The following is a 72,089-nucleotide window of genomic DNA, read 5'->3' on the forward strand; positions in this document are numbered from 1 at the left end:
AGAGGAAGTGCCTTAGTTTATTTATTATATCCGGTTATATTCACTTAGATTGATCAATCTGAGCTCCATGTGAATACATAGAAATTCTTTGTTAGTTTGCCCGGTTAGTCGGCCTTTCTTTCTGTTACAATATTCATCTCACTCTATCAAGTTTTGTAGTGATAAATGTTAAAAAGGCATATTTCTACCTTGGAATTTGTGTTTACATGACTTAGTGAATAATTGGCAAATTTATGGGAATGTGAATATGAGCAAAGGGCTTTTGGCTTCAGGCAATTTGTCAAACTACGCATGTGGGTGGCTCTATCCTTGTTTTAATTATCCAAATAAGCAACTTTTGGTTTTGAATAAGGAGAAGGTGGTGGTGTTGATTCTTCTACCACATTTAATTATCCAAATAACCAACTTTGAATTGTCTTTTCAAATACTAGATTTGACCAAGTAAATGAGAAACTTGCTACAGCAGCTAGAGACCTTACATGGATTTTTATTCTTTTTGCAGTTAAAATATGCTCAATGCAACAACAATCTGTTATTGTATTCAATTTATGTTTTACAAGCTTCTAATGGCAAGACATTTTTAGGGAGTCTTAGTTCCATTATACATTAAATTTGTGGAAGTTGAGCTGGTATGATAGGTTTCCAAACTCCAAAGAGCTTATTCTATATACCTTATATATTTCCTTTCTATGAACATATTGTCGGTGTAGTAGAGGGTGCTATGAATTCATTAATTCAGGGTGGTTGTGTTATTGTTTCAGAGATTTCTACATATTTCTAGTTGGTAGAAACCAAGAAAATAAAAAGAGAATGTCTGTATTTTCTTCAAGAGATTGAGGGGAGAAAAATACAATGGCTCAGTTTGGTTTGTAATGGAGATTTATGATCAAATCCTATCGTCATTAAGGTTGGGTGGGGTGACATATATCGGATATTAATCAGATTTAAATTCAAATATTAATTTTTAATATCTGAATTAAATTAGGATATGGAATTTTCTAATCCAATTCGAATTCAGATATTACCTGATGATCCATTCGTTTATACCCCTATTTCCAAGAAAAATTTGAAGTGATTTGTTTTGGTTGTTGGGACACAGGGGTTGTATTATTTGTATATGTGGGTTGATTGGAAGGTTGTACAATCCAAGGTTTTGTAGCAGTAGTAGGGTGACGTAGCAACTAGAGTCTACCTATATATATATATATATATATCAAATATATAGGAAGGTGTCTGCAATTAGCCATGTGGCCGTGGTCCTTGTCGAGGTCAGACTAATAGCGATACATACCCCACCACTTGTCTGTTTTTCTTATACGGGAAAGAAAAAGGAGAGAGACGTAATATGTCATACGACTCCTTCCCATCCTTTGCTTTGCTGCTACACAATTCTCTGTCTAACTTGTACCTCAGCTTAAGATAATACTGAAAGCGTGGCTTCTGCCATGGGCGATGGGCCACATTGTGAGCCTTAAAATCAGCTTAATATGAGGTGGACAAGCTCAAATGCTGACCAGCTGGGTCTACCTATTGTCATTACAATTTACTTACTCTTCGGCTGTGTTTTGTTTGAAGGGAAAGGATTTTTTAAAAGGTAAGGAGACCTAATACAAACCAAACACACCCTTGTATAAGTTTTTCTTTCTTTCCCTATCTTTTCCTTCAAACCAAACACAGTCTTATATCTACTTATCTCTCATCTCATTTCTTTCAAGATTTAACAATAATGGACCCACCATGCATGCCCATATAGCTGAAGTGGTTGAACAGTCTTGCCTGGACTGAATGGCTTATTGCCTACTCTTTTAGCCAATATAATGGCTTATTGCCCCATTCTATACACCAATGCCTATTCGTAAATTGGCATCAATTTCGAACTGGTATCCACTCCAACTGTACTTTGAGCCTAAAGATTCTGACCCAGGGCTGAACCGTCGTTGAGGAAGTAGTATGAACACTATTGCTTCCTCGTCATTATTTTCCTCCATTTTCTCCAAAAAAAAGATCAAAGAGAAAATTTCCTTTATCAAGAAGTCAGTTCTTTAGGGGAATTTCTAATCACAATGTCTGAAGTGGCTGAACTGAATGACATATTGCTTTGTCTTAAAGTATTTAAATTATAAAATATTAAAGGAAATTAAATGGTAATCAATTCAACCATTTTTCATCTTTCATCAAATGATCCCTTCTTTTCCCTTCATCTGATCCTACTTTTCCCTTCATTTCTTCCATTCTCTTCACAGTACTAGCTAATACTGTATTTTAATTTTAAAGGCCAACCAAGATAATTTATTTGTGGAAAAGTGATCCTTAGATTTAAAGCACATAACATGCGGTCTGGCTTTTTCAAGGAAGGCAAGATGATGATAAAGTAGAAGTTGACCCAGAGGTCCAGCTAGACACCCAATTTTGGAACCTGCAGTAAGACTCTCATTTGTCAGGGTTAGTCTCCTTTGATATCATATGATGATGATTCTCAAATTAATGGTCCCATCTCCCAAATTTACATCTTATAAGGCTTAAAAAAACCCCAATATTAAGAATTTACAGTCTCACACTAAAAATATTTCTATACTTGTGTGTTTTATTTCATGGAGAGATATTTTCAATGCATGGTTATAAGAGGTTGTTCGAACGGTGTGAACATGGACTTACACTGACCAAAGCCGAACTCCAATATTGAGGTTTTATAGATACAATGTGAATGGTTGGGTTATCATCTCATGGGCAGGTCTAAATTGGGGTTGCAACGTTGAGATCACCTTAATATTATAACTAACCCTTAGGTTGGATTCAAGCTGATACATGCATAAATTATTACACATATTCATTAGTAAATCGAATTGCCAAGGTACTTAATCCAACTTATTTCCAAATTAAATTCGCATTTTCAAGCAACCCAACACTTAACCCAATTTTTGATCCAACTCAAACGAACCATTTTGTTGGGTTTTCTAAGACCATGTTTTGAAAACCGAGAAAAGTGTGGTATGTGAAAATGCCTTTTTAGTTTTTTTCACCTTTTTCTATATTTGCTAGCAACAATATGTTGACATGGTATTGCAAAAATGTCTATGTGACAGCAACAACAATAATACCAAATAGAAAAAAAAAATGTTTTTTGAGAAAGTAAAATGACAATGCAACACCATTTTTTTAAGAAATGCCTCTTAGAAAACAGCATTGATTCCAAACACCACCTTAATAGATGCCCTACCGTATCTACCATCCAACAAACAAAAAAGTAAAAATAAAACAGGAATTTTAATGGCTCAAAACTCTCAACACACAAAAAATACTTTAAATTGTAGACGATATCAATGGATCAGGTTCAATGCAGGTTTGACTTCACCTTAACCTTGACCCTTCAATGCTCCATCCTAAACCTAACCATATTTTTTTATAATACATTTTGAAAACTCAAAAGCAATTAATTTAAATTAGAATTTAGTGATAAAAAAATGTAAGTTAAAATTTGATTAGTGGGTTTCAAGATTGTCACTCCCTCAAACTAAAACAAATTCAAGAAACCCCAAAATTTTAAGATTATGCAGCAAAATCCGAATCCGTGTTGGGTTTAAGCCAAGGATCAAAACCCGAATGTATATTATGGGTATTACCATTTTAACTCGACAGTCGACCCATTAACATCCTTGTATCCTGGTCTCGTAGTGCTCCCTGCTGCAACACAGAAGATACTGATCACCGCACCTGTAAATAAGACGACAGTAGTAGTAGTAGTAGTAGAAAGTGGAGGAGTAAATAGTACAGATGAAGACAACACGTTTACCGTGAGAGCGAGAGACACGGTGTGGGGCTTGGGATTCCTTCGGATGGCATCCTAAATTAATAAAGGTACTCCCACGACAAAACCGCATTTATATCGTCCGAACCTTTTGCTCCCCACCATTTTTTGGTTTTCCTTCACTCCGGCTTCCTCCGATACCCGCCATTCTCGCCGACCATTGCCATCAGACGGTCGATGCTTCTCAGATCGATACTCACCATTGCAGGGAAGTGTTGTTACTTTCTTTCTCTTCAATTCTTACTTGTTTAATTTCAGTAACTTGGTATTTGTCGTAATGGTACGGTGATTCTGAAATTGGGAAGCTCAGTGCTGGGAATTCCTCTTTTTTCCTTTTTCGGGGGTGGGGTGGATTTGGATTCTTTGTTGATTTTTAAGGGAATTGTGCTGGTGAATTGGTGGTATTGGTATGTGGGTTGCTCTTGTTTGGAACCATGGACATGTGGGTGTACTGTTTCTGGATTTCTGGGGGCGTAGTGAGGCGGATTAGACGTACTCTAGGGTTTATGTTTGGAGCATCTGGAGTGCCTGATCTTTAAGCGGAAATTAGTGTTCGATTTCTGGATTTTTGCTTTTCTGGTCGTGGTTGGGTTCTTTGTGTTGCTTTGGAATCTGGTAGGTCTCTATACGAGGGTTTTGATGAATTGATACCAAGGATTTGGTCTTTGGCTTCTGGGCTTCCGGGGTTTTGCTTTTGGGTTCTTTGAGTTGATTTGGCACCTGAGAAGTTTGAATTTTGTGGGGTTTTACTAATGGAGGCCAGAATTGGAGGTGAGTTTCATCATTTCTATGGCCAAGGTGCTTCTGGTATTGTATTGGAGGAGAAGGACTGGATGGGGGTTGGAAGGAGGAGTTTGGAGTGGGATCTGAATGACTGGAAGTGGGATGGAGATCTCTTCATTTCTAGCCCTTTGAATTCTGTCCCATCAGATTGCAGGGGTAGGCACTTATTCCCAGGAAGCTCCGGAATTCCCACAGCTGGTGGTTCGTCAAACAGTTCATCTTCTTGTTCTGATGAGATCAATCCAGGCTCTGAGAAAGGTAAAAGGGAATTGGAGAAGCGGAGGCGGGTTATTGTGGTTGAAGATGAAGAGTTGAATGATGAAGCTGGGTCCCTCACTCTAAAGCTTGGTGGTCATGGTTATCCTATCACGGAAGCTGATATTTCAAATTGGGATGGCAAGAATGGAAAGAAGACCAAGTTACTTGGCACTACTTCGAACCGTGCCGTCTGTCAAGTAAAAGACTGTGGGGCTGATCTTAGCAATGCCAAAGATTATCACAGACGACATAAGGTCTGTGAAATGCACTCTAAGGCCAGCAAAGCACTTGTGGACAATGTTATGCAGCGGTTTTGTCAGCAGTGTAGTCGGTATGTATCTTTCTATTCAGTAATCTCCATTTTGAGTAATGTAGCACCATGAAGGCCACTCCAGTGTATTTGATAATAGTTCTGATATTATTGTAAACCTATTCTGTCAATGAACAATCTCAGATAAATCACATCATGACCTAACTGTCTAATCCTCTTTTTGCCCACTTGATCAGAAAGTCTGTTTTATACTTTTGTCCCTGTATTGACAAATTTTGGGGGTTTAATGGTTTGTTTTATTAAACAGTTGCAAAATCCTGTTACATGCAAGACTAATTGCTATTTTATTTTACTTATGAACAGGTTTCATGTTCTTCAAGAGTTTGATGAAGGGAAGAGAAGTTGTCGCAGACGTCTGGCAGGCCATAACAAACGGAGGCGGAAAACACATCCTGAAACAGTTGTTAATGGAAGCTCCTTGAATGATGAACAAGCTAGTAGTTACCTATTAATAAGTCTACTAAGAATTCTTTCCAACATGCACTGTAAGTTTCTTAGCTTATTTTCAATTGTTATATGTGCCATGCTCCTTTCTTGTCAATCAGGAATATTGATACCAAATTCAGAGGTTGTGCTTTTTCTATCACTTATTTGTTTTATTATCAGAAAATATTTACTTTTGTGGTTATTAGAGAGGTTTGTAAGGGGAGCCATAGGTGTTTGATTGGGGGAAGGATGGTGGATGAGATAATAGTTCATGATTTCTATATATTTCCAAACATATAATGTCTGTTCTTTAGATCCGTTGTTTAGTGAGTTGCACATTAAATCCAAGACAATCAATAGTTGGATCTGCTCGGCCTTATCTTCCTATTGGTTTAAATACGTAAGAAAATATTTTATGTCAATTTAACCAGTCTTTTATTATTCATGGTGTCAAAAAACAACGTGAGCAAAAGATCACATAGGATGTAAGCACTTTATATTTCTGAGTTATGATTCACGTTTCTCTGTAGTAAACTGAACAGTATTGGTGATTTCTTGTAGATGATAAGAGGTGAATTTTGATGGTGATTGGAAGTTTGAGAAATTTGGAAGCTTTTTCCTGATGATTCTTGTTTGATATCATCAGCAGGGGAATTCCCAGTTCAAGTCCTTAGCAGACAAGCTTCTTTTAGAGAGGAATTCTTCTTCATTCTTAGTTTCTTTGACGGGAGTACACCTATAACCATATATTGAACTTGAATAGACAATCTACACCAAGAAAACCGGCTGAACTACATATTAAAATGATACAGAGTTAGGACAATCCTGATTCCATCTGTAACCACAGTCATATTTGGAGGAAGATGAAGGCATTGAGGCAGCATTAACTGAAAAGACAAAGTCAATGGAAGAGGAGCTAGATATACAGGAGAAGGATGCTATTACTTTGCTTGCTAACTTCCAAGTGTGGCAAGAGACTTTCAAGATTATTTGTCTCTAATGTATAATGTCAAATATATATTGTTGGTAAAGGAAGAACTGGAGAAAATAAATTGTTAAAAAAGAGTGCACTGTCATCCAAATGAAGTTTCCACCTAAGGCTGCAACTTGGGCCGGGTTGGCCCGAACCCAACCCGAAAAAGTCGGGTTGGGTCGGGTCGATGCTCGGGTTAGGGTTAGGGTTGAAATTTATGAACCCAACTTGGGCAACCCTAACCCAACCCGAACCCGATTCTATAGTACATATCATATATAAATATATGTTATATATATGATATCATACATTGATTTGTTTATATGCATGATAGTTGTATAGCCCCTACTACATACTATCATTTATTTCTTTTAAGATAATCACTTCACTTAATCCTAATTGAAAATACCAAAACCTTAATATCATTTTTTTATGTTTTTTGAATATTTTATTCTTTATCTCCTCTTTGTTGTTTGTCACCCATAGCTTATTGCCCATAAAAGATCTATTATAAGCTATAACTCATAATAAACTATAATCATTTCAAATACTATTTTTTGAATTTTGTACTTAAAGAACCAATAAAAACATCAACAAATAAATACTAATAAAACATAGGATTAATATATGTAGTGAAAGTTGAGTTAAGATCTGAGATTAAGAAGTTCTATGAGATTTTAAGGGATGGGAAGAAGGTTGGGTTGAGCCCAACCCGAAGTTGACTTCGGGTTGGGTTGGGTTGGGTTAGGGTTGAAGGAATTTAGTTAGGGTTAGGGTTAGGATTGGGTAGGTCGGGTTGAAGCTCGGGTTGGGTTAGGGTTAGGGTTGGGGTTTGGAACTTAGGGTTGGCCTCAACCCGACCTAACCCGGCCCGACTTGCAGCCCTATTTCCACCTAAAGGATGAATTAATATGTTTGGAGTAATTTCTTGTATGAAACTACTGGATTTTTCTGAGGCATTAAATGCATCTTAGTTATTTATCAATATATAAACATATATATATATATATATATATATATATCTTGGAGTGAGCTTGGGGGAACAATTTTCCTTTGGCAGTGGATACACTCAGAAGCTGGGGGATTGAATTTTGTGTTGGTTTATATTGTTAGAATAGACCATATTGGGCTGGGAGAAAGGAGACCTTTAATAATCATATAGCATTATTTGAAAGCTGATTTGGGTCTCATCAGTGCATGGAAAATTGAAAGAGACTAATTGATTTTATTGGAATACCTGATGATTTGATGAGATCTAAGAAGGTATTATTACCAGCATCAGACTTGTATGGACTGTGTCATCTACAGAACTCTTGGGGGGACTCCTCTCTGTTGAAACCATCTTATGCCACTAGAAAACATCATCAAATCTTAGGATAAAATAGGGCATAAATTGTGAATTCATATTGTTTAATTATTTAGTATAGTCAATTGTAAATTATTTTGATAATCATAAAAGATGTAAATTATTTTAAATTGTTTAATGTTGGTTGCAATGATTTATTCTTCTACATTTAATTTGTTTTCTTTTCCTATAATTGTTTCAATTTATCTATATAAAGAAAAATACATGTTAAATAAAACTTGAAATTTAGAGAGTTCCTGTAGAATCCCTGAATCTTGTTCTTTGGGGCTCATCAAGTCTGGAACCTTGTGGTACCTGTATCCATGTAGGAGGCTGAGTTAAATGTTGCTGGTCTATCTATGTTTGAACGTGTTTTTACTTAATATGCCTAAAGCTTGTTCAGGTGCATGGGTTCCTTCTATGACAGGCTTTTTGTATTGCCTGCTCCTCCATTGGCCAGCAGAGATGGCCAATGAGATGGTTACACGATGTGCTACTGTTCAATATTATATTGAATCAAGATAAACTAACTTCAATCCATTCACAATTGTTAACTTATCAAAAAAAAAAAAAAAACAAAATCCATTCAACTGTTAAGCCCTGTGCCAGTTTAAAGTCTCCATTGTTTTTATCTGAATCAAATCCCAAGAATGTATCAAATTGCAAGTTGTAGACAATGCGAATGTTACTCAAGATAAACTAACTTAAATTCATATTCATTAAGCCTTTGCCAGTTCTCTTAATCTAAAATATGCATTATTTCTATGTGAATAAAATTTAATGAAGTACCAAGTTACAAGTTCTAGGCAATGCAAGTTTGACTATTAGAAGAATATTTGAAGGAGAGAATTGGAAGGGGGTGTTTTTTTTTGGGGGGGGGGGAGGGATGAGGGTGTGGAGGTGTGGAAGGAGAGGATTGGAAGAATATTTGAAGGAAAATCAAAATGCAAGAAGTCGTGTGCAGTATTAGAGCAAAGCTGATGGGTTGGTGTTTGTGCTTAAATTTTAAGGGGGTTAAGAGAGAGGATCTTGGGTCTGATTTTTGGTGTACCTTAGAACTGTAATTGGAGAGTCATTTTGTTAAGATGATGTGTCCCACTGAGCTCAACTAAACAGAGCCATTGCCCCAATTATTTAGGGTCAGCTACATGAATCCTGTTTTTGATTATCAAGGGCCATATTCTATGTTAGTATTATTATGTCTTCTGTTATCTAACTTCTAGTTGTTTTTGCAGTGATGGCATATTTCCAGGGTTAACTTATTCTATTTTCTATCAATTGTAGCAAATAGCTCTGATCAGACAAAGGATCAGGACCTTCTGTCTCATCTTTTGAGGAACCTTGCTAGCTTTGCTGGTGCAGTTGATGGAAGGAACATATCTGGGCTATTGCAGGATTCCCAAGATCCGTTGAAAGTTGGGACCTCTGTTGGAAAATCTTCAGAGAAAGTGGCACCTTTGCTCACAAATGGTGCTGATACAACCAGACTTGTGGGCTCAACTTCTAAGATAAATTGTAATGGTGCTCAAGGTCCTCAGATTGGGTCCAGTGACCATTGTTTTGGTGCATCTACCGCTGTGATGCCACAGAAAGTAATGGTTACAGAAGATGCTCGGGTTGGAGTTCTACAAGTTGTATCTTCACAAAAATCCACAACCTTGTTTCCAATGAAACATGGCAACCCATCCAAAGGCACACAGTCTATGGCGCGGAGGACCAAATTAAATAATATTGATCTGAATAACATCTATAATGATTCACAAGATTGCATTGAAGACGCAGAGGGGTCACAAGCCCCTGCACTTGATTTCCCCACATGGATGCAACAGGATTCACACCAATCGAGCCCACCTCAAGCAAGCAGGAATTCAGATTCAGCATCTGCACAGTCACCATCTAGTTCCAGTGGGGATACTCAGGTATGTATTTGACTATTTGTATTAATTGCATATTCATTGGCATTTAAACTACATTATAAAGTATGGTGTTGTTTGTTAGTCAGTATTAGTTCTGCTTTTGCATTGAGTGTGGTGGTATAGAGTAATTTTTATGGATTACTTATGTTTCTTTCCATGTGCCAAGGAAGAGTCCAAGAATTTTATTCATTGAGTTCAACTTTCTCATGGTTAAAACTAGATTCTCTCTGTTTTCCATTTATCATCTTCATTTTTTTTTGTTTTCATTTTTCCTTATTTACTACTACCAGTCAATGATTTAAAAGGTGCATCTAGGTGAACAGGTGAGGCGCATCGCACATTTCAAGGCATGTGCCTCACCTAGGCCCAGGTGCAGCCCCTTTTGAAAGGCAGAAGCCTGGTGTGCCTAGGCGTGCACGTGGTGTACCTTGCACCTCAGCTCAGACATGCAGCCTAGTCTAATTGTGTGCCTTTCGCATTTTTTTTAAGCAGTGGCTGGGCAATTATCCTTGTTCATGTGAGAGTTGAAGTATGGAAGTGAAAATGTAAAAAATAAAATCAAACATGGCATATAAAACATATTCAAACATATGAAACTATCAATCTCTTTATTCCTTTCCCAATCACATTACTTTAAATAGCTAAAGTATTATTAATTTTACAATCTGCCTTTGTATCAAGCCCCTTGGGGCAACCCCAAAGAAGCCCATATTATGATCTTAAGGCTGTGTTTGGCTGCAATGTAAATAAATTTGCACTGATGCAAAACCATGGCAGTGCAAATGATTTGAGTGTAAATTCTGACCTATTTTTGTTTCAAATTTTAGCCTATTTTGTTTGATTGTAGTACAAATGAAATAAATTAAGACATGAAGTAGAATAAAGTAAAATCCAAAACAAAATTAAACAAGAATTTGCATTTTTTACATTTGCACTCCCATTCATTTGTACTAGTGCAAATAAAATTACACCACAACCAAACACAGCCTAAATTCTTAACCCATATATAAAATATTCCTTTTGTAATTATAATTATAGTTTCTTACCTTGTGAAGGTTTATTATATTAAAAGATAATTGTGTTTGTTTTACATTTTCACTTTAAATATAGTTCATATATTTGTATTTTAATTCAGCCAATAGAATTTTTAAAACTTTTAGTTTAAAATTTAAGTTTTACATTTTTCTAAGTTAATACTATTTTAATATTTTTAATTTATTTGGAAATTTTTATAATTGTTTTTGCTTTTTCTTTTTTAATTTTTAAAAGTTTTTTGCACCTTGCTTCAAAAAGGCACATACCTCGCCTTGCGCCTCGGGCACAAAAAGCCCCTTGTGCCTTTTTCGTGTGTTGCGCTTTGCTACCAGTAGTAGTCTATAGATAAGCTGTGGGTCCATGGAGCTGGAGCACCCGAGTTCTGTTTCAGATCATGAAGTTGTACAAACTAATTGAACAGTCATTTTTCCCCCAATTGTCTCAGCCTGCCCAACAACTCTCCAGTCTATTGATACAATGAGCTGTTCTTTATTGGCATATATTATAATTTATAAACTTGCTAAGAAGGCACTCCTACTGTTCAAAAATGCATAACTGCACTTCCTCACTGCCCATTTTGGATGAAGAAATATTCAAGTCAGAATTGATACGCCGACTCCATCATATCTATGATATTGACATATTAAAGAAATGCTATGATATTTAGTTGCAGTTAATTGTGTTTGAAGCGTGATTTTTTTTTTCTGCTAAGAAAATGAATATGTAAATTTGTTGCTTCTCGTAATACCCATTTCTTTTGATATCAGAGTCGAACAGATCGGATTGTTTTTAAACTCTTTGGCAAAGATCCAAGTGATTTTCCTCTTGTTCTGCGAGCACAGGTATTTTCTGGTCCTTATATTGGTTTGAGTACATCTCTGTTTGTTACCTCAGACTGTTTATTGTTAATTGTCTTAAATTTACAGATTGTGGACTGGTTATCCCACAGTCCTACAGACATGGAGAGCTACATTAGGCCTGGTTGTATCATTCTAACAGTTTACCTTCGACTGCAAGATTCCACATGGGATGAGGTATATTATATCTGCAAAGCATTGTTATCAATTTATCATCAATATGGGTAATCATACTTGGTCTCTTTGTTTTTTTGCAGCATCACTAAAACTCTGTTCTTGTTTGTCAATTGCAGATTTGTGGTGACCTAAGCTCTTCTTTGAGCAGGCTCTTGGATGCATCTGATGGCAGTTTCTGGAGAACTGGATGGGTGTATGCTAGGGTGCAGCATCGAATTGCATTTGTCTACAATGGTTGTTTGTTTGTTTTTTTTTATGATTATTTTCTGCTCTTTATATTTTTTGTTTCTTTTTTCCTTTGTTTTTGTCTTTCCCTTCCATTAAAGTTACAGATGTATCTAGAAGTTAGCTGTAGCTCCGTTATATGGAATGATTAAGGTTCTGACTCTGTTATTCAAACTCCAGGTCAGATTGTTCTAGACACGCCATTACCTCTCAAAACTCATAATCATTGTAGGATATCAAGTATTGCACCAATAGCAGTTACTGTATCTGAGAAGGCTCGTTTTATTGTTAAAGGCTTTAATCTGTCTCGGCCCACCACCAGGTACCCACCCCATCACCTTTCATTCTACAATTATGTGTTTCTTCATTCTTTCCCTCTTTTCCTTGCTTGAAGCCTAAAACAAAGATATGATCTATGCCATAGAAGAATTGTCTGGTTACTTTCTGCCCAGAAGGGAAAGATTGAGGTTCACACTATACACACAGACCAATGCTGAAGTTTTATGTAGAGACTAACTCCTTTCTCTCTCTCTCTCTCTTCTTTTTTCTTGTTGGCTTTTCAGGTTGCTCTGTGCACTAGAGGGCAACTATTTGGTCCAAGAAGCTACTCGTGATTTGGTGGTGAGCAATGAGATCTTCAAGGAACAGGATGAGTTCCAGTGCCTCAGATTTGATTCTTCTATACCTGATGTAATTGGGAGAGGATTCATTGAGGTATGCATCTTTTGATGTTTCTCATGAAGTTCAATTATCTTGTTCTCTTACTGGTAAACTATTCAACTATGATCTGTAAGTAGCACAGGTTTTTACATTTTTCCTCTTATAAGAGTACTGGCCAGGTTCATCAAATGATATACTGTATAGGAATGCTTCTATGTCCAGATTGATATAGTCCAGTTTGTGGTTACTGTAACCATGTGCACAGTGCACACATTTCTTTCCTGGTCATTGAGAATAAAAGTAAATTGGATGTTGTGCTCAAGGTTCAAAATATCGACACGCCTGATACACCAGGACGTATCGGGCGATATCGATAGTGTTTTTTAGGCTTTTTTTTAATTTTTTTTCAAAACCGGTTCAGGGGGGCCGGTTTAAGGCTCCTCCACCCCCTGAACCGGTCAGAACCCCGATACACCCCTGTAGGTGCGTATCGGGAAGCCACTGGCACGATACGTATCGATACTTTGAACCTTGGTTGTGCTTATTTGTAGGCTGGTTTCTAGCTACCCCCTATGTGAATCCAACTAAATTCAGGTCCATCTGATGGCTGATGCCTCGTGTTTGTGGCTATGTCATGTATTAATCACTGATAAAATGAAAAATGGAAAAAGTTCATGCTTTTGACTTATTCTCAGGCTTACCCACACTAAATTCTGGTCATTTGTACCTGTTCAGGTTGAAGACCATGGCCTCAGCAGCAGTTTTTTCCCTTTCATAGTTGCAGAGCAGGATGTGTGTTCTGAGATCCGTATGCTGGAGAGTGTAATAGAGGAGGCCAAGTCTGAAAATGATGCCCAGAGAAGAACTGAAAAAATTGAAGCCAAGAATCAGGCCTTGGACTTCATACATGAAATGGGATGGCTTCTTCACAGGACTCATATGAGGTCTAGATTGGGTCACATGGATCCTAACTTGGATGCATTTTCCTTCAAACGGTTTAGATTGATCATGGAGTTTTCCATGGATCATGGTTGGTGTGCTGTAGTCAAGAAACTATTGGACATTGTGTTCAAAGGAAATGTGGATGTAGAAGAGCATCCTTCCGTTGAGCTTGCATTGTCAGAGATGGGCCTCTTACACAGAGCTGTGCGGAGAAATTGTAAACCATTGGTAGAACTCTTATTGAGATACATCCCAGACAATTCAGATGGTGCAGAATCGAAATACAATCAACAGGGAGTCAGAGTTTTTGATGGCTTCTTGTTTAGACCTGATGTTGTTGGTCCTGCGGGTTTGACTCCACTTCATGTAGCTGCCAGTAGGGATGGTTGTGAAAATGTTCTGGATGCATTAACGGATGATCCTGGAATGGTATTCCCTGCTCCATTGTATATCTTAGGATACCTTAAATCCCTAATAGAGAATGGCAGATCTAATATTTGATCATTTTTGGAAGCACATTTCTTCACATACTGTAACACAAATTATGACCTTTCCCATATCTTCACCAGTACTAGTCTGGGTTATCCAAACTGAGCCACCCCCCATGTGCAAGGCTTCACTGATCACAACACCCTTGATAAGCTTTGATTTCTTGTTTACAGGTTGCAATACAATTTTTTTCATTTACCCTTTCAAGGTTCTGATGTTGGTTATCCTTGCTCAGGTGGGAGTTGACGCATGGAAGAATGCTCGTGATAACACAGGTTTCACACCAGAAGACTATGCCCGCCTGAGAGGCCATTATTCTTACATCCATCTGGTCCATAAGAAAGCAAAGAAACCAGAAGCTGGTCATGTGGTCCTTGACATTCCTGGTGTTCTTCCAGATTGCAACAACAATCAGAAGCAAATGGATGGACTGCCGGTGGGAAAAGGTACCAGTTTTCAGATTGACAAGACAAAATTAGCAGTTTCACGGTATTGCAAGGCATGTGATCAGCGGCTGGCTTCTTATGGCACCACTAGCAGATCACTGGTGTACAGGCCAGCAATGTTGTCAATGGTGGCCATTGCGGCAGTATGCGTCTGTGTAGCCCTGCTCTTCAAAAGTTCACCTGAGGTTCTATGCGTGTTTCCACCATTTAGGTGGGAATTGTTGGATTACGGACCAATGTAGGTCCACCGTGATCCTATATCTCTGTACTAGTTTCTATAGGATGTAAATTGATGATGAGGTTTTCCTGTAGTACTGCTGTTGGAGCTTTGGATGGATTTGAATCCAGTGAATACACTCTGTATTTATGTTGTTCCATTAATCAATAGGGAATTTCATTTATTTATATTTTTTGGGATGTGAAAGGAACGTAGTGGTTTAAAACAGAAAATTTAATTTGGGTTAATAAATGAAATTGGGTTTGGAAATTGGAACCAAGTTATGGTAAAAATCAACATAATGCTTTTAGTTGGAGTTGTCTAAACGCACATTTGCATAATTAATTCTATGAAGCAAGGCTATGTTTGGAAAAACAAAGTTGAACTAAAAAGTGTCTTGAGCGATCGGCAAGAATTGCTTTTAAAAAAGTAAAATGATCTAATTCTAAAGTCAAAACAAACACCTTTAAGCCCCAAAGTGGCTGCCTGAAGCTGATCCAAATGCAACCTATGATTTGTAACAAGTGGACTCATAAAAGTATGTATATATAGGTTTGAACGTTGACAATCCCAACCAGCTCACCCCTACTAAGAAACTTGTTGCTCAAGTTCAACCTCTCTTTTGTCTATATCCCTAGAACTTCTAAATGCTAATATACTCATTCATCAGTTGCAGCTGGCTCAAGATGCTAAAACTTAGCACTTAATTTTTTCTTTTTTTATCATTTGCCATCTGAGGCAACGAATGTACAAAACTTTGTAAATTTTGCTTTCAGATAATGAAATTTATTTGCCTATCCAAAAAAAAACTCACCCCTACTATGGAGCTAATGATGCAAGTGAAGGTGAGAAAGATGTAGGTAACCACTGCTCGGGATGCAGCCTGATGTGCCACCTCCATTCCATTCATTCAATTCAGAATATTTGACATGAATTATTATTGTTAATAAATTCCTTTCGTTTCTTTCCATCTCTTAATTTCTTTTCGTTTTTTCGGGAGCTTGCTGATGAAACAAATCATGCATGGAATGCTATTTCTGATGGATTAATTATAAGGACGTCATTTTCTAATGGATATATTCATCATTAACAATGGAGATTTGCTCGTCCTTGTACTAAATTTACTGATGTAAATCTATTTTCTGATAAATAATCCCAATTCCCAAGAATGGTAGTATTGATCATCTACTGAAACTTCAACTGAGACAACAATCAGTTTAGCACGTTTACTTTTAACTGAGAAAGAGATTTAAAAAAGAAGAATCATTAGATTATTGGGGAAACAATCCCCCCATTTGCACGCCATACAGAAGAAAACCAATTAAATACTAATAATCAACTCACTACCATGTGTAAATTTGAAATGATAGACAGACAACTAAGACATCTGATTTAATGTTAATTAGTTATACAGTAGTATCATTCTGCTGACAGCATGTTCTAACAAATATTGCTCATCAGTTTCAGGCCTGAGATGGTGATGTAAATTAATGGGTTGAGCTAATTAACCAATCGATCAATAGGGCCCAAGCTATATTTATATATATCCAACCGCATTCTCCTCCCTTATTCATTTATGTTCATGTGAAGAGTTGGTGCTGCATCGCCAAGTTAATACCAGTATGGCTCATCAACTGGCGGGAACCGACGACATAGAATCTCTGAGAATCGAATTGGCTGAGATTGGAAGAAGCATGAGATCTTCATTTCGACGCCACACTTCGAGTTTCAGAAGCAATTCATTAACGCTGAATTCCACGAGGGATGAGGAAATCAATGATGATGAGCTTTATTTACAGTGGGCGGCAATCGAGAGATTGCCCACTTTTGAAAGGTTGAGGTCGTCCTTGTTCGATGATTTCGGAGAAGGAGAAGAAGGAGAAGAAGGAGAAGGAAGAGAACAAGTTAAGGGGAAACGGGTGGTTGATGTCACCAAGCTTGGAGCTCTTGAAAGGCAGGTTTTCATAGAGAAGCTCATCAAACACATTCAGAATGATAACCTTCGCTTGTTGCAGAAACTAAGAAGAAGGATAGACAGGTAATAGTCAAAGCCTTTTTTTCTCTTAACATACGATTAATACTTCAAGTTCACAATGACTAAACTTGAAAGGAGCAGAATTCCAAGAGAGAGAGAGAGAGAATGCATGATAGCTCATATGGTTGCTCCTGGATGTTGATTTTGGCCGTGTGATTATTATTTTGCAGAGTTAGCGTGAAACTGCCCACTGTGGAAGTGAGATATGAGAATCTGTGTGTGGAAGTTCTGTGTAAAGTTGTTCATGGAAAGCCCCTTCCAACTCTGTGGAACTATTGCAAAAGCTTGCTTTCTGTAAGTATCTGCATCGTCTAGAATTGATTTCAGAGCTTTTATGATCAATTTTGTTTGGTGAAAAACTCAAAAAAAAAAAAATTATAAAGAGAAATGGACTTCCCAGAAGCTTGTTTTGGTAGCTTCTTCAAAGCGGATGAGTCTACGCAGCTCAATAACACTGAAGCTCTCACAATCAGGCCCTCCTCATTCAGTTAATAACTTGTCTTTGCAGTGAAACTAGTTTTAGATCCGGTTTAGTAGGGGTTTGGAGATCTTATATCAAACCATTAAATTACGGTTTAAGGAATTCCCAGAACAAATCAAACCGTTTTTAGTAAGAAAATCAAACCAGACCAAACCGTTTTATATGCATGTATTTAATACCAGCATTATAAAATACGAGTTCCTTATACAAATATTATAGATAAAAAGTATATTATAAATCTATATAATACTAGAGAATTAGCAGGAACATGTGCGATGTACGGGATTTATTAAGCGAAAGTTAAATAATAAAAATATTCATTTATTAAAATACCCCTTATAGTTTTATGGATTTACTAAAATCTACCTTATATTTAAAATTTTACTAACACACCACTTATAATTTGCAATGGATTTAATCAATCTTCCATTAGATGACCGTGGAAAATAACAATGTTGACCCTAATGTTCATTTAAATCATAGTTTTCAAAACTGGACTAGACCGAACAATCAAAGCGAAAAAAAACCAGGAACCGGTTAGGTGACCGATTTCGGTTTTCCCCAAAACAGGATTTTCTTCAAAAATCGTTGTTTTGGTTAGCAAACCGCTGACTTGGGCAGTTAACTATTCGAACAGTTTTGACTTTATTTTAATTTTTTTTTGTCAGAACGGGTCGATCGTTCGATTTGAACGGTCGGGTCGTTCGACCCAATAACCGAACCCCTGACAGGATTGGTTTTAAAAACCATAATTTAAATAAATTTATCAAAAGAAAATAAAAATAAAATACCATTTTTGCCCTTAATAAGACACAGACAACCACTTTATTGGCTATATTTGGTTTATTTTGTTTTCTGTACAAAAAAAAATGTGTTAAGGTATTTTTGAAATAAAAAATCATGGGCCTAATGGCAAAACAAACATTCCTTAATGAAAGGTTGATTAAGTAAATAAGTTGTCAAATAATAGGGATGTTTTAATAAAATGAAAATTATAAGGTAGGCTTAAGTAAATATGTAAAACTATAAGATGTATTCTAGTAAATGACCTTAATAGAATCACATAAGAGTAAAATTGTTTTATATTTTCAAAATTTTAAATAATTAATAATTATTCATATTTTATATACTACTTTTACTATTTTTTTTATAATACAAAAATAACAATAATTAATTTCACTTAGGTTTATTCATCAAACTGATGAAACCGACCAATGAGCACTACACATGATTAGTCTTTCAGCAAAGACTGATATCAAGAAGCTTTCTTGATCTTTACCCTCACAGAGATATCAAACTGGCAGTAGATGGTGGTGACTGCTGGAGGAGAAGACTAGAGAAGAAGGTAGCGAACTGCTTTCTCCTCTCTAGGGTTTCTCTGAGATCCAATCTCTAGATTGCAGTGTTCTCTGCGAATTCCCTTAAGGTCCGAATTCTTGTAATTCGAATTAGGGTTTCTCCTCTTTCTTTCTTAGTGATTAAAAAACCTTCTAATCCCATTAGGAGTTATCCTAATCCAAATTTGTATTTGGATAAGGAGTCTTCTTAATCCTATCTGCAGATTAGATCAGCCCACTCCTGATCTTATCAGGAGGTTACCATATTCAAATCCTAATGTGAATTTGGTTTCCATGAGTGGATAGGGTTAAGACCGAATCCTTTTGGCTTGACCTAATCTCAGATCCGCCCCTTTAAGTGACTGATCAAATCAGCCCGGTTCGAAATAGGCTTTAAGCCCAATATGTATCAAGTGCTCAATAGGCTTCCAAACTGTTGCCCAGTTGGGCTTCTTTGTATGCGTGGGACCCATGCATTGATTTACACATTAGCCACATGGGTTTAGCCCAGCATCTGTTACAAGGCCTAGCCGAATTCACTAGAAAACCCAGTGAACCCCTTGAGCCCATCACATGGACTCTATGGGCCCAACACTTACACTAAGTGGTCCCTGGGCCAAGCTATGTTATAAAAACCTAGGGACTGTAGGCAGATGCAAAATTAGCCTATCAGGTATAACCCTAAATGGCCTTACACTTAACCTCTCAACCCATAATGATCAAACACTGCCTGACAAGAGAGGACCTCTCCCTCGGCTGCAAGGAACAGTGCTGCACTCTCTGCTCACATGGATCCCAGCTATATATATATATATATATTTTGCAAAACAAAATTCCAACGATTGAAATCAACTGCCAGCAGTTTGGTTTCCATCAGAGAGAGTGCATCCCCGATCATTACCTTTGTCCGACAAAGGGGCTGATCCTGTCACTATGATCACCCACTCAGATGAATTCTCAAACTGTCCCAACATACCTAGGTTTTGACCCCCACTAAGGATCTCACTGATTGGTATATCAAAGACAGCCCAATCCGACACCTAATGCAGTATGATAATCGAGTCTAAGGGTCAGGTGTAACTTTCTATTTTGCCCATCAATCTCCAAGGTCCAGGGCAATACTGGAAATCTGGTCCGGTTCAAAGATTCAAATAATCCTACACTGCATGCGCCTTAGGTCTCACCTTGGCGGTTGAGACAAACCACCCCAACATTTGGCAGCACACCAGTGTCAGTCTTGGCAGGATAAATCTCCCCGACCTATCCAACGGTTGTGAACATTCCAAACTAACACAAGTCTCATTAAGTGTCCAGTTTAAGGGTCTTACACAAAAACATATCACACAACATGAATCAAACATGCACTTTATTCATTTACACTAAATGTCTAAAGTACATCAAAACTGATTGGAGCTAAGGGCATACAAAACTGTTTAACAATTTTCTCGAATTATTACTTGATATAAGTGAAATTAATTGTTTACAATATTATGTAAAAATATTAAATTATTAATAATTTTAATATTATGTTATAGTTATTTTTCTACTTTTTAGATTTTTTTAAATTTATTACATAATTTCTTTATTTTAACTACTTAAAATCTAGTTATGTTAAATATTTTATTATTTAAATTATTTAGTTATTTAAATACTTAAGTAATATGTAAAATATTTAAATTTTAAAATATTGATTATTTATTGAATTTATATGTTATATTTTAAATCTAATTTTTAATATAGAAAAGTGGGAATTTTCCCATATTTCTTAGTCTATAATGTTTTATATCATAAATATAATTTTTAAACTTACTTTTTTAATAATTGTACTATAAGTTTTAAAATTAAATTAAATTTTTAAGTTTAAATCTTTTGAACAAATTGACCAAACCAAAAAATTGACTTAAACTGATACAACTTGAGTGGGTCGATTTTCACAAAAGGTTAGTTGGTTTCAATTGACCAACTCCCTAACCTGATCTGGTCAATTTAGTTGGTCAAATAGCCTATGACTGAACCGAATCAACTCATGAATACTCATAACTTCAGCTAAATTAATAGTCTTATCTCTAATAAATAACAATAGTTTAATCTCTAATAATTATTGAAAATTTATAGTAAAAATACACAATTATTGAAAATATATTGATAATGAAAAATACAATAATTGTAGAAATTACAAAAATACAATAAGTACTAAAAATATATCAACCTAGTCAATAAATAGTTGAATCTCAAATAATAGTTTAATCTCTAATAAATAATAATCAATAACTTATAACAAAAATACAATAAGTACAATAAGTACAATAAATTATATTTTAAATTTTCAATAATAGTAATTTAATCTCCAATAACTATTGCATTTTTTCTATTAAATAACAAAACAAAATAAATTTATACATAATCATTGAAAATACATTTATCACAAAAGACAATAAATATTAAATTTAGTATATATAATTATATAAGAAATATATATTAAGAGTTTAAAATTATTATTAATAAATATTAATTTTTTGAATGTTATTTTCTCGAATTATTAATTGATATAAGTGAAATTAATTATTTACAATATTAAGTAAAATTATTAAATTATTATTAAATTCAATATTATGTTATAACTATTTTTCTACTTTTTAGATTTTTTTAAATTTGTTACTTAATTTCTTTATTTTAACTATTTAAAATCTAGTTATGTTAAATATTTTATTATTTAAAATATTTTGTTATTTAAATGCTTAAATAATATGTAAAATATTTAAATTTTAAAATATTGATTATTTATTGAATTTAATCATCCATAAAATCATAATTTATACTATTATTACATAACTTCATTATTAATTTTGTAATATATTAAATTATTATTAATTTCAATATTATGTTATAATTATTTTTCTACTTTGAAGAAATTTTTTAAATTTATTACATAATTTCGTTATTTTAACTATTTAAAATCTAGTTATGATAAATATTAAGTTATTTAAATTGATAATCTGGAAAAATATAATTTAAATTGTTAGTACATAATTTCGTGATATATTTTGTAAAAATATATTTTTTTTGTGTTTTTAATAAATATTTTAGAGTTATTGTATAATTTTGTTAGAATATTTAAATTATTCTTAAATTTTTTAATCCAAACTTTCTTTAGATAGATATAGATAAAAAGTAGGGGAGAGGATAAATTGGAATTAGAGATAATTTAGGAGAGAAACTCTTTGGTAAATTATAGATAATTTTGGAGATAAATAGGAATTATAGATAATTTAGGAGAGAAACTCCCTACTAAATTAGAGATAATTTTGGTGATAAATAGGGATTAGAGATAATTTAGAGGATAAATAAGAATTAGAGATAATTTTGGAGAAAGTGGGGGATAATGGGGGAGGTTGTTTAGGAGAAATTTTAGGAGAAGAGATTATTTAGGTTATTGGGAAAGTGCATCTCATTGGTTGTTTCAAAAATGACATGAAATAAAAAAAAAGTAATAATTCAAAAAAAAGGAGAAATTTTCTTGACCGCTTTGTTTTATTTATATATATATAGATGACCCCTTATTAAGTATGGGGTATCTAAGTGTGCGTATAATTTAGTTTAAAGTTTACTATTTAGTTATCAAAAATTAAATTAAAAAAAAACTAATATGGGTCTTGCATCTATGTAATTGACAATCTCTTCTGACCTATTTTATTTGAAAACCATTATTAATATATATATATATATATATATATTTTAATTCAAATACCAGACAAAACTCTGTTGTCCTTCGAAGGTACTTAAGTATATTTTTCACAACGGTCCAGTGCTCCTGCCTTGGGTTGGCCTGGAATCTGCTTACCACACTCACTGCCTGAGCAATGTCAGGACGAGTGCACAACATGGCATACATGATGCTCCCTATGGCTGAGGCATAGGGAACGTCTTTCATGCCCTCAATCTCCTCAGAAGTCTTGGGAGACATCTTCTTGGAGAGAGTGACTCCGTGCCTAAAAGGAACATTTCCCTTCTTGGAGTTCTCTATGTTGTATCTCTTGACAATTTTGTCATTGTAAGCAGATTGGGATAATCCTATTATCCGCTTCGATCTATCTCTATAGAGTCGAAGACCCAGTATATAGGAGAATTGCTGCGAAAGCCATACTTTCACCGTAGTCAACATTCCTACGTCATTCCCAATGAGTAGAATGTTGTCTACATACAGAACAAAAAATGTAACCTTATCCCCACTAGACTTTCTGTAAACACAGGGCTCATCCGAGTTCTGCTCAAAGTCAAACTTTTTGACAGTAGAGTCAAACTGGATGTTCCAACTCCTAGAAGCTTGCTTAAGTCCATATATGGATCTATTTAACTTAATACCATGTGTTCTTGACCCGCAGCTATGAAACCTTGCGGTTGCTGCATATAGATATCTTTAGTAAGATCTCCATTTAGGAACGTAATTTTATCCATTTGCCAAATCTCGTAGTCATGGTATGCTGCTCCAGCTAGCAGGATTTGAACGGATTTAAGCATGGCCACAGGCGAAAAGGTTTCCTCATAATCGATGCCCTCTTTCTGAGTGTACCCTTTCGCCACAAGACGAGCTTTGTAGGTCTCGACCTTACCATTGAGGCCCTTCTTCCTCTTATAGATCCATTTGCAACCAATTGCTTTTACCCTGTGGGGCGGATCTACTAGACTTAAGACTCCATTAGTCTCCATTGAGTCCATCTCAGCTCTCATGGCATCTACCCACTTCAGGGAATCTATGTCCAACATAGCTTCCGCATAAGTCACGGGATCCTCCTCACTAGTCAAGGCTTCCACCAGGTAACTATCCTGGTCATAGCCAAAACGGACTAGTGGCCTGGACACCCGGGTAGATCTTCTAGGTTGGTCAATACCTAGAACCTGTGGGACACCTCCCACTGACCCTAAGCTCTCCTCATCAAGAACTATTTCCTGACGGTGTGAGTCCAGGATATAATCAGTTTCCAAGAACAGTGCATTTCGGCTACAGAACACCTTCTGCTCACTTGGGTCATAGAATAGGTAACCCACAGAGCCTTTTGGGTAGTTTATGAATAGGCAACGACTGGTCTTGGATTCCAACTTGTCCGCACTCATTCTTTTAACGTGCGTAGGACAACCCCAAATCTTCAAGTGTTTGACACTTGGTTTCTTTCCAGTCTAAAGTTCGTATGGAGTATTCGGAACTGATTTGGTTGGAACCCGATTCAGCACGTATATCGCAGTCTCTAGTGCGTAACCCCAAAAGGATGTGGGTAACTCTAAGTGTACGAGAAGTGACCGGACCATATCCAATAAGGTCCTATTCCTCCTCTCTGAAACACCGTTAAATTGTGGTGTTGTAAGAAGAGCCAACTACAATACTATCCCATTGACCTTCAAGTAGTCCCTGAATTCGTCAGAGAGATATTCGCCTCCTCGATCTGATCGAAGGGCCTTAATTTCTCTCCCTAACTGTTTCTCGACCTCTTGTCTGAACTCTTTGAACTTTTCAAAGGATTCAGACTTGTGTCTCATTAGGTACACGTAACCATATCGAGAATAGTCATCGGTAAATGTAATGAAATACACATGCTGGTTACGAGTCCTAACACTCAAGGGACCACATACATCACTATGTATAAGGTCAAGCGTGCCTGTACATTTTTCAGGCTTACCGTTAAATGGTTGTTTTGTCATCTTACCCTGAAGGCAAGGCTCACAAGTGAAAAGATCTTCTATAGTTAGAAAATCCAAAGGACCATCCTTTACCAGCCTTGTGATACGGTCAACACCGATATTGCCAAGTCGGTAATGCCACAGGCATGTGGGATTAATTGTATCAATGATCCTTTTCTTGGGGATATCAACCGACGTAGTTTTGGCTATGTTAGTTTCTAGAGAATGACGTAGAACATAGAGATCATTCTCCAGTTCCCCGTATGCGATGAATCTGTTGTTTCTTTTAATAGTAATCGTATTACTAAAAAAGACAGAATAACCATCAGCACACAGTTTTGAGACAGAAATCAAATTTCTTCTTAAATTCTATACATAAAGACAATCTTTAAGTACAATAGTTCATTCTCTAAAAATTAACTCTACGGTTTCAATGGCCGCAACTGTAACATTTGCAAAAGTCCCCAAGTAAAGTGTTACTTCTCCTTCACTCAGCCTTCTGCTTACCTTGAACCCCTGCAGTGAGTTACACGCATTTGTTGAAGCCCCGAAGTCAATACACCAGGACGCAGAAGTAACCAACAAATTGGTTTCTATGACACAAGATTCGAAATTACCTTTCTTGGATTCCAGGTATTGAGACAATTCCTCTTCCAGTGGCCGGTCTGCTTGCAATAGTGACAGGCATCTGATGCCTTGTCTTTCCTCTGCTTCTTGGGTTTGGTGGCCTTCTTCTAGGGCTTTCTCTTTGTCCTCCTCTTCTTGTCCGATTTGCCTACTTCAACAAGCATGGCAATGGGCTCATCCTTCTTAATCGATTCTCGGCCCTCTACAACATATTGTTGTGTTCTTGCAAGCTGACATTCAGCTTGTTCATGTTGAAATTCATGATGAATGGATTGAAGGACGGAGGCAAAGAGTTGAGAATAGCATCGATCTAGATTACCAGATCCAGCCTGGATCCAAGAGCCTCCAGTTCGTTAATATAACCCATCACCCAAAGACAATGGACGTGAACTTGTTGGCCCCTGGACATCTGCGCGGTCATGAACTGCTTCAAGACCTTCTGCCGAGTAGAATGATTCTGCTCTTCATACATTGTCTTGAGACTGTCCAATATGTCCTTGGCTAGTTCGATCTGATCGAACTGCCTCTGTATTGGATTATCCAACGAGGCAATGATATAGCAGTGGGCAAGGGAGTTTTTCTCCTTCCATTCTTGGTATTCTCTTCTCTGGGCCTTAGAAGCCCTATCTCCCGGACGATCCAGGGCTGGATTCTTGGTCACCTTATCCAACTTTTTAGAGGTCAAGACCAGCATGAGGTTACGGTACCAGTTGGCATAGTTTGGGCCCTTAAGCTTGTTGTCGTCAAGAAGCTTTGCAAATTGTCAGTTTGCCATTTTCTAAAAAAAGAGCAAACATCAGTCCACAACCTAATTTGATTCATGTTCATTACATAGATATGGATTTTAATCTATGTTCCATTCCCATTTGTTCATCTCTGAGATTTCCCTCTTATCTCAGTGACGGAGACAGCGACTTGTCTCTGGAAATGTGGGAAATCACATAGGGTGCATGGAGCCAACTGTTTCAGCTGCAAAACTCCACCACCTTTCTGTGAAGGATCATATCCACTCATCATATGAGCTTTCCCTTTGGCCTCTATCAGACAAGGTTCATAGCCATTTTAGGTTAAACCTTTCTATCTAGTGAGTGCTCACCCATCATATTCGTGAACGCCAAGGTACCATGAGAGATTTCCCATGTTCTGGTGAAGCCCCTCCCACATCGGTCTATGATGCCCCTATCATCTTATGAAACACTCAAACAAATCCAACAGCAAATGGATAGCCCATTTTCTGGTGCGTTTCCTCATTACTAAATGACCCATCTTCATGCTAATGATGGAAGGCCTTTAGAGATTTCGTCACATGAATCTCCCTATCACATGCACTCATATTGCTGGAGGGAACAAGAATTATTCCCTAGCTTAATTTAGGTCAAACCAGTGTGGCTCCCACTGACTTTCATAAAGCCAGATTTAGGTGGGCCCTAATCGGCTAGGGTTCCGCACGTATCTTCTTCAGGAGGTGTGGGGCCCACCACTAAGGGAGATCATTCAATGATCTTTAGGGACACCATGGCAATGATGTGCATTCAGCCATGGTGTGCGCAAGAGCCACTATCGTATCTACATGGGCCAAGTACTTATGGCCCATGAACGTTGCACATCATACATCCATACATCACATGCAGGGATAAATTGATCCAATCAATTAAATATCTGTAAAGCCCATAATTAAAGCCCATTTTAATCCATAACATTAACAATTAACATTATCTAGGTATATGGGCCGAATTAGGGTTTAGCAGTTCGACCCATATAGCTTTCCTGCAAAAGTGGGCTCTTAGTAGTTTTAATAGTTTAAAATTGGGCTTTACAGGTTGGGTCGAATTAAACTATTAATTAAACATCAATCCTTAGGCCCATCAGTGGGAAATTAGGGTTGACAATCAGCCTCCATCGAACCCTAGATTCGGTTCAACCAATTTGGACCAATCTGGTTCGAATGGGTCTAGGGTTTGATCTTTAATTAAAAATTTAATCCAAGAAAATGATCTGAAATTAAATACTAATCAAAGAAAAGCAAGAATCAGTCAAACAGGGTTGTTCGCATATCACATCCTGCAAAACAGAGGTTAGATCACAGAGTGCAGTTTCATAAACTAAAATCGCAGATTGCGATATTCCCATCTGCGAAATCTCCTTCCTGCGCCGCCATCTTCGATCCAAAAATAATAGAAGCAGAAACCCTAAAATTTCTATTAATATTACATCAGATCGAATCCTATACATTCAGTCTCAAAATAAAAAAAAAATATATTTTACAGACCAAATGTAATAAATAAATCAAGAAACTACAAAATCGCAGTTTTCTGCGCCAATCAAGATCTCGATCTCCAGTTGTACGAATAACCCACAAAACAAGAAAATTATAAAGAACAATTCTAAATAAAATTCAGATTTATAAAATTTAATTTCATATCAATCGCCCTCTATCTGGGAAACTATTTTCCAGATAAAACCCTAATCTGCACAAATCGGGTAGAACGCCTTCTGCCCATTTGCGCAGGTTCAGATCTGCATTAATTCGGTTCAAGACTTGAACCTGGCTCTGATACCACTGAAGGGAATAGAGATCCATCATATGGATGGTCGAACCCTATAGGTAGGTTGGGCAAAATTTCAAAAATTTCCTTTCCCCTCATCTGGGAATCACATTCCCTGTTTTAGAAAATTTGCATTTTCAAGGATCAATCTTGAACCATAAACCAAACCAGATCTAAAACCAGAAGCAGGAGAGGGATATACCTGATACGAAGAAGCAGTATCTCCCAATGAAGGTGTTCACGCCCAAGGTAGAAACCAAAGACTGCTCCCACTGAAGATGGCACAGTGTAGGATGGAGCAGAATCAGAAGTGTTCTTCCAAAAGAACCGAACCCTTCACAAGAATTCGCTGGAGGCAGTGAGCACACCTTCAGATCAGCCTTTCTCCAAAGACTGATATCAAGATCCAATCTTGATCGCTCTTGCTAGAAAGAGGAGATCGAACTGGCAGTAATGGTGGCGGCAGGAAGGAGGCGGCAAGGAGAAAACAGCTCAGTCTCACTGGGTGTTGTGTTTTCTCTCTGAATTTCGAATGTGATTGATCTTCTATAGCTGCCGCCCCCTTCTCCTTTTATAACCTTAAAGGGATCAGCTCCTAATCCCATTAGGAGTTGTTGATCCAAATCATATTTGGATCTGAATTCCCTTTAAGAGATAAGGATAGACCCTTATCTTATCTGCAGATTAGATCAGCCCTCTCCTAATCTGATTAGAAGGCTTTCAGATCTAAATCTGTATTCAGATTTGGACTCTCTAAGTGGATAGGGTAAGACCCTATCCTATCTGCTAATCTAATCTCAGATTCGTCCCTTCTTTAACTTATCAAATCAGCCCAATTCGAAATGGGCTTTAGGCCCATTAATAGTATCTGCTCACTTAGCCTTCCAAACTGCTACCCAGTTGGGCTTCTTTGTATGGCGTGGGACCCAAGCATTGATCTACACATCAGCCACAAGGGTTCGGCCCAGCTTTTGTTACAAGGCCTAGCCGAATTCACTGGAAATCCCAGTGAACCTCCTGAGTCCATAACATGGACTCTATGGACCCAACACTTACACTAAGTGGTCCCTGGGCCAAGCCACCTTGTAACACTCAGGGACTGTGGGTAGATGCAAGATTAGCCCATTAGGTATTTCCCTCAATGGACTTACATTTAACCTCTCAGCCCATAATGATCATACACTGTCCGACAAGAGAGGACCTCTCCCTCGGCTGCAAGGAATAGTGCTGCATTCTCTACTCACATGGATCCCGGGAATTAAAACCTTTTGCAAACAATTTGAAACCATAACATATATATATATATATATATATATATATATATATATATATTTATATCCGTATATAAAATATATTTTGCAAAACAAATCTCAACGATTGAAATCGGCTGCCGGTAGTCTTGGTTTCCATCAGAGAGAGTGCATCCCCGATCATTACCTTTGTCCGACAAAGGGGCTGATCCTGTCACTATAATCACTCACTTAGATGAATTCTCGGACTGTCCCAACATACCCAGGTTTTGACCCCCTCTAAGGATCTCACTGATTGGCATATCAAAGATAGCCCAATCCGACACCTAGTGCAGTATCATAATCGAGTCTAGGGGTCAGGTGTAACTTTCCAGTTTTGCCCACTAATCTCTAAGGTCCAGGGCAATACTAGAAATCTGGTACGGTTCAGGGTTTCAAGTAAACCTACACTGCATGTGCTTTGGGTTTCACCCTGGTAGCTGAGAGATGCCACCCCAACACTTGGCAGCACACCAGTGTCAGCCTTAGCAGGATAAATCTCCCCAGACTTATCCAACGGCTATGAACATTCTAAACTAACACGAGCCTTATTAAGTGTCCAGTTTAAGGGTATTACACAGAAACACACCACAAGAACATGAATCAAATATGTACTTTATTCATTTACAATAAATGTCATAAATACATCATTCTGATTGGAGCTAAGGGCATACACTATCTAACAAATGCATCTCAATTAAAGCTTAAGCCCTCTCAAAAAGAAAACATTTCCTACTACCATGGCTGTAGCTTGGACAATCTAGAGACCCCTCTCAAAACATCACAGCAATTGGTGCTTGATGGTGGTCGCAGGAAATCTTCTCCTCTCAAACGGGCTAGTGGCCTCTCGGCTTTGCTTAGGACGGTTTTTTGATCTTGTCAACAGGATTTGTCCTTTAATGAAGTTGATAACACTTGAGAGTTTTGACATAAATTATTTTACAATTTTGTTCTTCGTTTAATTTCATCCACAAGTTAGATATATATGGAACCCTTTTGGTTTAATGTTTGTACACGATGCTGGAATTTGGGGGACCCTTGAAGGTCAGTTGATAAGGTCTGTGGAGACTTGGGATCAAATCCCGCCTTCTCCATGGAACCAAAACAGAAAAATGCAGGGGGGGACACTTGAGTATAAGCGAGTGTGGTTGCTTTCCTGTTGCTGGAATCTGGAATTTGAGGGAAGACTTCATCGTATATAGTTGCTTGCTTCATGAGAATGTTTCTCTGTTGTTACTTATTTTCCTTTGCTGGTTTGTATAAGTTTCCAAGTCTTCTGTCATGTATTGGAGCATTATACTGATGGACAGGATTTGGCCAAGCTTTTGGGTTCAAATTCTCAAGAAGCCAAGATAAGCATCCTCAAAGATGTTAGTGGCATCATCAAGCCTGGAAGGTAAGACTAACAAGTTTTACCAGTCCAGAACATTCATAGTTTTTCTAATGATTAATCCAGAAAGGAATTATATTGATCATTCTTCCATGTGTTTGTCTGTGTGTGTGTGTTTAACTGCTAATGTTTATTTTATGTGATGATGAACTGATTGAATACTGTTACTGTAGAAATACATAATGCATAGTCATGCATCCTTGTTTTTGTAATTGTCGTCATCATCATCATTCATCATCCGCCCTGTGTTGCTCATGTGGGTTGGCTGCATACTGTTCCGGACCATGCATCATTATATTGTTATATGAAAAATTTGAAGATTTAACTGTTTACCTACTTGATTTAGCATATATAACATTTGGTTTTTCAGATATAGGTGAAATCTTGGAAATTCCATAACACTACATTATGCTTCTTGGGTTGCAGGTTGACTCTATTGCTTGGCCCTCCAGGCTGTGGGAAAACCACCTTGTTGTTAGCGCTTTCCAGGAAACTAGACCAGTCTCTCAAGGTTCTTTTTACACCATTTTCTTTATCCAAAGAAATTTGTTATTGTTATGAATGGATACAAAAGAAAAAGAGATTTGCACCAAAAGGGTAGGGTAATGGTGGCACTTGCAGTGGAAGCAATCATCTAGATATCTAGGCGAAATCCACATCCTACTAGGTGACTCAATATAATATTTTCTTTCCATTTTTAGATGTGTATGCACCATTTACACCATTTACACTAAATTGTATAAATGGTTGTGTTCTTCCCATAGAAGTGGTTTTGGGTTAGTTTTCCCATCATGGTGACTTTTTTCTGTACCAAGTAAAACGTCTGTATCTGCTATTTTTCCTTTGAAGACTACACAACACAATTCACATTTTTATCCATTATCACTGATTTGTGATTCTTTGTAAATAAAATTCAGGTTACAGGAGAAATTACTTACAATGGTTACAGACTAGAAGAATTTGTTCCTTGGAAAACATCAGCTTATATAAGCCAATATGACCTGCACATTCCTGAGATGACTGTAAGAGAAACTCTTGATTTCTCTGCTTGTTGCCAGGGTGTTGGAAGCCGGCCAGGTAGACTTCTTCTGTTTATATGTTTGTTGGCAATTTTGGTTGTGGGCTCCCAATCAGTCCAGGTTCAGAAGTTCATGCTAACAACAATTCGTTGCTTGTGTGTGAAGAGATTATGAGGGAGGTCAGTAGAAGGGAGAAGCAAGCCGGCATTTATCCGGATCCAGATATAGATACTTACATGAAGGTACTATTTATGATTTCTTTTCTTCTAATATTCCATGCTTGCTAAGTGATAGTATATAATTATGAAGCACTGGTGTGGATAGAAGTGACAGTTGGAGAATGGATCAGTAAATTTTGAACTGATTCATACTCCTGAGTCCTGTCTACATAAACATCAATGAATCAGGCATTATCCCCTTGGAGAGGAGGCAATTAATGGTGACAATTTTAACCAACATTGCATTCCACATGAAGAATGATACTTTTGAGGGTACAAGGCCTTTCAGATCCATTTCCAAGGAGCTGAAAGTGAAAGATAACTCACCCAATTTAGTTATTGAAAATTTGTGCAAGTAACAACAATAAAGCAGTCTTGCTTTATTCTGCAGTTGGATTATATTTGGCTTGCTCTAGTAGTTTTCTTCATGACAAACAATTTTTTTATAACAGGCAATTTCTGTTGAAGGGCTAGAGAAAACACTTCAAACAGACTACATCTTAAAGGTATACCCTCCAAGAGAGATGAAATGATGTTTCTTTCTCATTCTTTTTAAACTCATGTAGCCCACTTTTATGACGATTTTGCTACAACTCTTGTGTCTTTCAGATCCTTGGACTAGATATCTGTGCTGATACAATGGTTGGAGATGCCATGAGAAGAGGCATTTCAGGTGGTCAAAAGAAGAGATTAACTACAGGTACTGTGAATCACAAGCAGAGAGCTTTTCCAAGTAGTAATGCATAATTTGGTGCTTTAGAATCTAGATTTACATCTTAGAATCTTAAATTTATGATTAATTCTATCAGGAACAAATCAGTCCCTTAAAGAATCCTTATGCATCAAATTCCTTGGGGAGTTCCCGTAGAATTAACTGAACTAAAGGCTTGCCATTAGAATCTTTTGAATAATGCAGTTCTAGTATTTCCAGTGATAAAGTAAGGTTATTTCAAATTGGAATTAACTTTGGTTAGTAGAATCTTACTACTACTCAGGCGTGAAAATATTGAGTAAGAGTCTCAACTCTTATGGGAAACCTTCGTTCCCCACATTTCAGTGGACTCAATTTTAAGAGGTTAGTTTAGACTCTCAATATAAAAATCACCTCTAAGAAACTTTCTTCTTCTGAATTTACAAACAGGGGAGATGATTGTAGGACCAACCAAAGCTCTGTTTATGGATGAAATATCAACAGGTTTAGACAGTTCCACTACTTTCCAGATTGTTGCTTGTCTTCAACATCTGGTGCAAATCACAGATGCTACGGCATTGATTTCACTTCTTCAGCCAGCACCAGAGACCTACAATCTCTTTGATGACATTGTCCTGATGGCTGAAGGGAAAATTGTGTACAATGGCCCATGTGATCATGTTCTCGAATTCTTTGAAGATTGTGGGTTTAGATGTCCAGAAAGAAAAGGGACTGCTGACTTTCTCCAAGAGGTGTTTTCAAACGTTCTCTCTCTCTCTCTCTCTCTCTCCCCCCCCCCCCCCCCCCCCTCTCTCTCTCTCTCTCTCTCAAATGTGAAATAAAACTTAAGTATTTTTTTTTTTTGCAGGTTCTCTCTAGAAAGGATCAAGAACAATATTGGCACCGTACAGATAAGCCCTACAATTATGTTTCTGTCAATCAATTCTCTAGTAAATTCAAGGAATTTCATATTGGGCAGAAGCTAGATGAGGAGCTTTCAAAGCCGTATGATAAGTCCCAGAGCCACCAGGATGCTTTATCCTTTAGTGTATATTCTCTACCTAAATGGGAGCTTTTCAGAGCATGCATGGCAAGGGAGTTTCTACTCATGAGGAGGAATTCTTTTGTCTATGTATTCAAATCCACTCAGGTATTAACCAGCTTGTTGGCAATATGTCTGAGATTCTTTCACTCTTATCAATATTTAAGATGGTTCTCTAGGGCCCTAGGCATCTGATAGCATCTTCTGTACTTCCTCTATGCAGCTTTTTGTCATTGCATCTATCACAATGACTGTTTTTCTGCGGAGTCGGATGGGTGTTGATGTGGCCCATGCGAATTATTATATGGGTTCTTTATTTTATGCACTTGTCATACTTACCACTGATGGATTTCCAGAGTTATCCTTGACAGTTTCAAGACTTGCTGTGTTCTACAAACAGAGAGAGATGTATTTTTATCCAGCTTGGGCTTACTCCATCCCAACTGCTGTTCTAAAGATTCCACTTTCGTTGGTGGAATCATTTGTTTGGACAACTCTTACCTACTATGTCATTGGGTACAGTCCTGAATTTGGAAGGTATCAAACTATCATTTAGCAAGTTACAGTTAGACATATCCAAGGTACAAAATAGACCATAAGGATTTTACTTTTATGTCTACAGTTGATTTCTTCTCTTCAGAACAATAACCTACTTCGAAAATGTCTGATGGTGATGCTCTCTGCTATATATTGCTACAAACTCAATATCTCACTCTCCATCTGTTTAATACTGTGTTTATTAGGTACATCCGCCAGTTCTTTCTACTTTTTTCTGTGCATCAAATGTCAACATCTTTGTTCCGTTTTATTGCCTCAATCTTCCAGACTGTGCCCACTGCTTTGACAGCTGGTCTCCTTTGTTTACTTTTCCTTTTCTTATTTGGTGGCTTCATTATCCCACAACGTAAGCTTGTTTTTTCTATAGCTTTTATCTGCGCAGGCACCAGCTTCCAAATTGTTCATCAAATGCATTTATTTGATGTTGATGGTAGATGGTTTTGCTGTTGCAGCCTCTATGCCAGTTTGGTTGAAATGGGGATTCTGGGTTTCCCCATTGACATATGGAGAGATAGGTCTAACTGTGAATGAATTTCTTGCTCCACGGTGGCAAAAGGTGAGCGTTAATTGAAGTACCTGACAATGAAATGTTGGTTCTTGAGACAAGCTAAGTTAGAAATCTCTTATCTCTTGTTCTGTTCTATTAAGCCTCAATGTAATATACGTGTCTGTTTGGCATCGTTGCCGTTGCTCCAGAAAACGGTGACACATCAGCACCACGTCGTAAAAAACGGTGCTCCAGGAAATGCTTGTTTGTTTGGGACCATTTTTCCATAAAAATGGTGCTCCAAGCCATGCCTTGGAAATCAAGAAGGCGTGGTTTGGAGCAACGTTGAATTTGGATTTTCCTAGAGCTGCAGCTCGTTGCTGCCAAATAATAGGTACCAGTGCTGAAAACGTTTCCTGGAGCATTGGTATCAAATAGAAAACGTTGCTGTTGCTCCAGGAAATGTCCTACCTGGCAGCAACATTTCCAAACAAAAAAAGACACCATTATCTCAGAAAACGGTGCTTCCAACCCAAGAAAACAGTGCTGTATCTGCAGCATCAATGCCAAACATATACTACATGTAAGGCCAGCTGAGGAGGTGGAGGCTTGATTTGTGTAGCATCCAATTTTACTAATCATCTGTTCTCCAATCTTCTATATAGATGTCATCAAGCACAAACACCACAATAGGGAGACAAATACTTGAAAGCCGTGGACTAAACTTTGATGGCTACTTTTATTGGATATCACTCGGTGCCTTATTGGGATTTGCAGTGCTTTTCAACATTGAATTCACCTTGGCCTTGAAGTCTTTAAAGCGTAAGTTTATCTCCCACTCAGTAGGTCCATTTAGAGAAAAGCTCTACTACACATGTCTGTTCACCACCTATTGATACATATCCAGCTTTTGGGATCTCTAGTGCTATTATTTCACACGAAAAGCTCTCTCAAATACAAGGAAGAGAAAATAACAGCAATGGTGCATATTCAGAGGAGAATCTCACTGATATCTCTTTACAAACCACTGCAGAACCCAAGAAAGGTGAGACCATAACCATTGTTATCTGTTCTATTATATTTTGAGAAAACCTATAGGGAGTATAACTGTAAAACTATGCCAGTATTGAGCAATACCATAAACAAATATATAAGCCAGTATTGAGGTTTAAATTTTTCTTGTTTTCATATCTCCCCCAACTCACCAGAAAAAAAAAATCATGATAATTGGAACAGTAGTATTCAGAAAAGATGCACGTGCTGGCATGCATACAACAGCTTAAGCATTAGTGCTCAATTCAATGATTGCTGCTAGCAGCAAGAAAATGACCGTACGTTAAGCAATGGGCTTTTGTGCTAGAGCTCAGTCTGTTGCTTGCTGCTTCCATTTTCTCACTTATTGCAACAGATGGAAATGATAATGAGTGATAAAAATAGACAATTTAAAGCTTTACAAGTAACAAATATGTAATCTTTGTGGCTTTTGGACATTAATGCATACTGTGTCATTTTTCTCTCCTTGTTTGTTTATTTGATGATACCAATTGCCATAGCTTCTTTCACAGGAAAGATGATTTTACCTTTTGAGCCCCTAACAGTGGTATTTAAGGATGTGCAGTATTACATTGACACTCCTCTGGTAATTATGTTTAAAAACTCTTCGTATATTAAATTATGATTAATTTCTAGACAAATACAGGGAGCAGTTAAATGAAATGAGTTGGTTCACTCTGTTGGTCCTTTGGTGTCAGGAAATGAGAGAACGGGGTTTTTCACAGAAAAAGCTTCAACTTCTTCGTGACATTACAGGTGCATTTAGACCTGGTGTTCTTACAGCCTTGATGGGAGTTACTGGAGGTGGGAAGACAACTCTCTTGGATGTCCTTTCTGGAAGAAAAACTGGTGGTACCATTGAAGGAGAAATTAGAATTGGTGGGTATCCTAAGGTCCAAGAGACATTTGCTAGGGTATCAGGTTACTGTGAGCAGATGGACGTACATTCTCCACAAATCACTGTAGAAGAATCAGTGATATATTCTGCTTGGCTGAGGCTTCCACCTCAAATTGATTCAAATACTAAATCTGTATGCTATCCTTCAAGAATGGTAAAAGAATTGTCATTGTTTCTGAATGATGGCACTGTAATAAAATTGGTACTACATTATTCTTACAGGAGTTCGTACAAGAAGTTCTTGAAACAATTGAGCTTGATGGAATTAAAGATGCTCTACTAGGAATGCCTGCCATCAGTGGTTTATCAACTGAGCAACGTAAACGGCTTACAATATCTGTGGAGCTTGTTTCCAATCCATCTATTATTTTCATGGATGAACCCACATCAGGTTTAGATGCAAGAGCAGCTGCGGTTGTCATGCGGGCAGTGAAGAATGTGGTTGATACAGGAAGAACAGTTGTTTGCACAATCCACCAACCAAGTATTGATATCTTTGAAGCTTTTGATGAGGTATAATGGTAAACATGGTGTTACCAGTTTTCCTTATTTTCTTTTCCTTTTGTTGTCAATGTGCTTAGATTTTATTTGAAGGCATAGATTATCATCTCAATGCCATGTTTTGATTTTTCTGCAGCTGATTTTAATGAAAACTGGAGGAAGGATTGTCTATTCTGGACCATTGGGTCAGCATTCAAGCAGGGTTATTGAATATTTTCAGGTAAGTTTGATACAGTGATGCTTTACTCTGGAAAGTTAGTTATTTTGTCCGTTACTCTTACAAAAATACTGCTTCCTGTGCCCAGCTAATATTTCATTGCAACTCTTGATTTCATTTCCCTTTCCCTCTCCTCTTATGGCAGGGTATCTCTGGGGTGCCAAAGATCAAAGACAACTACAATCCAGCAACATGGATGTTAGAAATCACTTCTATATCTGTTGAAGCAGAGCTTGGTGTAGATTTTGCTCAACTTTACAGAGAGTCCACCTTTTATGAGTGAGTATAACTAGCAAAGTATTTTTGATTGTGGAAGTGCCTAAAGGCAGCATGGGACACTGCCATTTGTAAGCAAAACACTGCAGGGTCTCTAATCTATAAAATAGGCTAATGTAAATGTGTAATTTATATGCTTATTGATCCTGGATCACCATTAAATTAATGCCTCTTCAGATTGTGGCATTTCCATATATTTTCCATACAATACTGATTATTTTCTCCTGCATGTAGGGAAAACAAAGAGCTAGTTAAGCAATTGAGTATCCCAGCTCCTGGTTTAAAGGAGTTACATTTCTCAACCCGTTTTGCACAGAATGGTTGGGAACAGTTCAAAGCTTGTTTGTGGAAACAACACTGGTCCTATTAATCTATAAAATAGGCTAATGTAAATGTGTAATTTATATGCTTATTGATCCTGGATCACCATTAAATTAATGCCTCTTCAGATTGTGGCATTTCCATATATTTTCCATACAATACTGATTATTTTCTCCTGCATGTAGGGAAAACAAAGAGCTAGTTAAGCAATTGAGTATCCCAGCTCCTGGTTTAAAGGAGTTACATTTCTCAACCCGTTTTGCACAGAATGGTTGGGAACAGTTCAAAGCTTGTTTGTGGAAACAACACTGGTCCTATTGGAGAAACCCTACATACAACTTGATGCGCCTATTGTATGCATTTATCTCATCCATTCTGCTTGGCTTGGTCTATTGGCAACATGGAAAGAAGATGTAAGTCAATGTAACTCCATTAAGTTTGTTTTAATCAATCCCTAACCTAAAGATCAAAAGAAACATGGTAAGAAAATTGCAAATCAAATTTTTGGTTTGCCTTAATACAGAGAGGACATCTTGTTGAAACAAACTGTTCTTGACCCATTCAGACTTTACTCCTCATACAGTTATGCACATACACCTCCAACTTTCAAATTTGAAGTTTGAAGAGTCAAGACTTTCTTACCCACTAATGTAATTTTATTTTTCGTTTTTGAAGAAACAACCAACAGGATTTGTTCAATTTGCTTGGTGCGATGTTCACTGCTGTGATCTTCTTGGGTATAAACAACTGCTCATCAGTTTTACCTTCTGTTGCGATAGAGCGCACTGTCATGTACAGAGAAAGATATGCAGGAATGTACTCTTCAACGGCCTACTCATTAGCACAGGTTCCAACCTTTCTTAAAACTCGTTAAATGAACCTGCTCCAACCCATATTTGACTTTATATGGTTGAATGAAAAATCTTTTGCTGGAGCCTAGAGCTCATTCAAGCTCACAAGCTTCTTATGACATGGATTCTGACATTATTATCTTTTCATATATATATATATATATATATATATATATATATATATATATATATATATCCTTTTCATCTTACATGAACTTGGAATTTAATTTTGGGCAGATGGCAATTGAACTTCCCTACATATTCATCCAAACACTCGTGTTTGTGGTCATCACATACCCGATGATTGGTTACTATGGTTCGGCTTATAAGATTTTCTGGTTCTTCTATACCATATTTTGGACGATACTCTGCTTCAATTACATAGGAATGCTTCTTGTGGCAGTGACCCCAAATGTTCAGGTGGCTGCTATATCGACGTCTCTCTTCTACACCATGCTCTTTCTGTTTGCTGGGTTTGTGATACCCAAACAGGTAAGCCAGCAGTTTTAGTTTTATGCTGATTTTTCTGGGTATCATGATGAAAAGAGTTACTAGTTATGAGATATCATTAATCACAATATATATTAAGTCATTGTTTTTATACTTTTTGTTCAAATGCTACAATTTCAATTCCATCACAACTTCCATTATATATACTTGTTTGTTGAATTAACACATTTGGATATCATAACGTGGCAATGTTACAAGTACATCAAGAGAAAAATGTGTATTAAAATAGTTAGTTAAGACTGATCCAACTGTGTTGTGCCTTCTTGCAGCAAATTCCAAAGTGGTGGATTTGGATGTATTACCTGTGTCCCACATCTTGGACAATAAACGGTCTTCTCACTTCACAGTATGGTGATATAAACAAGGAGATTCTAGTATCTTCTGGTGAAACCAAAACGATTGCTGCTTTCTTAAGAGACTATTTCGGGTTTGACCATGATAATTTGGGCATCGTAGCTGTTATTCTTATTGTCCTCCCCCTCTTCTTTGCATCCCTTTTTGCTCATTTTACAGGGAAACTAAACTTTCAGAGGCGATGAATAAGAATCTGAAGGATCCATGTCAACTAGCTTATCCACCCAATAGAATACAATTGTGGTTTGTTTATTGAGACATGTTTAACATGTTAAATTCAGCCTTCTAACCATTTTAATTGGTTTTTTACCGTAATGTTTCGATTTCCTTTTGGTTTCTCCTCTATGGTCAGTTGCTCATAGCATTAAGAAGGCTGAATTCAAGATTCAAGTGTCTAACAGGCTTTGTGGTGAAGCTTCTTTTAAGTTTCTGTTTGGGAGGGCTGAAGTGCAGCAGCTTCTAACTTTCTGAGGTGGGTTCTACACCGACAGCCTATAAGCTATGTTTGATGAAAGATACGGAGAGTCCAAATCTTCTGTTAATCAGTTATTTAGTGTCTGCTTCAATTTCTTTGAATAGCTTATTTGAAGTGCTTAAGAGAGCAACTGAACCAGCTTAGTGGAATTTTCAGCTCATGATCATTGAAAGCAGCTCAATCAAAGCTTTGGCCTTCCAAACGGGCACTAATATTTCAACTATTTTGAGAGAAACCGAGAAAGCATTAAATAGCTGGTGTTGTTCTTTGTTGGGTCTGACTATTTTGGAATTTTAGATTTGGATGTAATCCGTCGAATTAAAATTTATTATATAAAGTTTATAAATAGTAAATTTAATATATGGGAATTATTAAGAGTAATTAATTTTTTCAACTATTTTTAAAATCCCATTTTCTTTATTTTAGTGATGATAATAAAATGAATTCATACAGGTTTGAAGTTTCACTAATCATATTGTTGGATTTGGATGTGGCTGGATCCATCCCCATTACACGTTTACAATCTACTCAGAGAGTTCAACTTTTAGAACTAAGTAAGCTCTAGACCGGGAGTGCAAATGTGCTACTCACAAATAGATGTGTAAATTAGGCATGTTCATGGGCCGGGTTGGGCCGGGCTTTTACTCTTTATTAACAGAAAAATGTTAGGCCCGAGCCCGAGCCCGGCCCGACCAACGGGCCTACAATTTGGGCCTGAGCCCGGCCTTGATAAAAAGCCCGAAGCCCGAGCCCGAGCCCGAGCTTGAAGCCCAACCTAATAAAAGAAATTCAAATTTTTCCCTATTCAAATGGACATTATCTATTTTAATTCAGAAGTTTTATTCCCCTATTTAAATGAACAATGGGCCTACAAGTGAATCAACAACCTTCTTAAATCAAAAAATTTATTCAAATGGACATGACATAGGGTTTTTACTTAGGTTTAACTATAGGTTGGGCCGGGTCGGGCTCGGGCCAGGCTATTTTGGCAAAGCCCGAGCCCGGCTCAAATTTTATGCGGGCCGGGCTTTTTGGCCCGAAGTTAAGCCCGCGGGCCAAAAAGCCTATTCAAGCCCGTCCGGGGGCCGGGCCGGGCCGGGCTGGCCCGTTGGGCCACCTGGCCCATGAACAGGTCTCGTGTAAATTGGGCCGGCATGGCCCAACACAATTTTGAGCCGGCCCGACATGATGGATTGCGGGCTGTGTTAGGCACGGCATCATCGTTGACCTATATCGTAGCCCATATATATATATATATATATATATATAATTTTATTATATTATTGCATATATAAACAATTGTATACATCCAAATTCATATAAAATAAAATTTTAAGATCCTTTTTTTTAAGTTTTTGTCTATCATTTTAATTTATGTTAAATTTTTTCATTATTTCTTTTCAAAATTTTTAAAAAACATGGTTTGGCCCAATCTGCAGCCCAACCTGGCCCAAGGCTTGGCCCGTGGACCAACCCAACCAGCAGTACGACACGGCATGGCATGGGCCCACACAGGCTCGGGTTGTGGACCGTGTCGGGAGGGAAGCATGGCCTGACTCGGCCCATGGGTCAGCAGGACACGGCCCACACTTTGCATGAGCTACACACGAGGTGTGTCGTGCTGACCCAGCACAGCTCGGTTTAGGACTTGCGTTTTTTTCAACTTAGGTGCTTATTCCAATAACATGGGACAATTCAGTCCCTAGTTTTTTTAATCCCCGTTATACCCCCGTGCGAGGGTTTTCTTCCTTTTTCTTCCATTCAAATGCAAGAGACGCAAGGGCGGTGCACAAACCACCTTGGCGATTGACAACGACCAACAATGAGAAAAAAACGACCGACGAACCAATTGTTTTGTCATTGTGTATCGTATTATGCATTTTTTTCTTTGACTTGAACTAGTTTTGTGGGTTTTCTTAATGCTTGAAACTCCTCTCTTTTTTGTATTCTCATATCTGTTTTGGGTGAGTTTAATGGAGATAACCCACCATCCACACATCAACAAACGAAGATTAGTTTGCCCAAACGAACCCCCTTCCATGTTTAATGTTGTTTTTTGGTTTTTTTATGAATATTTAGCTAAAATGATTTTTTCAAATTTTCATAGATGAGAAATTCGAAATATTTATGTTGGGTGTTTTTGTGCATTGTCTGTGTGATAATTCCTATGGATAAGTAGGATTTTTTGGGCATGTTTTGTTGAAAACCATGCAAAAAATATGTGGTCATAGAAATTTTCTTGACTTTTTTGTACGAATAATTAGTTAAATGTTTGCATTTTTCTTGATTTGTGATTGCATTTTTTCTTTATTTTTTATATGAATATTTGTGATGTTTTTATATTTTGTTGTAATTAATAATTAGTTAAATGTTTGCATTTTTTCTTTATTTTTTATATGAATATTTGTGATATTTTTATATGTTGTTGTAATTAATAATATGGAGAAGATGTTTGCATTTTTTTATTGATTTGTGATTGCATTTTTTTCATGAATTTTTACTTGAATATTTGTTAAATTCACATTGTATTTTTTATTTGTTAAATATGGTGGTGCTTTTTTAACTTTTTTGAATAATCCAAATTTTCATTTTTTGATTTATTATTAATATGTATAATAAATTTTATCCTATTTTATTTTTCAACTCATCATTGCATATTGGTGATGTTTTTGTATTTTATTTTTGAATAATCAGAATTTTCATTAATTATTTTATGATAAATATGCATCCTATTTTATTTTTTAAAATTCTTATTGCATATTGGTGATGTTTTTATTTTTTTTAATAATCCAAATTTTCATTTTTTGCTTTATTGATAATATGCATAATAAATTTTAGCCTATTTTATTTTATTTTTAATTCTCATTGCATATTGGGTTGTTCTTTATATTTTTTGAATAACCCGAATTTTCATTTATTTATTTATTATTAATATGTATAATAAATATTATTCTATTTTAGATTTTCAAATTCTCATTGCATATTGGTGAATGGTGATGTTTTTTATATTTATTTTGAATAAACTGATTTGTTATTAATATGTATAATAAATTTTATCCTATTTTATTTTTGAAATTCTCATTGCTATTATTATTATTATTATTATTATTATTATTATTATTATTATTATTATTATTATTATTATTATTATTATTATTATTAATTGGGTCCACGTGACACTCCACGTGTGGTCTCACGTGGGCTCTCATGTGTTACGATGTGGTGATGTGGTGATTTTTTATTGAAATGTATAGTATAATATGTGAAAAACATTGTTTATATGAATGAATAAAGCAAGGGGCTAAAATTGTCATTTATGCTAACATAAGCACTTGTGGGGAAGTAGCTCACCAAACATCCCCACCCGAATAAGTGTTTAATGAACACAATAAGTTATTTGACACATGAGCAAGGTTCAAAATTCAAAGTATTGGAAACGTAAGGTGTATGGGAAAGACAATTTTAAGAAACATATTGGGATACGTTTTAGATATGCATGGATACAGACAAAAAAATCAAGATACGCATAAATATGATAGGAAATTCAAATAAATCATAAAAAATATATTAGTAGCAATACATACAAGTTTTATATGATTGTAAATAAGCCATTTAAATGTAAAAAAAAGAAAACCATATTTTAATGTTTATATAAAACATGACATATCAAGATATAATTAGTACCCGTTGAAAAATGATGAAATAACTAAAGTGTGAAAAAAACAAAAAAAAACTAGAATATGAACATATATACATCAATTTTCAAATAACCAATATAATTTATCTTAATATTTATTAGTATATAAATTTTAATAATTAATTTCAGTATTTATTAATAGTCACCACTAAGAAAAGATAAAATTTACTTAAAACTAAAAATGTATATAATTATAACAAGCAAATTGGAATGGCTTAGTGGCGAAGTTATGGGCGTTAAAATCTAGTGACCAAGGTTCAAGTCTTTATATTGTTAACATTTGTAGTTTTCATATTAACGAAATGAAATTAATGAGAGAGAGGATCATTAATTAATTGAATTAATGAGAGAATTGGAATTAGGTGCTAAAATTTAAATGTCTTAAATATAGGACTAATTAGCTAATTAATGAAGGAAAAGTTAGACATAAATATAGTAGTAACACATGGCATTAATGAGAGAGATGTGGTAACCAATGTCAAAATCTTCGCCCCTGGGATAAGATCCAGGGCCTTTGACATCTTCTTTGTCTAGGTTGGACCCGTCGGCCTCAGACACCAAAAATTAGGTTGGACCCGTCAGCCTCACCCACCCGTCGGAAGCCACAGACAACACAGAAGGTGATCCACCCATACCCCACTAATCTAGCGCTTAGGCGGCCTAAAGGAGGCCAACCCCTCGGCTCCCCAGCTAAGGGGGCAACCCCATGGGGTCCCACACCAAGCGTAGAAACCACGACCGTCAACACCGTCGCGTGGCAACCATCCAAGATGACAGCGGGCACTCGAGCCACTATAGTCCTTCTCCAGGGACAGGAGGCCAGCGCCACACCTTTCCCCCACCGGTTTTCGACCTCCGTGACCTCCTCAATGATCGTTGCACCCGCAAGGCTTAGGATGTTCCAGTGTCCAAGCACTCCAGGAATAGGGTCGGACTGTCTTGTGTAAGAGAGAACTAGGACCAAGTCGAAGCAACGATGCCATACATCGACCAGTGCCTCAAAGATATTCAGGCACACATTGGCACCATTCAAGATCAACTTCGACAAGTATAGGAGGGTTGAGGTGACGCCTCCACCAGTTGCCATGCCTCATTCGGTTGGATGGAGGCCTTCGTGGATTCCATTATCTTCAAGCCCCTCCCGCCCGAATTTCAAGGCCCCAACATTGGAGACCTATGATGGGAGTATAGACCCCGAGGACCACCTAGAAAGCTTCTAGGCCCTCATGCTCCTACACAGATACTCTAATGCCCTCATGTGCCAAGCCTTCCAAGCCACATTCAAGGGAATAGCACACCGGTGGTTCTCGACACTGCCTCCACACTCCATCGGCTCTTGGGACTAGTTCGTGGACCTCTTCCTAGGTCACTTTGTGAGCAGCCAACGGTGTCAGAAAACCATCACTTCCTTAATGTCTGTTAAGAAGAAGTGCAGGGAAAGCTTAAAGTTGAGTTCTTAAAGAAGGTCCAAAAGTACATTGTTGCCAAAGAGGCCACAGCTAGCAAATGCCTCCAAGATCCAGAAGTAGGGCCTAGTGACAAGAAGAGGAAGGAAATGGATGGTCATGGTGTCGGCCCCACCAACAAGGGTGGTGAGAAGAGGCCACCGACCCCTTTACACACCACTAAACTCCTCCTACATGCACATACTAATGCAAGTAGGGAAGGAGGAATTCATGAAGTGTCCAACTAAGTTGAAAAGGAACCCGAGAAGGGAAAACCCCAAGAAGTATTGCAAGTACCACTGTGGCACCGGTTACGACACCGAGGATTGTTATGAGCTCGAAAACAAGATCGAGTCCCTCATCCGCCGTGAGCACTTAAAAGATTATGTTAAGGAGATGCCCCAGCATCATCCTTGCAGGAGCCACAAGCCAGGCCCCACACTCATCGCCCCCTGGCTGGAGTCATTGTAGTCATAGCCGGGGCTCGGCCTCGGGGGAGCATCCACCTTGTCTCGAAAGGCACACACCAGGTAGTGTAACATTCAGAGCCCAACACCGAAGAGGCTGAGGCTGGAGGACCTTGTCTCTTCTCAGATGACAACCAACAGGGGGGTACCCGTACGCCATGATGATGCGTTGGTGGTGTAAATGATCATCACCAACTACATGGTGAAAATGATCCTCATAGACAAAGTCTCCTCGACCGATATCCTGTTCTATGAGACGTTTGAGAAGATGCAGCTGACACCAGACCGACTACAACCCATTGACGTGCCTCTTGTCGGGTTTTCCGGAGCAGTTGTCAGACCTAAAGGAAAGCTAACCTTACCGGTCACTCGGATGACTGAATTCTTAGTCATAAAGATAAGCTCACCTTACAACGCCATCATAGGAAGGCCGACCCTTTATGCACTCAACGCGGCCATCTTGTCTTACCACCTCACCATGAAGTTCCCCACGGAGCATGGTATAGGGGTAGCTAGGGGAAACCAGCAAGTTTCCAAACAATGCTACATTGCGGCACTAAAAGGCAAGAACAAGGAAGCCCTACCATTGGAGGGGCTCGATCGTAGGGACGAATCCTCTAGCCAAGGCTAGGCAACCAAGGACTTCATCTCGGTTCCCCTAGGCGAGGCCAAGCCTGAGAAAACAATACGAGTCGAGTCTTACTTCCCTCAGGACACATTTTCTAAACCGGTAAGCCTCCTCAAAGCCAATACTAACATGTTTTCTTGGTTTGCCGCTAATATGCAAAGAATTGATCCCTCGATCATTACTCACAGATTGAGTGTGGACCAAAGTTATAAGTTAATTTGGTAAAAGAAGATAAACTTTACATAGGAGCGTTGGAAAGCCATCAGAGAGGAGGTGGACAAGCTATTCGGCGCTAGCTTCATAAGAGAGGTATATTACCCTAAATGGCTATCTAACATGGTCATGGTTAAGAAAGCTAATGGGAAATGGTGCATATGGATTGACTTCACAGATCTTAATAAGGCATGTTCCAAAGACATCTTTCCTTTGCCAATGATCGATCATCTCGTTGATGCCACCACGAGGTATGAGCTATTAAAATGCATCCCTGCGACGAAGAGAATACCTCATTCATCACCGAGCATGGCACCTACTACTACAAGGTGATGCCTTTTAGATTAAAGAACATCGAGGCCACTTACCAAAAGCTGGTGAACAAGATTTTCAAGGAGCAGACGGGGAAGAACATCGAGGCCTACGTCGATGACATGGTTGTGAAGAGTCTTACGGCTATCCAGCACACCTCAAACATTGACGAGACATTTGGGGTACTAAGGAAATATAACATGAAGTTGAACCCCACTAAGTGCGCCTTCGAGGCCACATTGGGAAAATTCTTGGGGTTCATAGTCACCCAACAGGGCATAGAGGCCAACCTTGAGAAGATACGGGCCATATTGGACACGGAGCCCCTCAGTTAATCAAAGAAACCCAAAGGCTCACGGCCAAGTCGTAGCCCTCAGCCAATTCATGTCCAAGTTAGTTGATCGATGCATACCCTTCTTCCGGGCCATTAAGAAGCTAAAGGACTTCCAATGGACAGAACACTGCCAGAAGGCCTTCAAAGAATTAAAGTCCTATCTCGCGTCGCCACCATTGCTCATGTGGCCCATCCCAAGATAAACCTTATTCTTGTACCTCTCGCCTCTCGGTTGGGGACGAGGCAATCAACTCAGTGCTAGTTCGAGAAGACAAGGGAATTCAAAAGATGGTGTATTATGTCAACAAGATCCTATGTGGGGCAGAGGCCATATAATTTTAATATATAAATTTTATATAATTATATTTAAAATTATAAAAATATATTCTATAGATTATTATATATGAATTTATATATAACAATTTAGTATGTTATATTTATATTATTTTATTATATATAAAAGTTGAAAAATAAATGAATTTTATTTTTCTGGTAATTTAGAAAATTTATAGTAGGTTTGAATTAAATCTGAATCCAAACGGAGTCTGTTAGGATTTGAAATCGAATCCGAACCAATCGGATTCATGTATAGTTCAAATAGGGAAGAGTAGCAATGACGAGTAGAGAAGAATAACAACGGCGACGGTAAAAAAAAAAGATGTCTTATGTTAGGGTTAAACATCCATGCGAAGTATGTGATCGTTATTCCATATGCAAAACGGTATGGCGTAGATGCTTCCATAAGATAAACCTGTGGATGAGAAAACGGATTGTGGTATGGACCAATCCACGAGATAGCATAGATCAGTCCACACCACAGCCAACCGAACACATGGGCACAAAAGTAGTATGGACAAATCCACGAGATAGCATGAATCAGTCCACACCACAGCCAACCGAACACATGGGCACAGATTGAAACTGAATATACCACGGGTTTCAGTTTTGGATTGAAACTGAATATACCACACGACCTACATTGGGGTTTCAGTTTTGGATAAGGGCAAGATTGAATTTTTATAAAATTTAACCTGTACGTGATATCACATGAAAGTGGATCATAACAGATTGTTAGAGGAGGGGAGGTTTTTGTCCAATGATCTCACCCAATAAAGAAGGTCTTAATCCAATTTGAAAACAGAATGGAGGTTTCAATATTTATGAAAATTGTGTAGGGAGGTTTAAGTCAAAAAAAAAAGCAATTTTTACTTGAAGACTAAGACTACAATCACAGAACACCGTTTATATTAGAAAGAGTAGGATTCATTAGACTGGAACTGGCACTATTAATCTACACCTATTGAATGAATTCCAGCAAATTAAACAGTACACACGTATAATTCGGATATATGGTTTACTACATAATGATTCATGGATATTATAACCCAATTAATGAATAATGATCCGATCCACTACTGGTTATTTAGAAAGCTTCCTGCATCTATTATAACCCGGAAACCTTTTGTGTTTTTTTTTTTTCACTTGGTTTGTCCTCGTGTCCAAACCACCATGGTAAAAATCAAAACGTTATATATGTTTAATATTAGTTGTGAAAAGTGAAAACTACCGTTATAATATGGGTATGGATTGTGGGATCCAGCGAGGGTTGGTTCATTTGGTTCGTTTCAGGAGAGTCGGGAATTCGAATTAAGTGTGGTGATCTGCTGCTCAAAAGTACCATTTTCTGATCTGATGGATGGTTTGGATTGGCCACAGGTTCCAACAATATTATCTGATTAGGAATTGGAAGCTGATTAATTTTTTAATCTAGTAGAGCTCTAAAGAACATAACATGCTTATTGTGTTGTATCAGATCCCATGTAGTTGGGACTTGGATGGTGGTGGACCAGTAGGGGTGTCAATTGGATTGGATTTGGTCCAATCCCATCCAGGTAAATTTACAGATGCATCAGGTTCAATCCAATCAGATGAATACTCCGGACCATTTTGGGTCAGTTTAATTTAATGTCTGAACCGCTCAATCTGTTCAAATTGATTTAAATTCTGATCAATTCCAACTCAAACATCATCCATTAATGGATCAAATATTGTTCAAATCTAACCCTATTCAATATAAATTCATTATGAATGGACTAGGTCTAATCCAATCCAATAAATATTTTAGACTATTAAGTCTGGACTGGCCAAATTCAGTCTTATTGGTCATGCAATTCATCTAAATTGATTTCGATTGGTAGTGTTGTGTTGTAGCCTTCTATTTTAATGAGGATTTTTTTTTTATATATATATTTTGGTTTTACACATTACACATGACAAAGAGACTATTAAGAGATGAAAATAGAGCAGGGTGTATGTAGGGTCCACTTACAGTTTTGATCCGGCACTCTGAAGTTTGGAGAGTAGGTTGACCATCAATTCCAAAGTAATTGTCACGTGTCCAAAATAAACCCTTTGTAGATATAGTGTTGGAATGACCAAAATTTATTGGGGGAATCACCAACACAAGGCAGGGCATACAGGAGGAGGGAATACTTGACTAGGCCAATCTAGAGGGTCCCTTACATGGTGGACCTGGACCCTCATCATTTCTTTACATGAAGATTCATTTACGTTATTCTACTCGACAAGTCTAGAATTATATTTCTATAGGATTATTTTATATGGTATGTTCACATTGATTGGCTACAGGGTTTTCATATTGGAGGTTATGTATGGTTTCCGATTAAGTTATTAATATGATCTCCTTTAAATAATAAATAATAAAAAAAATAAAAATGGTTTTTGTTGACTGTTGACCTGACTTAGTATGTGTTTGGTTTTTATTGAGTGGGCTTACTTTAAACGTTTTCTACTTTATGGTTTGGTTAAGACGTTTCAAGAAACACCTTTTATACCTCAACAACAATAAACGTTTTTTCATTTCATGCTGTGCTGTTCGGTGGGACGTTTCAAGAAACAGCCATTTAAATGTTTCAGTGTGACACTCTCATTGTGGTGTATATGATACATTAGTCAATCCAATGGTCTAAATTACATATGCTTCAATTTGAATACCGATTTTCAACGATGGATCTATGACACTTTCACCTTGACTGTCTCTCTCTTTATCTTTCTCTATGTTACATAAGCCCAAATTCTTTGGCTCCTCCTTCCATCTACACTAGACGCAAACATGCTATTGTGTCAACCAAAACCTTCTTTAGCTCCTTCAAAGCCCCAAAAAAATTTAAAAAAAAAAAAAATCAAAACATACACACACAGAATAGCAACAACCCAAGACACGTACCAAGCCATAAATCTAAACCCCATGCACCATGAAATAATACCAAACCCAGTTGCCCAATTTCCTTCTCCCCTGTCAAAACACATAAAGAATGAGCAAGTACCATCTAAATTCCAAACCCCCAACCAGGCAACCAATACAAACAATAGAAGCCCGATTACATTAACCTCACTGCCTCACAAAACTAGCCCTACAAAGAATGAGAATGAATATCCAGCATATCCAAGCAAATCAAACTTAAAAACGTAACTCCTATTCTTAGTTTCTTACCAAAAACAAAATTAAGAGAAACAAGGAAGCAACAGAATCCAATTCCATCATTGCCAGTAATCAAAATCCAAGAAACCCACATTAAGAAACCTCAACTGCAGATAAAAAAGATAAACAAAAAGTAAAACTCACCGCCATTTTTTCCTCAGAAAGCTTTGAATAAAACTCAGAAACAGAAAACAAAGAATTCTTCAATAGTATTCAGACTTCCTCCTCGACTACCCTCCTAATACCAGCCGGAAAATTCAGAAATACCCAGCTTCTTCACCAATTCCCACGAAGATCCATAGAAAAAGAGAGCCAAATACTCTCTCTCCGCAGTTCAGCGTTGACTGTAAAAACGTCTGCTAAGATCTGTTTTTGTAAAATATCCAAAACCCATCCACTAAATTTAACTTTTTTTATCATATTGATCTATGATATTACTGGTATGTTGAAGACTGACGAAAAATATTAAAAATAACATGACGAAAATAGATGCCGCAACACTTAGAGAACATACCGCCAGAAGAGGAAGGACCTAGCTCGGGGAATAAGGCCAGGCCAGCTGTTCCGAGCTCTCGTGGCACACCGGACTGACTATACACCGTTGAATGCGAAGCGGGCCAAAATCCTGATGGCAATCAAGGACGCTTCGTATGTAAAGTGGCCACCCCGTCTGAGAGGGAACCCCAGTGAAAGAAATAAGAACTTATATTGTAGCTTTCATAAAGATCACGGTCATAGCACCGAAAATTGTAAAAATCTCCGTGACGAGATAGAGGAGCTCGTCCGTCGCGGATATCTGAGAAATTTGGTACATAATAATAATAATAATAATAATAATAAGGCAGGTCGGCTGGGGGAGCAGACTAAGGACGCTCCCAAATCCAGCAACAAACCAGCGAAGCAGGCACAGAGGCAGCCCCCGAAAGAGAGACCGGTCCGAGGGACTATCCATGTGATAGTCGGAAGTTCGATCGTTGCGGGCTGCACCTCGGCTGTGGCCCAGACATCATCTCGCAAAGCCGCTAGAGAATAGCAGAACCCGCCAAAGCGGTCGAGGACAAAAGACTCGATCCTCTTCACAAAAGACGATGCGCGCGGGGTCCACTACCCCCACGACGACGCACTTGTAGTGAAGGTGAAGATCAACGATTTCGAAGTCAGGCGTGTCCTGGTTGATTCTGGCAGCTCGGCGAACATCCTCTTCAAGGCCGCGTTCAACAAGCTCCAACTGTGAGAAGCCAACCTGAAGCCCGCGAACACTCCATTGGTAGGTTTTAGCGGAGAAGAAGTCAGACCCCTGGGAAGAATAACTTTACCTATGGAGGTCGGCACATGGCCCAGCATAGTGAGGCTCAACCACGAGTTCTTGGTGGTCACAACTCCCTCCCCATACAATGCCATAATAGGTCGGTCGATCACCCACGCCCTGCGAGCGGTGGTCTCTACTTAATATCTGGCGATGAAGTTCCCTACAAACTTCGGAGTGGGGGTAGCGCGAGGCGACCAGCTTGAGTCTTGCAAGTGCTATGTCGCCGCCCTCAAAGGGAAAACCAAGGTGGTCGACGATCTCAAACTGGAACGGCCCACAGAGCAAAGTGAGGCTCAACCACGAGTTCTTGATGGTCACAACTCCCTCCCCATACAATACCATAATAGGTCAGTCGATCACCCACGCCCTGCGAGCGGTGGTCTTTACTTATTATCTGGCGATGAAGTTCCCTACAGACTTCAGAGTGGGGGTAGTGCGAGGCAACCAGCTTGAGTCTCGTAAGTGCTATGTCGCTGCCCTCAAAGGGAAAACCAAGGTGGCCGACAATCTCAAACTGGAACGGCCCACAGAGCAAAGCGAGGAACGAGCTGCATCCACGGAAGAAACGGCTGTCGTCGTCCCGACTTCAGCAGAGGACCCAGCTCGGACACTTCAAGTCGGCGCCTCGGTCCAGGAACCCCTGCAATCCCGACTATTAAGTTTCTTACTTCGGAATTTAGATGTTTTTGCATGGTTCGCAGCAGAAATGCCTGGCATTGACCCTAGCTCATAACTCACACACTTAATACTGACCCTGTAGTTAGGCCCGCTAGACAGAAGAAACGCAACTTAGCCCCTGAGCGCTGGAAAGCGGTCGACGAAGAGGTCGGGAAGCTCCTCGCAGCCGATTTCATAAGAGAAGTCCATTACCCGAGCTGGGTGGCCAACCCCATTTTGGTAAAAAAGGCTAACGGTAAATGGCGCATGTGCGTCAACTATACCGAGCTTGCCCAAAGGATTGCTTCCCACTCCCTAGGATCGACCGACTAGTGGATGCGACCTTAAGACATGAGTTTCTGAGTTTCCTAGATGCCTACTCGGGCTACAACCAGATCAGGATGGACCCAGCAGACGAAGAAAAGACCGTCTTCATAACTGAGGTCGGCCTATACTGCTACAAGGTCATGCCCTTTGGGCTAAAGAATGCTGGGGCAACCTTTCAAAGACTTGTAAATAAATTGTTTGAGCCGCTGATCGGCCGAAAAATAGAGTGTTATGTAGACGACATGGTCATCAAGACCCAATTTTCACACGATTTAATACAAGACTTGCATTCGGTTTTTGAAATTCTGTGTAGATTTAACATGAAATTGAACCCGAATAAGTGTGTCTTTGGTGTCACCTCGGGTAAGTTCCTGGGGTATATTGTTAACCAACGCGGCATTGAAGCCAACCCAGATAAAATAAAGGCTATCCTAGACATGAGGCCACCCCAAAAGATGAAGGAGGTTCAAAGGCTTAATGGCCGAATAGCCGCTCTGAGCCGCTTCATGTCCAAGTCAGCAGACCGCTGCCTGCCCTTCTTTAAGGCAATTAAAAGCAAAGGGTTTGAATGGACCCAAGATTGCCAGCTCGCATTTGACGAGCTGAAAAAGTACCTCGTTAGTATACTGGTTTTAACCCGGCCCGAAGAGGGCGATGTTTTAGAGTTGTACCTCGCGGCAAGTGACGAAATGGTCAGCTCGGTACTACTAAAAGTAGATCGGGTCCAACGACCTATCTACTATGTTAGTAAAGTGTTGCAGGGAGCAGAGACGAGATACCTAGAGATAGAAAAATTGGCCTATGCACTGGTCATTGCAACCCGAAAGCTCCATCCGTACTTTCAATCTTACACTATTGTCATCCTCACCAACAAACCTCTAAGGCAAGTTCTACTCAAGCCCGAGGTCTCTGGTCGACTGATGAAGTGGGCCGTAGAGCTCAGCGAGTACGACCTCCAATACAAGTCACGAACTACTATTAAGGTCCAAGCCTTAGCAGACTTCGTCGTGGAGTGCACTTTCAGCTCCAAAGTCCCCAAGTCGGTTGAGCACGAGGCCCCCAGTTCGGGCAAGCCCGAAGCTCCCAGGCCGGTTGAGTTAGAGCATTGTGAGGTAGCGGCCAGTGCGGAATCTCTCCTAGTTAGGCCAAGCGCGAACTGGGATGAGGAGCCCTGGATCTTTCACGTATATGGCTCCTCGAACCAGCAGGGCAGCGGATCCGAAATAGTTTTGCATGGCCCAAGTGGCACAAAATTGGAGTACACGCTACGCTTCGAGTTCGCGACATCCAACAATAAAGCGGAGTACGAAGCGTTGATAGCCGGGCTAGCCCTGGCCAAAGAAGTAAAAGTCAAACATATCGTCATCTGCAGCGACTCCCAACTCGTAGTCAACCAAGTTACAAGTGAGTACGAAGCTCGCGAACCGACTATGATTGTCTACTTAGCCAAAGTAAGAGAAGCCCTACTCAACTTCCAGTCACACTTCATCAGATAAATCCCAAGGTCGGAGAACGCTGAGGCCGATGCCCTATCCCGGTTGGCCAGCACCAGTGGTAACACCATGAGGACCGTGTATATAGAGGACCTGCCTCGGCCTAGCATTCTCGGGGGGGCAGAGGAGGTCGTACCTGTCGTTCAAGCAGAGACGAGCTGGATTGACCCGCTCGTGAGCTTCCTGCTACATGGGACCCTCCCTGCGGATCGCAATGCCGCCAAAAGGGTAGAGCGGCAGGCGGCCAAATACGTCATGATAGACGAACGGCTGTACCGAAGATCCTACATGCTTCCCTACCTGCACTGCTTGCGACCCTCCGAAGCCGAACTCGTACTCCGCAACACTCATGAGGGCCTGTGCGGCGGACACTTGGGGGGCAGAGCCCTCGCCCAGAAAGCGCTACGACAGGGGTACTACTGGCCAATAATGAAAGCAGACGTTGTTGAACTCGTCAGAAAGTGTGACAAATGCCAGAAACATGCCAACATCCACCATCAGCCCGCTGTCGACCTCAAGTATCTCACCAGCTCGTGGCCTTTCACACAGTGGGGTATCGACATACTTGGACCGTTTCCACTGGCGACAGGCCAGAGGAAGTTCCTGGTGGTAGCAGTAGACTACTTTACCAAGTGGGTAGAAGCTGAGCCTCTCGTAACGATCACAGCCCGAAACGTCCAGAACTTCTTTTGGAAGAACATAGTGTGCCGTTTCGGGTTACCTCGGGTATTAATTTCCGACAATGGCAAGCAGTTCGTGGACATTAAATTCTAGAACTGGTGCCAAGACATGGGAATCCGACAAAACTTCACTTCAATCGCACACCCTCAAGCAAACAGTCAGGCAGAGGTCACGAATAGAGTTATTCTCCGCGGGTTAAAGGCATGCCTAGACCGAGATAAAGGACTATGGGCGGACGAGCTACCCAGCGTTCTATGGGCTTACCGAACCACAGAGAAGACAGCCACAGGCGAAACCCCCTTCAACCTTACATACGGCACCGAAGCAGTCATCCCAGCCAAGATCGAAGTCCTTGCACTGCGGCTGGAAGCGTATGATGACAAGGCGAACGAGGACGAGCTACCCACTAACCTTGACCTACTTGATGAAGTAAGGGACCTCGCATACATCAGGACTGCGGCCTACCAGCAGAAGGTAACTCGGTACTATAACGACAGGGTCAAGAAGCGGAACCTCCGCGTCGGCAACCTGGTACTCCGTAAAGTTATGGTACCTGAGCCCGGTGTTGGCAAGCTCGGGCTGAACGGGGAAGGACCCTACCGAGTCAAGCGAGTGCTCAGGGAAGGAACATACAAGCTCGAGACCCTAGAAGGGAGACAAGTACCTCGGGCATGGAATATTGTCAACCTAAGACAATATTACCCATAAATCACCGAACTGAGTAGACCACGAGTTGCTCCTAGAGCCTAAGGGCCAATTCGCCGAGCTAGCGACGACCTCGGCAACACGAGACCCAGTCACCCCCTCGGCAGGGGCAGACTTTAGGAGAATGGACCACGAGTTGCTCCCTCTAGCCTAAGGGCCAACGCGCCGAGCTAACTAAAGACCTCGGCGCTATGCATGACTTAACCGTCTCGCTAGCATCGGCTTAGTATGCCAAGGACAAAAGGCGTCTTGGGTACGAACTCTCTGACGCTTAGCCTACCTCGGTATACGCTGCTAGGGGTAAACACCAACCTAAGTAGCCAAGTAGACAGGTCGGGCACGCGCCTTACTATGTCCACCTCGGCGTACGTTATAAAATCTTATGGTCACCCCTACTAAGTACAGGGAAACAGTTCAGGGTGACAGTAGTAAAGAAAAAGAGGAAGTAAAACTAAGTACAAAATATGTACTCTCATTACATAATATGTGCTTTCATTACAAAAACCTCGGTACAAAGGATCAAGAAAAAGAGAAAGTAAATCTGAGCTCGCAGGCCCAGAATACAAGGACCAAACAACTACTTTGAAGGCTTGTCAACTTCACTCGGAGTCTCTTCGGGGGTGTCAGCTAGGTTGGTAGCACCAGCCTCCTCATCACCGCCCTCCTCTTCGGAGTCCGGGTCATCCATGGCCTGGCGGGCCATGTCGTCTGTGATCCTCCGGTGGTGATGGCACTTGTGTCGAGGTCGGGGTATGTATGCCTTATCAACCACCTGCTGAGCTTAAACCCCCTATGGTAGACCTGTGACATCACGTCGTCAAACCTAGATGATTTGACGTAGTCGATGACGGCCTGGACCTTCATCTCCCCGAGAGCTTGATCGAAGATCTCGGTCTTCTCCTTAATATCAACTTTGAGGTACTCCACCTTGTGCTCTAGGGCCCCCTTGGCTTCCTTAAATTTCTGCACCTCGAGCTACGAAGCCTCCTGACCCGCCTTGAGGCTCTCCACCTCGAGCTTTAAGGCCTCCTGGCCTGCTCTGAAATCGCTCACCTCAGCCTTCAGCCTGTCCCTCTCGCGGGCAAGCTCCTCCTTCTCTGACAGCAGAACTTCAATGAAGCTCTTCTGAGCTGCAGCATCACCTTCCAACTGATGGATCTTACACCGAGCTGCCCTCAGATCAGTATGAGTTGCGCGAGATGACTCCTCAGCAGCCAAAGCCTGCTTTAGGTATCTGTCATACTGAAGGGTCACCAGCTGGCTCAGCGACCGGCTCTGCCACCACCTTAGGCTCCTGAGATGGTAAGTCCCCCTCCAAATCTATCACTGGAGAAGCATTAGGGAGCTCGGGCTCCAAGATGGAACCTATGGGAGCCCGGGCCCCGAAGAAGGAACCTGTGGGAGGTCGGGCTCAGGGGCGGGGGTACTTGGGGGCTCTATGCGTGCCTTCTTGGCGGCTCGCTTCTTCCTCTTCTTCATTTGGCAAAGGAGCCTCTCACCGGTAATCTTCTCTTCCTCCATGGGACCTGCAATAGAGCTCGATGTCAGTAAGCTCGAAAACACTTAGTTGATTAAGCAAGACGCTAAGGTAAAAATAGACCTACCCGGGCTCAAACCGGCCTGAATGAGCTTCTCTTCGGCAATGTAATCTTTGTGATCGAACCCGACCTGAGCCCATGAGTGGAGTGTTTCCCTCGTCTTCCCGTCGAGAGTAATGCCGGGGTCTTGAGTAGCCACCCTCCAGCTAGTAAGGAAGGGCCACCCCGTGCTGCTCCGGACTACAAAGTAGTCCGGCTTCCAGGCCGGGACCTTGCTTGGGAATTTATGTAACAATTTGAAGCCCGGGCGAGGGGACAGATAGTAGGTCCACCTGTGCTCGGGGAGAACGCCCGAGGCGCTCTTCTTTATTGACAAAATAGAACAAAGGATATCTATATCTAAGGGAATGTTGTATTCGAAACAAAGGGAGATAGTCCCGACCACGTTTCGAATAGAGTTTGGGTGGAGATGGTCCAACGTGACGTTAAAGCGTCTCAACACCTCGGGGATAAGGGGGTGAAGAGGGAGACGAAGCCCGCCGACGAGTTGCTCCCTAAAGATCACGATCTCATCCAGACCATGCTCCCAAGGGAAGTTGCCGGTAGGAAGACTATATGAGTATTCCTGAGGTAGGTTGAAGTGTTGGATGAGGTGCTGAAGTCTCTCCAGCGTCATAGTGGACGGACCGAACTGATCTGGCACCCGACCTCAGTGGGAGGTGGATGCCAGCCTACCCGAGGTCACCCGTGCCTCGTGGGAAGGCTGGGCAACAGCGGGGTCACCCTGACCCGAGGTACCCACCTCGGGCTCGTTTAAGAGACTATCCCCGCTAGACATTGAATGAAATGAAATGCAAAAGGAGAAAGGGAGGCTCGGGGACTCACCGAGGAAAAATGCAACCGAACTAGAACTGGACGAGTTAGAAGACCTGAGCTGAAGACTCCAGATGCGAGCTCAAGCTAGACGAAGGATACTTAGTGGCGGAAGAAAATGACCAGGGTCCCCCACTATTTATAGCCACTAGGCCCAGGCACCAACGGTCAAGATCGAAGCAATTTGACAGTTCTCAAGAAAACCGGCTACGAGGCTTTCGAGGTGAAATCAGTTTAGCGCGTTTTTTGGCGTCCACGAAGTCTAGATCGCATGACGTCAGCGGCCACATCGGATCCACTTCAGCTCGGCATTTCATGAAACGCCCAGCCGTTGGACCCAATGGTTATATGCACAAAAACTAATGCAAATAAATGGATAAACATTTAGTTGCGTTTTTTTAGTAAACGGGTGCATCAAACAGTGTTTTTTGAGCCAAAAACGTTTATCCCACCAGATGCTGAATGCTGATATGGCGCTGATGTAAAGCCGTTTTTTCAATAAACATAAACGGTTCCAAACATACCCTTACCCCCCACCCTTCCTGCTCTCCCCCTAGTGGTTGTAGGTTGCTTTCTCTTGTGAGATGGCAGTAGAATTAAGACAGGGCTTGCAGATTGACCAGAGAAACAATCAAAACAAATATTAATATGAGAAACAGTTAGGGCTTGAAGTAGCTAGAGAGAGAGAACAATATGATTGCCAGTCTCACTCCCGCCGGCAACTGATGACTGAGATTCCATTGTCCATATCCTCTAACCTCTTTATATGATGATAATGCAAACCGTGAGTAAGCCCGTTCGGATTTGAGATGGTTATTGACTAGCTAGTTAAATTTGCTTGGACAACACAGGTTGCAGCTCCATAGGCAGACGGTGCGAAATATATCTTTCAAGATTGAAGCGGCTTCGCTTCTGTGGAATATGAACACGGTTTCTGATTTTAGTCCAACGTTTACGTTCGAAAACCATAAAAAATCGGCCAAGTCAACCCGATGAATTTGAGATTCCATAACTCCTATATATACAGCTTTTTCCCCGGTTTTAACAACACTACTTAGTCTCCTTAGTTTAATCATTTTGTCTGTATTTATACTCCTTCCAAATTGAGTCTTAAGGGTGCAAAACCTTATATTTTGTATTGTTTTCTGTACATATTTATATTTATACTTGATGGAGGGTGATTTGGCCCGACCTCGTAGCACAGGGACACGTGTGTGATCTGGCTCGACGAACAGCTCAACCTAACAACACAACTGTGACTCGACGGGAGGGATGCACCGAGTCCAACATTGGCCGCTCGGCGGGTTAAGCGACTCATCGGGGACTAGCGCCCGGCCAACCTTGACTCTCACCAAGTGTGGGAGATCCCGAACTCCTCTCAGGGCCCGAGCTCCTCCTGGGTCCCGAGCTCTTCCCGATGAGCTCTAAGCCTTTCCCAAGGGAACACCCCGATCCGACTTGGGTGTCCCGAAGTAGGGACACCACGAGCCTGCGCCCTTGGCTCCTCTGTTGGGGATGTGCCTCAGGTAGATAGCAGCTCGGCCCATCACCAGTACCTCGGCATCAAGAAGCTTGGCAGAATACAGCTTGGCTCAAGATAGTTCGAAGGTCCAAAAAATATCTCTGGCAACACTACCTGAAGGCTGCACCCCTGCCTCTTGGCAGGCGGTGCCATACCTGCCACCTCTGAAATGTATCTCATACCCGACAGGTACGCATCCTGTAGAAACGGCCCGTGCCTGCCACCTCAACCCCGGAAATAGTGGCTGTCACAGGAGGACAATGACGGTTGCACTCGATCTGGCAATGGCGGTTGCGCCTGATTTGGTAGAGGCCCGTTATAAAAGGACCACAGCCCCCAAGGGGCCAGGATAATATCAATCTCTACGCTTTCTACATTCTTAACTTCTTCCATACTCTCCACTTTCTTACAGAACTCTAACTTAAGCATCGGAGTGTTCCCACCGGACGAGATCCCCGAGGATTCTTCATCTCATCCTTCTCCTCAAATACCCTCCATCGCCAGTTAGAAGCCAAATTTCGACCAATTAGGAGTGCCCGGATCGCGCAACATCGCAACTCTTTCCAAATTAAAGAAAGGTAGAGGAGACAAATTTTATTATACATGAATCATATCATTTCATATGCGGAAAGCATATAGATAAATGACATCTTAATTTATGAAGAGGGATGAAAGAAGGTAGAGTTCCCTTCTTCCCTTCTTTTTCTTTTCCAAAAATCACATTTCTCTCAGCACCAAGACGGATAACAAAACAAAACGAAACAAATAAGAAAGGAAAATAAAAGGAGGAACAAACAGAGCGTAACATAATAATCATCATAGTGAAGGAAAACAACAGTTCCGCAGTCCCTATTAGTTAGAGAGCAGCAGGCTAGCAATTAACCATCTACTAGCTGCCGAGAACAGACCGGAGAGCGAAGGATCCAGATTCATAGGCCGCCAATCAATATCAATTAAGCTTGGGTCTTCTCCCATTTGAGGGGCTTCACCACCTCCCATGTGAAATCGGGGTCGTCCCTACCGAAGTGACCGTAAGCAGCCGTCTTCAAGAACCTACCATTGCCACCTCTCTTGAGGTCCAGGTTGATGGCAATCATTCCCGGCCTGAAGTCGAAATTCTCCTTCACAATCTTAAGGATCTCCTTGTCAGGAATCTTTCCAGTTCCACATGTGTCAACAAAGACGGACAATGGCTCGGGAACACCAATGGCATAGGAGACCTGCACAATGCACCGACGAGCAAGCCCATTGGCCACAATGCTCTTGGCAGCCTGCCTCACAACGTAAGCTCCACTTCTGTCCACCTTGGTTGGGTCCTTTCCAGAGAAGGCACCACCACCGTGGGCTCCCCAGCCACCATAGGTGTCAATGATAATCTTCCTTCCGGTGAGACCAGCGTCACCATGTGGTCCACCAATGACGAAACGACCTGATGGGTTGAGGTGGAAGATGGTCTTTTCATCGAGGTACTTCTCAGGGATGACTGGCTTGATAACATGCTCCTTGAGGTCAGCTGCAATCTCATCATTTGTAACTGTTTCATCGTGCTGGGTAGAGATGAGGACAGTGTGGACGCGGATGGGAACCATGGCGCCATTCTCATTGTGGTACTCAACAGTGACCTGGGTCTTGCCATCTGGTCTCAGCCAAGGGCAAGTGCCATTCTTCCGCACCTCTGTGAGTCGGGCACCGAGCTTCGTGGCAAGGACGTGGCTAAGTGGCATCAGCTCAGGGGTCTCATCGGTGGCATAGCCAAACATGTGGCCCTGGTCACCAGCACCAATCTCCTCAGGGCGCTTGGTGAGATGGCCGTGGACGCCCTGGGCAATATCGGGGCTCTGCTGCTCGATGTTGACCAAGACCTTGCAGTTGTCGGCATCAAGACCCACATCATCAGATACGAACCCAATTGAGCGGCAAGTGTCTCGCACAATCTTCTCATAGTCTACATTGGCCTTGGTAGTGATCTCGCCAAAGACCATAACCATGTTAGTCTTGGTGCAGGTTTCACAGGCCACCTTACTGTCCGGGTCCTGTTCAAGGCAGGCGTCGAGCACCGCATCAGAGATCTGATCGCAAAGCTTGTCTGGGTGGCCCTCGTTCACAGATTCGGATGTGAATAGAAAGGTCTCCATTTCTCAAAGCTGCAAGCACAAGATGCAAAGAAGCAAGATATATCAATTTGCACGCAAGAGCACTAGAACAAAAGTATCAATTCAATTTCAAAAGGAAAATCAAATCTTCACGAGATCGCAGATCTCGCACAGTTATTTCAATCACCAAGAATATAGTAGCAACAAAAGAGGAGAATATCAGAAAAAGAATATGTGTAGCCCAAATAAGTGAAGAAAAGAGAAGATGTCCATATCATGCCTGAAGAGGCAACCCAGTAAACAAGTGCCCAACTGAAGCTTGTAAAATCCGGCAGGAAATCATATCAAAGCCGTTTCGAGGGAGAAAATCATTTTCTTGAGAGAAAATCTAGGGATGAAACCGACAATTGATTTCCGAACAAAGAAGGGGAAAGAAACAGCTACCAAGATAAGAGGGGGTTTAAGCTACTAATTTTTCGTACAACACTTCTGAACGAAAATATAGGATTTGTGACACTTAAAAACTAATCGGGGAGAGATCATCAGATCTCTATACACAAGTATGCATTTCCGGAGATTTGAGGTAATGTTGAAGAACCGCTAAAACAAGGAGAAGGCATTTTCTAGGGAATCTGTAAGTCAATTGGTTAAAATGAACTCTAGAAGAAGACAAGTATCCGAAAACATAGTATCGACCCATAGAGAGACAGAAAGGGAAAGTCGAGTTTGAACTAAATTTGCTTCAGATCGACTTGGAAATGCAATAAACCAAACATGGATTATCTCACTTTCAAGAACAGAACCACAGCAGCACGTTCCACAATACTCTGTTTCGACCTAGTAGAATGCATCTTTATATCTAAATTCACACAGAAGCAACTAGATCTTCGACTATACAAAGCAATTTCAACAAGACCCTAACGTTGTAGTCACAAACCAGTACCAGTAAACGAACTCCCACAAAACAACTATTAGTAGCTGTTAGGGAAGCAGGGGAACAAAAATGAATATGCCCAGATCTGTGATGAACTTCCACAAAGAAGACAATTTCAGAGATTATTTTCCAAGAAATCAAAGAAAATACGTAGAAAACCAAGGGTTTCCTTAAATAGATCCGTTGAATTTCAGCTCAAAAAGAAACTCTAACCAAGTTAAAAACACAAGATTTGAGATACAACGACGAAGATCCAGAGACAACAGAGGAAAACACGGCATTTCAACTAAAAATCGATGAACATCAAACAAGAAAGACCGAAAGAGGAGAGGAAGCATGTGATACCTCGACAGAGAGGAGTAACCCCAGAGATTTTGCTGCTTCAGATCTTTGCTTCTTCTGCGAAGCTCAAGGCGACGACTACCTTCAGCTTTCGAGTCCTTATTTATAGACGAGCGGGCCCGATGCGTGTTTTCGGAGTTTAGACGAGATTCCCTTCTGATAGGTGGGATCCAGATCCAATGGTCGTTGTTCATTACACCGACAAAATTGTACCGTTCGATGACAGGAAAACCAACGGCTAGGATTTGCCTGAGTCGGTGGGCGAAGTGACACTCCGTCAAAGACGAACCATCGTCATCGTGATGGTAGGCGGTAGGCTTGGAATTAGGAATTGAAAATCAAATCAATCGATAGTTTTACCGGAAATGGCAGGTAATCTACCAACCCCAACCGGTCATCGGCTTCTACGGCTAACCCAATTTTGGCTTTTGCTTGGCTCCTACAGCTTTTCGCCTTCTTCGATTCGATTAGAGACTTAGAATCAATGAATGAAATTACTATAAAAGCCCCAAATGTTAGGGAAGCCTTGGTCAAAAATCAAGGTTACATTGGTCATTAGACCGGCCGACATTTCGTTGGGTATGTTTATTGGTTGAGTTTTACTTTTGAGTGATCCGGGCGACAGTTGGGCACGTAGATGGGAGTGCCAGAGTGGGCCCATTAGCTTACCAAAGAATCAGAAATATGAAAAGGATCCCATGTGACTGCGAGGTCGGTGTGAGGCGCGTTCTGTCAAGAGCCAGATCCTTTGTCAAAATAGGTTAGGATATGTCAGAGATAGATAGTAGACCTGTTCAAGGGCCGGGCCAGGCCGGGCTGGGCTTGGGCCAGGTTTTCACTGTAATAATAGATTTTTCTAAGGCTCAAACCTGAGCCCGGTCCAACCATCAGGCCTACAACTTGGGCCCGAGCCCGGCCCTCATAAAAAGCCTGAAGCCCGGGCCCAGGCCCGAGCCCAAAATTTAGCCCATACTATTACTACTGTTGAAGCGGTTGAATAGAGAGAGAGAAATTATAAAGAAAAAAAATAAAAAATATATATATTAAATTATAAATATATATATATTTCAATAAATATTATATTATTAATATATTTTATATAATATATAAAATACATAATATATAATGCTGAATCAGGCTAAGCTAGGCTCAAGCTAAGCTTTTTTGACAAATCCCGAACCTGGCCCAAAACACAGTTGAACTTACTGTGTTAGGCCCGAGATCAGACCCACGGGCCTAATTAGATGACCAAGCCCGACCAGGGTGCGGGCCGGGCCAGGCTGGGCCCATGAACAGGTCTATTAGATAGTATATGACACTTATAACTTACCTTTGCCAGTTGTTATGAATTTTAATAATTCAGGTGGTGTGGTGCCGCTGGTTTTTGGTTCGGTGATGGCATGGGGCCTGAAGCCTGATGAATGAAGAATGGACAGGTGGCAAGTTACGTAATGTAAGCCCAACCAGTTCAATTTACCATTTAGCCCTCCACTCACACTTCGTTTTTTTGGTTGTTTTATTTATTTTTCTTTCATTCTTTGTAATAAACAAACAGGTGGTGCGAATTAAAGGAGGCAGGCCCACATGCACTATGCAGTGTGGCTGTGTGTCTACAGACTACAGTCTACAGAAGATTATCTTTTTTTTTCAGCAAATAATTTCAGTGGAAAATGATGAATTAAACACGTGGGTGTCAGCAATAATACCGACAATCGGACCTTGCATTTATTGGTAGTTGAATCTCCACCACCAAATAAAACAATATCTAATGGTTAAAAAGCCAGATAGATATTTTATCAGCCAATTAGGAATGGCAATTTCTAGCCTACTTATTGGGTTTCCGCTTTGATTGAAACGGGTTTTTCTTTTTTTCTTAAAACATGTATTTTAGGGCAGACATGGGTTTTTGGGATTTTATAACTTAATTACAAATAGGGTATGATAGAGCCTAGAATTTACAAAAACCTCTCCATTTTTATCCCTAAATATTAGAAGAAAGACCCAAAATGTGACAGTGGGATCCATTGCTCCAAACATGAAACATAGGACAGAAAGGAAGTTCATTAGGGGGTCTAAACTCATAACCTGAGTCCTGTCCCAATGCATGAGGTTATGGTTTGTCTAAATCTATTTAATATATCGAATGTCCAAATCTGATAAATGTGAAAGAAAAAAAAAAAGGCATAAGGTTATGGATTTACATATTTATATTAAATAGATGGTGTCCTTAAATTCCAAGATTTAAACCCTAGTTACACCGGAGGCTGTTTCCATGATCGTATCCTTAATATGTCTAGCCAAAAATACAGCTGTCTCATTTATTATTGAATAATGTATTTTTTTAATATGTATTTAGGCCACGTTTGAAATTGTTTAAAAATAAGTGTTTACTTAAAATAAGTATTTATTTGGATTATTAAGCATTTATTGGTATTTGAGAAATAAGCTTGAAATAAGTGTTTATTTTAAAAATAAAGGCTCATTTTTTAAACCTAAATTTCCAATTTTTTCAAGTGTTTATACAATAAGCACTTATTCAGCTTTTTTTCTTTCAAAATTATCCCTATTTGAATTTTAAAATACTACTTATGAAATTATCCCTAGCTGAACTATATAAGTTTTATTAAAGCACTTTTATAAAAGTACTTTTATGAAAATACTTTTACAAAAGCACTTCTATAAAAGTACTTTTACGAAAGTACTTTTATGAAAGCACTTTTATGAAAATATTTTTACTAAAGCACTTTTACGAAAGCACTTTTACGAAAGTACTTTTACAAAAGCACTTTTACAAAAATACTTCTGTAAAAGTGCTTTCATAAAAAATACTTTTATAAAAGTACTTTCATAAAAATGCTTTCATAAAAGTATTTTTATAAAAATAATTCAATAAAAGTGCTTTCAAATGGTACATTTTGAAAACTTGAAAAAAATGGACAAAATAATCACAAATGTTTATTTAAGTACTTATTAGAGAAAAATACTACCAAATGCCCAATATAAAATAAATGATTATTTTAAAAAATAAGCACTTAAAAAATTTAGATACCAAATACAAATAAATACTTATTCGAATAAACACTTATTTTTAAACACTTATTCAATTAATACTTATTTTAACTTAAACACTCCCGAACATGGCCCTACTATTATTGAAGGTGCCAACTAGTTTACCGCTAGTCTCTAGCTGGTTGTAGCAAAGACTTGGGGAAAGAGTCCAGCCTTAAAAGTAAGGTGGAGGGAGGGGACACGAGATTGGTGTTGAAGAGTTCAGAACTCCGGATTTGCTGATATGGTTGTACATGAAAAACGTCTTCCCATGAATAATAATATAAAGTACAAGATGTTGCCAATGTGCCGCTGTAGGATTTTGTAACCATCATCATCCTGTGGTCAGCAGAACCAGATTCAAGGGGGGCCGTGGGATCTAATGATCTCCTAGAACAATTAGAACAATGGTGTGTTCACCCATGATTGTGATACTTAGCGGTGCAAGTACTAGATTTAGACAAGCTTAGATCTTTTGCAAGTAGAAACTTTGTTTATATAGGTGGTGTTTGGCATGGATTCCATTGTCCCAGAAAATGGCTCCATGTCGGTGCCATATCAGAAAAGTAAAACAGTCGGTGCTCCAAGAATTACAGGCTTGTTTGGGACCATTTTCTTTGAAAATAACCACGCCTTGAAATTCAGGAAGGTGTGGTCTGAGAAAACGTCAAAATTGGCGTTTTCTTGTTTTTGGAACCATTGCTGTCAATTGTGTCATGACCTGGCACCAATGTGGCAACATGTGAACCATTGGATAATGTGGATCAATGCTGAAAAAGGAACTAAACAAAAATGAGCTATCGGGTAATGTGGATAAATTCTATATGGCAGCATAGATGCCAAACAAATAAAAAGAGCCGTTTTCTCATAAAACGGTATAACAGATCTTCATCTAAACAACACCATTTTCTTAGAAAACGGCTATGAAACAACGACATCAATGCCAAACACCAACATAGAATCCAGTATATTGAGAATATTTCCGTACATGTGTGTTAAATTCATGGAGAATGTTCCCAATGTGCAGATATAGATTTCCGTGCTTGCGGTATGTAAAAAGTTTTTATTTGTAGGGAATCCTATGCTTACTCCATTGCATAAGACCTTATATCTCTGCACATTGGGAATATCTACCCTTGCCTAGGAATGGCAATGGGGCCTCCCCATCCCCACCCCCGCCCCTGTCCTCGCTAACGGGGACAAGGTTATCCCCATTCCCATCCCCACGGGGATCCTCATTCCCCGTGATTCTTTATAATGCTAACCATTTTGTTTTTGTTTTTTATTTTATTTAAAAAAATAAAAATAAAATAATTAACATTTACAATCGTATTAGAAAATATTCAAACATATTCAACCATATTTTTAAAAATATTAATATATAGATGTATGCATACATATTACATATTAGTGGGGATCCCACGAAGCGGGGACGAGGAGCACTCCCCGCCCTGTTTCCGCTAATGGGGATGAAAATTTCCCCATCCCCGTCCCCTCGGAGGGAAAATTATCACCATCCTTGCCCCATTCGGGGCAGATCCCCACGAGGATCGGGGAAATGAGGAAAATTGTCATCCCAACACCAACAGGGCTCCCGAGAGGTTGGGCGACCTACACGTGTCCGTAGACCGCGGTTGGTGAGTGGTGACGATAATCGAATAGGACCTCGCCTCGTTCAAACTTCAACCTTAGGAGTTATTTGCTCTTTATAAGTTACAAAGACAACTTGCTCTGTTTTTGGCTTTTTAGTTTAGGTTCATCTGATGTTGATGTTGGACTCCACTCCTAAGAATTCTCCAATGATGGCGCTTCATGCTTTAAAAAAAAAAGAAAGAAAAAGTAAAATCAGGTATAAAAAAAAAGGTATAATTGGTTAGTTGGTAGATGGGTATATGGTATTGTATCTTAGCGCAGCATTACAGGGATATACGTGGGTATGTTGAGTTAGGTGTTTATTATTCCTTTCCACTGTTCACTGCTTTGTGTATATATATATAAAAAAAAAAAAAAAGAAAAAGAAAATAGAATTAGTTAGATATAGAAAGAGCATATGGCACCAATTTCGCTAATTAGCTGTAATCTGGGCCCCCAGTAACTTGAAATCGTCTTTCCCATGTGAGCATGAACACCCCCCACCAGATAGATCCTATATTGAACCTACGTCATTTAGGTCCGAAATTTCGAACCGCCGTTCATTCGGATGGTCGGACCGTTTTGCTCGAGAATTCTTCAGGCAATCGATTCTATGTTATCTCAAATTTAGTCCTTGGTCAAAATCCGTTTTATTGATACGTTCAATAGTTTTGGCCATTTTTATTTTTTTGTTAAAATAGGCCGTCTATTCGAACTGAATGATTGAATCATCAACTTAAAAATCAATGGCCAGAATAATTCTAATTCTAAGTCGTTTTTTAGAACAATAATATCAATAATATGTATCAATTTTTATGGCAACCGATACTCAGAAAAAGGGTTTCAGATTTTTTTTGGGAAATTTATGATTTACTCTCCTCAGACATTTTTATTTATTTATTTTTTGTTGATCATAATTTAAACATCACCTCCAATCATAGTATCATCAAATTGCATCTGAGAAGCAAGGGAAAAAACACCAGTGAAAGCCAATATCCCTGTTATATCAATCGGGTAGTTGGTAAGTTGATTTGATTTGTGGATTTATAGTTTATAAATATACTAGTGGGAATAATATGAAAGATTTAATAATTTTATTTACTATTTGATGAGGGGTGACTTGGCCCGACTTACTAAACAGTGGACATGTGGATGTGACCTGATGACTAGACTATGACTAGGCATTTTTCTACCACATCAGCATTCCCTATCACTTCAGTGAGTCAGGCCACCTCGGCAAGGACTGAGGTCTGAGTAGCTCAGTATGGCCCAACCAATCAAGGTGACACATAACGGACTTCTAGAAGCATGCCAACTGTCTCCAAGCTCTTCGGGATCATGCCACACGACCATAGGTCTTATCTTCATCCCACTCAGATCGGAAGGACACGATAGGCCTTATCATCTAGCACATTACCCACCTCCTAGGGCGGAACGGACTCCTAACGGTGCGGGCCAAGGATCTCAGAGGGGTTTCGTGAGACCCATGGCAGCTCATCTATATAAGGGCACCAGCCCCTCGAACCCAGGTATGCACAATTTAGTGCATTCTAGCTCTCCAATTTTCAAACTTTCAGCTTGCTTACAGCAAATACTAACTTAAGCATCGGAGTGACCACGCCGGGTTAGGCACCCCGGGTTCTCTGATCCTACTTATCTTGCAATTCGATTGGCTACCTAAGCAACCGACACCCGAGCTGCCATCCAGCTAAGAGCAACCAGATCGTGCACCATCACTATTCATTAATAATTAAAATTTGTTGTTAATTAGCTAAAAGTATTGTATTTTTTATTTAATGTTGATTATACAGAAAATAATTATTGTTAATTTAATATGAATAAATATTTTTAATAAATTTAGTTTTATTAATAATTTGTAGTAATTTTAATAATTGTTATTATTTTTATTATTTTTAAATGAAATTTTGATTAGCTTCAAATAAATAAAAATAATTTCAAAATCTAACGTTTTTATTAATTTCACTAGTAATTAACAATTATATAGGAATGGCAATGAGGTGGGTTCAGGGCAGGGCACCCCATCCCTGTCCCTGCCCCATAATCAAGCCACTCTACCCCATCCCCACCCCGTCCCCAGTGTCAGGTGGGTTCAGGGCAAGGCAACCACTTCTCAATGTCGAGCGAGTTCAGGGGCAAGGCACCCCACTCCTCATCAAGGATGGGGAATCCTCGAATTTCCCCTTCTCATCCCCAATATTGGGTGGGTTCAAGTAGAGGTATAAATCGGGTTGTGCTAGGCCAGCATGACACGACCCACATGCCGCCCGCACTTTGTGTGGGCTGTGCCGTGCTAGCCAATGGGGCATAGTGCAGACCGTGCCATGCTGGACCACATAGCGTCACGGGCCATGCCTCCCTCCCCTGCGATAATTTGAGGGGTCGGTTCGACATGGCCCACGGCCTGAGCCTGCACGGACCCATGTCGTACCGTGGGCCGGGATGGTCCATGGGTCGAGCCTTGGGCTAGGCCAGGCTGTGGACTGGGCCAAGCTATGAAAAGTCCATTTAAAAAAATTTGAAAAAAAAGATGTTTAAATTTTTTATTTCATATGATTTTTTTATGTATACAATTGTTTATATATAAAATTAGACTTATTCATGGACTAGGTAGCCCGACAGCCCAGCCCAGCCTAATCCGTTAGTTTTCAAGCTTGGACAAAATTTCAGGCTCGTGGCTCAAGCTCAAGCTTTTTAAAATAAGCTCGACCTAGGCTTGATACTATTACATATATAAAAAGTACTTATGTTATATAATATGTATATATATATGCTTCTTAAATTATTAACAAATATCAATTTACTATTAAGAAATATAAATTAGTTTATTAATTTATTAAACTATTACTAAATTAATGTAATATTAATTTACAAAAGTATACTAACAATAAGACATTTTGTGTACAGATCGGGCAAATTCAAGCTCGAGCTTCGGGTTTTATATAAGGGTTGGGCTCGGGCTCAAGATCTAGGCCCAATGGTTGAACCGGGCTCGGGCTCAGGCTTGAGCTTGCACATTTTCTGTTGATAAAGAGGCCCATGTTAATTATAAAACTATGATTTTTTTACAAATTAAATTTTTATTTAATTATAAAACTTTGATTTTTATATATTTTCAGAAATATTACTAATTTCTTGATTAAAACTAATTAAATGTAATTTTCTGGTAATTAAATATAACTTTTGGTAATTAAATGTAATTATCTACTATTTATAGCTTAAATTATAATTACTATTAATTATAGTTTAAAAATAATTATTGTTAATTATATTACTATAAGTATTAACAATTAAATACACTATTTTTTCATTACTATTCAGTATTTTTTGCAATAAAACCTTGTATTTTGTTTTATTTTGTATGCATTTATATTATACATATATTTGGTTTCAAAAAGAAGTATCATTTTTTCTTCAATTTTCCACATCAAACCGAAAATGTTCTCAGTTCTCATTTTATTTTCGAACATCCAGGAATGCAGTATATAACATTGCCTACTTCATATCAAACTCTGCTCAAGTATTAACAGTATATAACATTGGCCAGTTGATAATTTCAAATTAAACATCAACTCTTCTCAAGTATTAACAGTATATAACATTGCCCCCTTCATATCGAAATACAAATACCAAAACATAAAAAAAAAGTATTGGACTCCTGAAGGGAAATCCTAAACCCCCCCCCCCTCTAAATTTACATTTTGTCTCCTCTTTATTTCATGTGATCTATAGTTCTATACCCTTCAAGTTGTAGCTTGCTGCGAACCTCGTAAACTGGATTGCATGAAAACCGCACTCAAAACTAAACATGAGTTGCGAGGAAAAAAAGTAAAACAAAAAAATGTATATATGAACATCAATCCCAGCCACCAATCAAAAGAAGAAAAAACCCACTTGTCACCTTCCTCGGTCTCTCTGAGTCATTGCCACCAGTTTCTGACCTCCACCGTTCCTCCATACACCACGAACTGGCAAGCTCTTGCTATTTTCTGTTGTTTCTTCCTCTTGTTCAGGTTTACTATCAGAATTTTTAAGGTCCAAAAGTGATGCTACAGAGCCATCACCAAGACGGACGACCCCTATGAAAATTTGAAGTTTTCTTCCGTTGCTTGCTGCCTCCACTATCACTCAAGTTCTGGTTGAAACCACCAGTAGCTGACTTGGAATCATTCTGGTTTATTGGCTCAGCAAGTTGCAAATTGGTAGAACTATATCCTGCCTGAATATCAAGCACTGACGCCACTGATCTTCCCCTGGAAGCACGGTATCCATCCTCCGATAATACCTCTAACTCTTCTGAAGGCTTATTATTTAACTGAAGCTTCCTTACAGTGCTTATAATGCTATCTGCCAAGTTATCCTTTGAGCTACTGTCAGCATCATCTATGGACTTCCCCTTATGCTTATTGGTTCCGTTACCATCTTTTAAACGAATATTGCTTGATTTGCTTTTGCCCCAACCATTTTCTCGTATAATGCCCAATGAATTGACATTGTAAGTCTCAATTAACTCTCTCTGCTTCCGGGCATCAGGACAGAGCTTACCTAGCTCAGGAACAAGATGTGACAAGCCAAACTGATGGGT

The 72,089-nt window shown here is 39.4% G+C and overlaps 4 protein-coding genes and 1 pseudogene across 5 annotated transcripts in view; 3 read left to right on the top strand and 2 right to left on the bottom strand.

Annotated features, from left to right (window-relative positions):
- The first annotated feature begins 3,655 nt into the window (after window positions 1-3,655).
- LOC104611258 (squamosa promoter-binding-like protein 1) lies at window positions 3,656-15,073 on the top strand. The gene is made up of 10 exons (XM_010278241.3): window positions 3,656-5,177; window positions 5,481-5,662; window positions 9,206-9,840; window positions 11,640-11,714; window positions 11,799-11,906; window positions 12,023-12,140; window positions 12,312-12,453; window positions 12,695-12,845; window positions 13,527-14,162; window positions 14,458-15,073. Exons 1-10 carry the CDS (start codon window positions 4,558-4,560, stop codon window positions 14,908-14,910), a joined length of 3,120 nt encoding a protein of 1,039 aa, XP_010276543.1. The 5' UTR covers window positions 3,656-4,557; the 3' UTR covers window positions 14,911-15,073.
- Window positions 15,074-16,362: 1,289 nt separating this feature from the next.
- On the top strand, window positions 16,363-40,084 carry LOC104611257 (pleiotropic drug resistance protein 3-like). The gene is made up of 24 exons (XM_088902378.1): window positions 16,363-16,923; window positions 17,091-17,214; window positions 30,184-30,269; window positions 30,690-30,774; window positions 31,181-31,340; window positions 31,448-31,524; window positions 31,953-32,006; window positions 32,110-32,200; window positions 32,642-32,943; window positions 33,060-33,341; window positions 33,457-33,770; window positions 33,977-34,137; window positions 34,244-34,347; window positions 34,944-35,100; window positions 35,186-35,323; window positions 35,844-35,917; window positions 36,030-36,362; window positions 36,452-36,742; window positions 36,867-36,950; window positions 37,093-37,226; window positions 37,730-37,957; window positions 38,220-38,391; window positions 38,633-38,887; window positions 39,175-40,084. Exons 1-24 carry the CDS (start codon window positions 16,508-16,510, stop codon window positions 39,442-39,444), a joined length of 4,392 nt encoding a protein of 1,463 aa, XP_088758504.1. The 5' UTR covers window positions 16,363-16,507; the 3' UTR covers window positions 39,445-40,084.
- A 5,458-nt stretch (window positions 40,085-45,542) lies between these two features.
- On the top strand, window positions 45,543-45,974 carry LOC148800715 (uncharacterized). Its single transcript, XM_088903830.1, has one exon. It carries the CDS (start codon window positions 45,543-45,545, stop codon window positions 45,972-45,974), a length of 432 nt encoding a protein of 143 aa, XP_088759956.1.
- Window positions 45,975-60,029: 14,055 nt separating this feature from the next.
- On the bottom strand, window positions 60,030-62,967 carry LOC104611256 (S-adenosylmethionine synthase 2). The gene is made up of 2 exons (XM_010278238.3): window positions 62,810-62,967; window positions 60,030-61,581 (listed from the first exon to the last, which is right to left on the bottom strand). Exon 2 carries the CDS (start codon window positions 61,570-61,572, stop codon window positions 60,391-60,393), a length of 1,182 nt encoding a protein of 393 aa, XP_010276540.1. The 5' UTR covers window positions 61,573-61,581; window positions 62,810-62,967; the 3' UTR covers window positions 60,030-60,390.
- Window positions 62,968-71,257: 8,290 nt separating this feature from the next.
- LOC104611255 (uncharacterized) overlaps window positions 71,258-72,089 on the bottom strand; it is a 6,482-nt pseudogene continuing 5,650 nt past the window's right edge. Inside the window, exon 8 of the transcript XR_016068636.1 lies at window positions 71,258-72,089. This exon is cut by the window's right edge and continues 1,008 nt beyond it. The product of XR_016068636.1 is annotated as an uncharacterized LOC104611255 (transcript).

The sequence above is a fragment of the Nelumbo nucifera genome, chromosome 4 (genome assembly GCF_055504915.1).
Source record: "Nelumbo nucifera cultivar China Antique chromosome 4, China Antique-T2T, whole genome shotgun sequence".
Classification (NCBI taxonomy): Eukaryota; Viridiplantae; Streptophyta; class Magnoliopsida; order Proteales; family Nelumbonaceae; genus Nelumbo; species Nelumbo nucifera.

What these genes read in the sequence shown, in the direction of transcription:
- LOC104611256 (XM_010278238.3), bottom strand. Translation starts at nt 61,572, where the DNA reads ATGGAGACCTTTCTATTCACATCCGAATCTGTGAACGAGGGCCACCCA.
- LOC104611258 (XM_010278241.3), top strand. Translation starts at nt 4,558, where the DNA reads ATGGAGGCCAGAATTGGAGGTGAGTTTCATCATTTCTATGGCCAAGGT. An exon ending in TTTTGTCAGCAGTGTAGTCG is followed by an intron (nt 5,178 to 5,480) that starts GTATGTATCTTT and finishes ACTTATGAACAG; the next exon opens with GTTTCATGTTCTTCAAGAGT. An exon ending in AAGATTCCACATGGGATGAG is followed by an intron (nt 11,907 to 12,022) that starts GTATATTATATC and finishes TGTCAATTGCAG; the next exon opens with ATTTGTGGTGACCTAAGCTC.
- LOC148800715 (XM_088903830.1), top strand. Translation starts at nt 45,543, where the DNA reads ATGGTGAAAATGATCCTCATAGACAAAGTCTCCTCGACCGATATCCTG.
- LOC104611257 (XM_088902378.1), top strand. Translation starts at nt 16,508, where the DNA reads ATGGCTCATCAACTGGCGGGAACCGACGACATAGAATCTCTGAGAATC. An exon ending in AAACAGACTACATCTTAAAG is followed by an intron (nt 32,007 to 32,109) that starts GTATACCCTCCA and finishes TGTGTCTTTCAG; the next exon opens with ATCCTTGGACTAGATATCTG. An exon ending in CACTGCAGAACCCAAGAAAG is followed by an intron (nt 35,324 to 35,843) that starts GTGAGACCATAA and finishes CTTCTTTCACAG; the next exon opens with GAAAGATGATTTTACCTTTT.